General features: G+C 32.6%; 7 protein-coding genes across 11 annotated transcripts in view; 3 read left to right on the top strand and 4 right to left on the bottom strand.

Annotated features, from left to right (window-relative positions):
- LOC108343735 (protein PLASTID MOVEMENT IMPAIRED 1) overlaps positions 1–361 on the bottom strand; it is a 3,511-nt gene extending 3,150 nt beyond the window's left edge. The window contains exon 1 of the mRNA XM_052867365.1: positions 1–361. This exon is cut by the window's left edge and continues 2,506 nt beyond it. Coding sequence (XP_052723325.1) covers positions 1–91 — 91 coding nt within the window. The 5' untranslated portion in view covers positions 92–361.
- An 18,598-nt stretch (positions 362–18,959) lies between these two features.
- LOC108343770 (kunitz-type trypsin inhibitor-like 2 protein) lies at positions 18,960–20,048 on the top strand. The gene is made up of 2 exons (XM_017582145.2): positions 18,960–19,298; positions 19,588–20,048. The coding sequence occupies exons 1-2, from the start codon at positions 18,992–18,994 to the stop codon at positions 19,932–19,934; spliced, it is 654 nt and encodes a 217-aa protein (XP_017437634.1). The 5' UTR covers positions 18,960–18,991; the 3' UTR covers positions 19,935–20,048.
- Positions 20,049–36,577: 16,529 nt separating this feature from the next.
- LOC108345368 (kunitz-type trypsin inhibitor-like 2 protein) lies at positions 36,578–37,383 on the top strand. The gene is made up of 2 exons (XM_017583966.2): positions 36,578–36,901; positions 36,983–37,383. Exons 1-2 carry the CDS (start codon positions 36,601–36,603, stop codon positions 37,294–37,296), a joined length of 615 nt encoding a protein of 204 aa, XP_017439455.1. The 5' UTR covers positions 36,578–36,600; the 3' UTR covers positions 37,297–37,383.
- Positions 37,384–46,761: 9,378 nt separating this feature from the next.
- Positions 46,762–52,102, bottom strand: LOC108345378 (22.7 kDa class IV heat shock protein). Its single transcript, XM_052867277.1, has 2 exons — positions 51,692–52,102; positions 46,762–47,077 (listed from the first exon to the last, which is right to left on the bottom strand). The coding sequence occupies exons 1-2, from the start codon at positions 51,934–51,936 to the stop codon at positions 46,762–46,764; spliced, it is 561 nt and encodes a 186-aa protein (XP_052723237.1). The 5' UTR covers positions 51,937–52,102.
- Positions 52,103–58,876: 6,774 nt separating this feature from the next.
- Positions 58,877–59,725, top strand: LOC108343790 (22.0 kDa class IV heat shock protein-like). The gene has a single exon (XM_017582177.2). It carries the CDS (start codon positions 58,932–58,934, stop codon positions 59,490–59,492), a length of 561 nt encoding a protein of 186 aa, XP_017437666.1. The 5' UTR covers positions 58,877–58,931; the 3' UTR covers positions 59,493–59,725.
- Positions 58,886–62,039, bottom strand: LOC108343789 (pentatricopeptide repeat-containing protein At1g33350). 2 transcript variants are annotated; one of them, XM_052867583.1, is made up of 3 exons: positions 59,921–62,039; positions 59,240–59,424; positions 58,886–59,136 (listed from the first exon to the last, which is right to left on the bottom strand). In XM_052867583.1, the coding sequence occupies exon 1, from the start codon at positions 61,970–61,972 to the stop codon at positions 60,404–60,406; it is 1,569 nt and encodes a 522-aa protein (XP_052723543.1). In that variant the 5' UTR covers positions 61,973–62,039; the 3' UTR covers positions 58,886–59,136; positions 59,240–59,424; positions 59,921–60,403. The 2 variants fall into 2 exon arrangements, with proteins under 2 accessions (XP_052723543.1, XP_017437665.1); XM_017582176.2 differs by having other exon boundaries at positions 58,886–59,424.
- Positions 62,040–64,077: 2,038 nt separating this feature from the next.
- Positions 64,078–68,852, bottom strand: LOC108345981 (uncharacterized). 4 transcript variants are annotated; one of them, XM_017584867.2, is made up of 3 exons: positions 68,594–68,784; positions 67,503–67,565; positions 64,078–66,958 (listed from the first exon to the last, which is right to left on the bottom strand). In XM_017584867.2, exon 3 carries the CDS (start codon positions 66,790–66,792, stop codon positions 64,396–64,398), a length of 2,397 nt encoding a protein of 798 aa, XP_017440356.1. In that variant the 5' UTR covers positions 66,793–66,958; positions 67,503–67,565; positions 68,594–68,784; the 3' UTR covers positions 64,078–64,395. The 4 variants fall into 4 exon arrangements, with proteins under 4 accessions (XP_017440356.1, XP_052722984.1, XP_017440355.1 ...); XM_052867024.1 differs by having other exon boundaries at positions 68,708–68,723; XM_017584866.2 differs by lacking the exon at positions 67,503–67,565 and having other exon boundaries at positions 68,594–68,852.
- Positions 68,853–72,089: the final 3,237 nt, after the last annotated feature.

Here is a 72,089-nt window from a genome sequence, read left to right as displayed (position 1 = left end):
TTGAGGATTGGTAAAGGCTTTCACTAAGGGCCTCTAGTTCTTCTAGGAGCTGAACGCTGGAGTTTCTCTTGGTAGAGTTATCATCTGCCATTATTAGTGAATGAAGAAGTTGTAGCTACGGAAAAAGGTCTTGATTGTTATGTCACAATTGAAGAGAGAGAGAGAGAGAGAGTGTATTTTGGACGAGGAAAGAAGAAAAGGTGATGATGCTCATCACATGGTTGGAAGGTTGGTTAGTTAACTTAGGTGGAAGTACTACGCATTGGTGGTGGAAAAGAGAAGGTGCTGGACCTTTCTAAACCAAGAATGTGATGAGGTATAACTTGTGGTGGATGAAACATGAACGATGGCATTGGAATTGCATTGCCTTGATGGCTAAGACAAGTTTGAAAATTAATAGCCAAAGGGTCCTATTGAATTTAATACAGCACCAGAATATGTTACGAGGGGTATCTTAGTTCATATGGCAAAGTCCAAATATGCAAAATTTAGTAATTATTTATCAGTACATACGGATGTATAGAGTAGCCAGGATAAGATCAGGGACAACAGGTTCGAATAGGCTGTCATCAAGCACTATTCAATTAAGATGGTTAGTAACTGGTTTATTAGCTGATCGCACGATCATGAAAAATGAAAGATTAATCGGATCACTTCAATAATAAGAACTTCTAAACATCATTTTTAATTAAAATTATTGATAAAAATTATTAATAAAAAATAAGTTGTAATTGGTCTGTAATTAGAATTCTACTAATCATAACCTCATCTTGAAACTAATAAGTAAAAGTTAAAGATTAAAAAATATGCATGATTGTATTTATTGTAAATTTAAAAATTTATTATGACCCGATGAAATTAATTACTTATTTGAACGCGAAATACCTTTCATAGTATACCTAAACAGTTTAGTGTGTGAACAAAGAAAAATCTTAACTCAATTTGCATGATAACCTAAGCTAATCAGAGGAAAGTGTGGAAAAACGTTTTGTGGAGATCTCAACCCTATATTCCACAACAAGTGGGTATTTTATTTGATCATATTTGTTGGCATTTATTTTTTCTTGGAAGTCCTTAGTTCCTGTCTGTTCTTGATGATCACGCTACATAAGAACTTGTGAAGGAAAAGTATTTGCATTGTAAACTTTATATGTGGTCCATGCAATTTTAACAGGTTATGTCAATTAGTTTCCTCTTACATATTGATGATTGTGACTTACAATTTACTCGAGTCGTATAGTATAGCTTATTTGTCTGTGACGATTTTGACAGTCCATGAAGCTCTGGTTGCATCAGGTACTGCTGCCTCTAGGGATTTATTACCTTCTTTTTCGCGTCCTTATCTTCTGAACTTTCTCAAATATAACACTACTTCAAAAACTCTGGGTTTGGCCTTTATCTAACAACCGTAATAATTTCTTAAGAGTGTTTAATAGGAGATGCTCAATCAGTGACTTTTCATGTTATTATATTATATGTAGTTAAAAATTAAAGTTAAATATTTTTCAGGGTGCACTAGTGCAGAATTGATCTTTAACGTCACCCCATAAACGTCCGTCCACCAAAACCCCAACGTAAATAATTAATCGGTGGCATAAATGTAAATAATTGAGTGTGGAGACGTCCGTCCTAGAGGGGGCCGGACGTCTATAATATAGTAGACGTCCGACCCCTCTAACGGACGTTCAAGAGCCTGACGGAAGAGTTGACGATTCGGCCTCTTGAACGTCTGTCCTGGAGGGGGACGTACGTTTATTATATATAGACGTCCGTCCCCCTCCAGGACGGACGTTCAAGAGACTGATGGGTTCAACTACCCTGTCAGCCCTTGAACGTCCGTCCTGGAGGGGGACGGACGTCTATATATAATAAACGTCCGTCCCCCTCCAGGACGGACGTTCAAGAGGCTGACAGAGTAGGTGAACCCGTCAGCCTCTTGAACGTCCGTCCTGGAGGGGGACGGACGTTTATTGTATATAGACGTTCGTCCCCCTCCAGGACGGACGTTCAAGGGCTGACAGGGTAATTGAACCCATCAGTCTCTTGAACGTCCGTCCTGGAGGGGGACGAACGTCTATATATAATAAACGTCCGTCCCCCTCCAGGACGGACGTTCAAGAGGCTGACAAAGTAGGTGAACCCGTCAGCCTCTTGAACGTCCGTCCTGGAGGAGGACGGACGTTTACTATATATAGACGTCCGTCCACCTCTAGGACGGACGTTCAAGGGCTGACAGGGTAGTTGAACCCATCAGTCTCTTGAACGTCCGTCCTGGAGGGGGACGGACGTCTACTATATATAGACGTCCGTCCCCCGCCACAACGGACGTTCAAAAGACGTTTAAAATTAGGACATACACACCAAAACGCGAACCCGCGAGGAGTTATGCGAACCCGTGAGAGTTCCCTCTGCGCCTTGCATTTCCAGGTTGGTTTTTATCTGTTTTGGACCATTTAATCTTACTTTTATTCCGATTAAATTGTTCAGTGATGAAATATCTTTCATTTGGACCGATTAAAAATCATTTTTGGTGCATTTTGGTGTAGTTTATTGCGTGTTCTTGGGCGGCGTTTTTTGGCCTACGTTTTAGGTCGATTACTCCTCCATCTTTCTCCATTTTCATTTCGAATCTGCTCTTCAGACGTGTTGCAGTGCACAAACAAACGTCCAAACACTGTAATCCTAAATAACCCTAAATAACCCGTCTAATAAAGCCCTTTCTGCAGTAGTGTATAGACGTCCGAGAGGTTCACAGCGGACGTCTATATAGACGTCTGGCCTGACACAGCGGACGTCCATATAGACGTCCGTCCTGACACAACGGACGTCTATATAGACGTCCGACCTGACACAACGGACGTCTACATAGACGTCACCCGCAAAGACGTCAGTCGAACACCAGACGTCAAAAAGCCTAAAGAACAGACGTCTATAGCCCTTTCTGCACTAGTGGTGTTTCACCGTGTATCTCCAAGCTTTCTCCCTACATTTTTAAGTTACCGAAAATATCCTCAAATTCAATGTTTTTTTTTATATACTCTACACCTCCAAAGCATTGTCGGTTGTGAGTTTAGAAGTGCTGGTATTGTTTGCTTGTGGAGAGATTTTTCAGGAAAGAGGTAGTGTTGAGTTGCATAGTTGCATTACATGAAAACATTGTTGTGAGGTTCTCATGTTTCAAAACAATTTCAAAAACTAAAATGTCTTTTTAACAACTTTTTACAATAAACTATATGATAATCTGCAGATAAATAAAACAATGACACATAATCTAATATTAAAAAATTATTAAAAAGAGTTATTAATATATCATTATCATTTCAAAATTTGATGAAAATTCAATCAAATTATGAAATTCAATGAAAATTTAAACAGATTTTAAAATTTGGATAAAATAAACACTCAACGAATTTTAAAATATAATCAAAATTTCATCAAATTTTAAAATCTAAAAATCTAATTGAATTTTTATTTGATTTTAAAATTTAATAAAATCCTAATCGAATTTTAAAATTCGATAAAGTTCTAATCAGATTTTTGAAATCCATTAAATGTTTTCCTAACATGACATAATAGTCCTTTTAAAAGAAATTAGACGTATGGATTGAAACGTCCTTGTTTTAATAAGAAACGAATCTTGTTTTAATAAGAAACGAAATTAAAATTGTTAATTACGGATATATTTTAATTTTAAAAATAATAAATGCAATCATTTTAACAAATTCAAATTTATTAAAAAATAATATTTATTATTTTAAAATTTAAGATTTAAAATGTATTAAAATTTAAAAATATATTTAACTCTAAAAAATTATTATATATCTTTTTATGCTATACAAAATTACTGTTATCAATGATGATTGCAGTAATAAAATTGGTGGACCTTTGTGAACCAAGAAAATCTGAAGCAGTATATTTGAAGTTAATATGACATGGACGGTGTCTTTGTTACCAAGACCAATCTGAAAATTAATAGGCAAATTGGCCCCACCAAATTTAATGCTGCTTTTCCCTTGACAGATGCCTCGTTAATTGTATCAACTTTCTAATGACGGAAATTTTCTACTATTGCAGATGAAATGTAACGAGTAACTACATGTCGGTGAAAGATCAATATGATGTAGGCTTAATAATATTTGTAGTTATTGTATTTGTGAAAATATCTAATGTTTTATTTTTATTTATTTTTTATCTGATGTGATTCCTATGTTTTTCAGAAAAAAAATCAATGTATTTTTTAAGATAGATAAACGTTAATATCATTTTTTTTTTCATTTTATTTTTGGGTTCAACAATAGATATATAAAAAGAGTGTATTGTTGTATTAAAATATATTAGTTTATCTTTCTCTAAACGACGCTGATATAATAAAAGAGATCATATTAAATTTTAAAAATATATATATACAATCCACGTTATTAAAAAGAATAAATAAAAGGAAAATATTGTATCATAAATATAGAGATAAAAATATGAAAGATGTATCAGTACCTAGCTATGCTGCAACCCTGCAAACAAGTAAACAATTAATACTTATCTCTAATCTTATACCTGTATATGTAAGAAGAAGAAACAATGACCGTCACATGTTTGCTGAAGTTGGAGTAATTTAGGTTTGGCAATTTGATGCATTATGGACACTACTTTGATTCTTCAATTAAAGAAGTTTGTCAGTCATAATGGTACTATACTGCATCAACTCAACATCCTTATCCTACCTAACAATTCAATTGTTTTCTCCATCTTTGTCTTCATGGAAATGAATGCTGTTAAAATGTGTTCACACTTTCAGTGTATTGGGTTTGCTCGAAGAAAAGTGTAAAATAGCCTCTACCGATATAATTAAAACTATATCATAAGAATAATCATAATTATTATCTTAAAATAGAATTCTCTTATATTATTTACACTATATAAAAAAAATACATTAATAACATATTAATACAAGGAATTATGAAATACAATCACTTCAAATCAAATCCTTTAAATGTAATATTTTGTTTTAATAAAATAAAATATTATATAGATGATAAATTATCATAAATTATTGACTACGGATGAAGAATATCTTATATTTAGAGAACAAAATTCTATCTATGTTACTGTTTCACTCTCAACATCATGTTGAAACAACTAAAAAGACGTTTTCCCTAAGTTGACACTATTTTAGGTGATCATCGCAAAAGAAAAAATACACAGAGACAAACAAGGACAAAAGTAAAGGTAAGCTAGATGCAATAACAAGTCATCATAAACTCAAGACATTTCATATATGAATCAATTATAATATAAATCAAACCAAATTAACATGCAATAATCTAGACTGGACTATCCAGACTTAGAATGAATATCAAACTATAGCGGGTTGTGCACTTGTGGTGTCTTCTACTGTTTTGCAAAGCCATTGCTAATGGATTTCACTCTACCACACTTACAAGGTTAGTTTGTTCCACACCTTAGATCATACTAGAAGTACCAAAGACTAAGACCTCTTTCTACTCTTACCACATGTGTCAATCTTCTCTACTTGAGAATGAACGATTGTTATAGTATTAAGATAACCTCCAAGACTGAGCTCCCTGCATTCATTCTACCAACACTTGAAACCACACCAAAGAGTTTCACCTTAGAACTCATATAACCACTTTGAAACCATCAATAAGAATTTCACCTTAGAAATTCTTTTCAAACCTTCCATATATTATACCCAACACATATTAAATCATCAATATAATCATTATTCACAAAAACATAAAAGAAAGAAACTAAAAAACTCACTATAGAAAATTACCCCTTAACACCAGAAAGCTACCCCTCAGCGCCAGAAAGTACCCCTTAGCGCCATAACCACTGGAATATGGCGCTCAGCGCTAGAAAACTGTCCCTCAACGTCAGGGCCACTGGAATTGGGATGCTAAACGCTTTGTTTAGGCACTCAACGCCATGACAAATGTACAAACACTAATAATTAGTCTTTGGACACTTTACCCTTAACTTCTACAGATCCCTAGGATCTTATAAACATTGAGAAGTAATAATTGGTCTAATTTAAAGGTCTAAACAAGTCATAATATGTCTAATAATATACTCTCAACTCCCTAAAATAGTTCACAACCCTTTTCTCAAAATCTCACTACTCAAAACCTCATTTTTTAACCAAAAACATGTAAAAACACACTCATCAACCATTCATGGCCTCCTACACCATATTTTACTGGTTTGAAAGTTTCCATAAGTTCTAAATGAGTTCACAATTGACTTCAAACTACTGTTTCCTTCAACGAACCAGTTTCTAAAAGACTCACCTATCAAAACCCTCCTTTTTAGACTTAAAACCCCAAGTATTTGACTCTTCTTCACTTCAAACCCTTGAATTAAATTTCAAACCTCAAATACACTTCATTAACACAATCATGACAGCAACAACAATGAAAACATGCTATATTAATCATCCAAACATCATATGATCATTTATCATCATTTAGACACTAAGAGTATTAGCACTAACATACCAATTACACTTAAATCATTTTATTCTTCATAGAGATACTAATTTATAACATAAACACATTCTAAAACAAAGTCTAGTTTCCCTTATCTTAGAAAGAACTCCTATGGCTCTAAGAACTCTCAACCATTGCTTCCACCGCAAGAAACTCTAGAAAAGTCTACAAATCACTAATCGGTGATCAAAATCAAACCTTAGAACCTCAAATTGGCCAAGAATCAAGGAAGAAGAAAAATTGATATATGCAAAACAAATTTCTCTACATGATCAAAGACTGAAAATAAAAAGGAAAAAAGGGATAAAAACTTATTTGCTCTAAACAAAGAACTGATTGGGTAAAAACGTAGACCTCATTGCCGTAGTCAATTAGGTATCTCTTGATCGTCAAAGAGATGAATCAGGAGTTAGAACTTTTAAAGAGAAAATAGAAAAGTCTAAAAAAGTGATTTCTAGAAATGGTAAGTTTTGAAATAATGAAACTCTTTTATAACAAAACTATTTATAAATAAACCATTATTAAAATAATCAAATATCACTATTTTTAAATTATCATCATTTCCAAAATACTATACAATTTCGAAAAAAAAAGTGAATGTTTCAAATTATAAAATAACATGTAACACCAATTAAAGTAAAAAGCACCAATTAAAGTAAAAAATATAATAATATAATAATAACGTCACATAGAAAAATCAAATAAGAATCAACCAATTAAAAAATAATTATTTTTAATATTCAATAAACTGTACAAATTTGTTAAATACTGAATTTAACATATAGAAATTTAGGATAGACTTTAAACTTAATGAAAAGAAACTCTATAAACACCTTACTCTATCATTTTCTTTTAAAAACACTTTTCCTTATATCTCTCCTATCTCTCCACCCTTTTTTTCTATCATCTCTCTTTCTATAAAAAATATATTTTAACACAATATATATATATATATATATATATATATATCATTTTATTATTATTGATTCATTATTTATTTGTTAACATATTAATATATTATAAATCTAAATTTACTATATAAAAATATTTTACAAAAATCTATATTAACATATAATCGTCCTTCTTCCAAACCTCTCTATTGTATCTCTTTCTTTCTTCTCCCCAATCTTTCTTTAAGATCTTTCTTTTTCAACAATCTATTTAAAACCTTGTTAAATAAACTTTTTATCTCTTGTGAAATGAGATTATCGACCCATTCTAGTGATATTATAATATTATTTTAAATTGAAATATAAACTCTTTTAAAAAAACATATTTTGACATCCATAAAATATATATCTAGTTAACAATTCATTCTAATAATAATATAATAACATATATTTGCATTTTAAATTAAAATATTAATTTATTAAGTTAACAAACAAATGTTTTTGTCTTCTTTTATCAAAATATCAATTTTCTTTCCTTATTTTATTCCTCTTTCTCTTTCTCTCATGAACTTGCAATGTTATTTAAAGTAGAAACACATTATGCTATAAGCAGCATCTTTGTTTCTTGTATATAAGAACCACGAACCAATCGACAACACCATTCACTAAATCAACTATGAAAGGAACCCTAGTTCTTGCTCTCTCCTTCTTCCTCATCCTTGTTTTCCTCAGCAACCAATCAACACTTTATTAATCTAATTATTTGTGTATACGATGTATTAATTTCGGGTACATTCTAAGAACATAAACTATATGTCTTCTGTCTTCTGTCAAAAATAGAATAGACCATAAGTCTAAGTCTCCGTGGTCAACTTTCACATTCATTACACATACTTTGAGATGTGTTCATTCCTCCTTGTAGTTGAAAACAAGAACGCTAATGCAGATTATGTGGAACTAATCATAGTATATATGCAAAAGGAAATATAGGAGGGACTGAATTTTTGAGCTTGTTTACATGTTTTGTTTTGGTTTGTTTCCGTAACTTGCAATCCACGTGGCTAATATAAGAGAAGACGTTTGCATGAATTTAAATTAAAAAAAAATATTTTTTAATATTAAATAGAAAGACAAATTTTTCATAATGAATGTAATCATTAGAAATATATAAATATAAAGATTATTAATCAAGCATTCTTATAAATACGTGAACCTAATCACTAATCGCTATGATTTTAATAATGCGCATAATTAAAAAAAAAATCTTAATATCTAAATTGAAAAAAATTAAGAATCAAAAAGTATAATTGTTATTTTGTTTTGAGAGAATATTTGACTGATTACGTTTAAATTATATTTTTTTTTTCATTCTTTTGTTTGTTAATTTAAAATAAATAAATTAAAATATAAACCATCCTTATCAGTGCTGGCCTGTGAGTCAAATGTTACGTAGGACAAGCCAAAAAAAATTAGTTTATCCCATTCTAAAATCAAAAGATTAAATTGAACCAAAATTTTAAAAATAGACTAATTTTAATTTTACTTAAAGTTAAAAGATAAAAATATATTTAATTTATTATAAAAACCATGAATTATACGAATTTAATCGAAAGGCATGTGTATAAGAGAGAAAAAAATGTTGAAATCATCTTACTCACATCTTTTATATTGTTTTGTCACTACTGATGAACAGTGAAATTAGTAATCAAACTGTGTTCAAAGTTTACTTCTTCTTTTTCCCCTGATTAATCTGGATTCATTAATTTCAATATTGTTGTTACTAATTTAAAGTTTTGGAAACATCCCTACAGCTACCAAAGTGTATATCGAGTTCGTAGAGAAGGCAGAGTGTAAAGAATCCTCCAAGTAGTTGGTGTTCATAAGGTTGTTAATTAACTTAATTAGTATTCGATGTTTCTCTCTTTCACTTCTTTCAAACCTCAATAAAGGCATTTTAAAAATAATTGGTTTCATATTCTAACTAAAATTTACTCAAAAACAAAAAACTATCCAAAACCAACATTACTGAGACTTTGTAATTTAATTATCTAATTTTTCTTTTCAACTATTTCTCTTTTGTTTCAAAATAGTAACGCTTTGTTTTGATTTTTTCATGTCCGCTTCATGAAGAAAGGAAGGAACTATTCATATTTAGATCTGCTAATTTGGATCCAAATACAAAGATGGGAAGAGGCAATTTGTGATTAAATGTGTTGATATTAATCTGAATTCATAACTGTAATAACTGTCTTGGACAGTTAGTTTCATTTACCTTTACTCTTCCAGTTTATATATTGTTGTATACATTCTGTCTGGTTAATGAAAAAACTACCTTACTTTCTCAAATCTCTCCCTACACTACTTCTCTGCATATTTCCTTTCCTTTCGTATCCATATCGGGTCAACAAAATGAGGGAAAAAATCCTCTTACAAGGACAATTTTACAGATTTCTTTTGTAGTTAATAAAAAAACATTCATCTTTATTCTTATATTTATATTCAGCCGTTTAAATTTTTTGTTTTATCTTCATTTTTACTCGATAAAGGATCACAAAAATAAATAAATATTAAATTAATAATAATTGAAGTTTATTATATATTTTTTCATTTTTGAACTTGAATAATACATATTGGATAATAATAAACAAGATTGATGATAATATGACCTTAAATTATTATATTACAACAAATAAAATGTGTTTATATAATTATAATAGTAAAGTTACATTTATGATAATAAATTTAAAAAAATTAAAAAGGATTTATATAAAAATCATAAAAATCGTATTCTACTTGATAAATATAAACAATAAATAAAAATAATAAAAGGAAGTAAAAATAATATCGAATGAAAACACACAAAAGAAAATTAAATTTATAAAAAAGGTATTGATAAGATGAAAAATGCTTTGATAATCTAAGAAAAGTTTTTAGATATCAAAATAGTCAAATAGTTGATAAATAATGAAAATTATTTTAACAAAACAAAAGTTTTTCATATTAAACAAAAATTAAAAATAAAAAAAATAAAGAAAATATTTTTTATATTACTTAATGACAATGTTTATGCTATTATACATTTAACATTTGTAACATCCCAAAAATACAGTATAAAACCATATACGAGAATCATCACATGTTAACAATACTACAGACCAGTTCTTACAAAAGATAGGACATACGATTATGGTCGAACGACCTTACAAAATAGCAGGGAGTTAAAACTGTACAAATATACAACCTAGACTGAACGGTTTACAAAATACTTATATCGAACGGTCCTCCAAAACAAGAAAACAACAGATGACTGAACGATTCTACTGTTCGGTCTTAACTTCTACCTCGACCAAACTTTCTTCTTCCAGCAAAACTTCTCCTTCTGCTCACATCCACACGAATGATCATTGCAACAGAAGGACAACCACCGAACATACAAAATGGACAAGACAGGAAATAAGGTAAGCTTATGTAATTTAATTCAATTATCAACATATATCTCACTCAATCAATTTAAACAAGATAACTCATTAACTCTTTCATGCAAAGCCTAATACTAGACTCTAACTTTTGGACTGTATGAATCTGTGTAGCTACGACGTTCGTGCACCCGGGTGATGTAGTAACTAGGATACCCTCAACAGCTGCCACCCGAGGTTAGTCCGTTCCGTCCAAATTAATCATAAGGACTAGGACCTCCTGCCATTCCCACACATGACTTACCCTTCTCTACGTGAAAAACGAGTAATCACAGATATCAGGATGAACCGCCAGTTTAGCATGCTCACATTCATACTTTACTAATTCCAATATACATTCATGAGATATTCCTCCCCGGAATACTCGTTCATAACCAAAGTCATTTCATCCATATCATATTTCATCATCTTTTATTATTAAAACCTCAACTGAACCAATTTGAAAAAAAAAGATCCTTTAGGATACCAAATACCAAATGCTAGTTTTTAATCTAGAACAAGACTGAACACTTGGAGTGAGACCGAGATGTCTCCGATTCAAAACAAATCCAATCAAGAGAGTTACTCACTGGTTGTGAAAAGAACCGAAATACAATAATACTTTTCAGAGACTAATATAATCGAACGTTATTTACCAAGTGAGCCAATTTAATGAACTGACTCTTGAGAGTCCAAACCGAACACCGAAAAGCCTAGGCCGAGTACTAAGACTCTAGGCCGAAACCAATGGAGACAGACACTATAGGACATCAAATAATAGTACTTGACGAAATCATATGAAGAAACCGAACGTCAATAAATACTTAGCTTTTTAATGAGTTAAATATCAAGAAAACCGAATGTCAGTCGAAGACCGAGCACTGTATAGAGCGAACACTATTGAGTTTGGACGATTGCTCTTATTATCTAGATAGATTACGGAAAGGAGAACGAGCGCCTGGTGTAAGACCTAGCACTTACTTAGTACAAGCGCTTGGTATAAGACCGACACTACTTAGTATTATAGAATAAAGGCTTGATAAATATAAGATGCCTTTTAAGTAGTGTTCAAGACGAACAATATATATACAAATACATATAGATATACTTAAGTTTATAACAGAATACCAAGGAACAAATATCCTTGGTTGAACGCTTATATACAATTATTACTAAACAAAGACGCTCGGTCCTCAACTGAAATTCCATCTAAATGAAAGAATCCAGTTCCAACTGAATCCACAAGAAAACCGAACGGTCAAAGACCTTTAGTGACGAACGTTAGTTACGTGCAAAGAGTTGAGAAAAATAAGTCATTTAAACACATATTAAGCACACAGCAAAAACACAGTGCACTCATAACCTACAGTGTCCTTTAAGAGAACAAAACTGCTCTGATACCACTAATGTAACATCCCAAAATATAGTAATTACCATAATTAGAATTAATTACATTAAGCAATTAAAAACAGTGCAGTCTTACAAATCTGAACGAGCGCCAAAAGCCGAACGGCTTAACATACAGAAATAAACGAACGCGATAAAGACAGAAGTTCAGAGACGAACGGTCTTACAAAACTATGACCGAACGTTCAAAATAAAACAAATAAACTAATAATAGAAACACGCGAGCGCTCTAAGGCTCGGCTTTAACTTCCACGTCCACCAGATTTGCGTCTTCCAAATTTTCCTCTTCCAGCACCTCTTCAAGTGACGCACCTCCATCTGCTCACACCCACACGGATGATCATTGCAAGGACAGGACGAACGTACATAGACAGGACGACAACACAAAGAAAAACGAAAGGGTAAGCTTAAGTAATTTAATTCATACGTCAACACATATACTAACAATTCAAATCATTCAAACACATAACTCAACATAAATTATCACCCAACATATATTGATATTTATATATATATATATATATATATATATATATAGACCGACCGTCCGGACTGTATGAATCTGTGTAGTTACAAGCGTCCTTGCACCCGAGTGATGTAGTAACTGGGATACACCAAACAGCTGCCACTCGAGGTCAGTCCGTTCTTACATCGCCCATGTTAACTTATGGACTAAGGACCTCCTGCCGTTCCCACACATGACATACTTCCTCTACATGAAGATAGTATTCACGGAACATCAGGATGGACAGCGAGTCTTAACTTATCCACAGTCATACTTTACCAAATTTAATATCCAATATATATATGAGTCGTTCCTCCATGGAACGCTCGTTCAAATACCAAAATCATAATTTCCATTCTTATAGTGTTCGCACATCTTAATACTTCCTTTTATTTACATTTTCATTCTATGTTCCACTTCCATAAAAAGACGAGCGTTCAATCCTCTACACAACGAGGACGAACGTCAAGAGTGAGACCGAAAGGTATTCTTTTCAAAAGAATAAAGCTGACGCATTTTACATGATGAACGTGACCACTACTAGAATCAGTTGAATGAACCGACTCTTAGCGATATAACATAATTGTTTCAGAATAATTTAAGTTCAAAGACTTTAGACCAATTTCAAAGGAAAAATGATACATAAAGATGATTACTTAGTTATCCTGAGGAGAATTTGTTTAACTGGGTCGACTGTCAGTCAATGACCGAAAGCGAATATTCATTTACTGATAATTTGAGACGAACGTTATTTACGCACGTTCTGAAATCAAAGATATGGACGAGCGTTCGGTATAAGACCGTACACTTCTTAGGACGAACGCTAGATATAAGATCGAGCGCTATTTAGGACGAACGCTCAGTGTAAGACCGAGCGCTACTTAGGACGAACGCTTGGTATAATACCGAACTCTATTTAGAACGAACGCTTGGTGTAAAACCGAGCGCTATTTAGGACGAACGCTCAGTGTAAGACCGAGCGCTACCGTTTTATAAATATAAGGAATAATAACTTAATTTAATTTACAAGATTACCACTAGGTTGAGCCGAACGCTCAACATAATATTTCATGGGACGCTCGTTCAATTTCAGAACTCTTTTCAAATAAAAGAATTCCTTTTTAAGCAATTGACTGGAAACCGAACGGTATAAGATCGTACGATGACGAACGTATTTTTATCATAGAAAGGCTTATCAGATTCAGATTTTTCATCTATTCTAACTCAACATTTCTCATACAATTCATGATCTTATAATTTCCGATTCATCATTTAATTCACATACTTTATAGAATTCATATTAACAACTCATACCATACAATAATCAACCAGTATCTAATTCATACGTATCAATCCACACATACCATATTCACTCAGGCATAACAGCGATCGTTCAGGCATACTCAAACACAACATACATCTCATACATTCTATTTCTATCATGCTCGCACACAATCATATACGTATAAACTAAATTATTAATCTTCCCTTACCTGGATAGCAGTGTACTCCCAAAAAGCAAGATTTAGCGCTTCCTCTAACAACTTCCTACCCTCAGGTTTCGCTCAACAGTTACCACTTAATCTAAAACATCAGAAATCAGAATAACTCAGACCTAGAACCCATGCATGCAACCAGAACTAGGGTTCGCATGAAACCAAAAAGGGACGAACGCTTAGAAATGAGGACTTACCAGTTCCGTTTCAGATTCTGTTCGGATCAGAATGACGTTCACGTCTCTAGGAACGTTTCTACGGTTCTGAAACGTGATCGGAGAAGGGAATGGTGAGTTACAGAAGAGAGAAGGTGAACTGGTTCTAGAGAGAAGTTAGAGAAAATGAAGAGTTGGGTTCTGAGGAAGAAGAAGAGTGCGTGCAGGTGAGAGAGCGTTTTTCGAAACTCAGTTTTGTTAATTTTCACGCCCAACGAACGAGCGTCTCCTCTGCTGACACCTGCACTCCCACTTCTGACTTCCGAAGCTTCTACGTGACACATGGCGCTCGTGCATGCAGTGCAAAGTGCGTTTTTAATGCACTGGACGTGTGGCGTGGTGCATTTATGGAAGCAGTCAGGTGACTCAGCAGTGCAATAAAGACAGATTTGACAGTATAATCATGGTTTAAATTTCCGAGATCTCACATTGTGTAATGTTGACAATTAGATAAATATATTATAATTAATTAATTTTTTTAATTTTCAGCTAAATAATTTTTATTTTTCAAAATTTCAAAATATTTATTATTTTAATAGATGGACCGAATTATTCAATCGGGATTTTATTATTATACTTCACCATAACGTTTGATTGAGAGAAATAAAACCTTAACCCTCTTTTCAAAACAAACAAGGTCGTGCTCCACGGGAAAAATAAAATATTCCTCGCCACTTGCTTTAATGTTATAATTTATTTATTATTATTATTGCTGTGCTTCGTGAAGCTCGTGGCTTTTAACCGTGTTAAAATAACATAAAATTTTATTAGTTATGTTATCTCTGATATCTCTTTTTATTTTTATATTATAACTTTTCTAATTATTAAAAAAAAGGTCTGCTATCTTTTGTGACACGTGTCTCATTGGATTGCTAAAACAAAGTCAATTTCTTGCTTTAGTAACTATCAAATATGTTTGTATAATTTAAAATTAAAAGATATCCATATATATACATATATATTAATATTAAAAAACTATATAAACTATCAAATTAAATACATAAGTCCTTCACTTAAAATAAATAAAAGTATAAAAATACATCAATATATAAACTCCAATTTCTAAGCTTAGTAATTACATTAAAATAACTCAGCCAACTTCATCCTTATCCAATTATTGTACTTGCATAGCATGTGATCTAATCTTTTACTTACACTGAGAAGTCGCATAAGACAATCTACATAGTCTCTTCGATTTTTTTTTAAATATTTTATAATAAATGAATTTGAATTAATTTTATCCACTTCTGTCATGAACCTTACAAATATTTAGATTAAATACAAATGAACAAAATTGATTATTATATTTTCTTTCTGTTAAAACCAATAATGAAAATGCTGATTTTCAGAAAATATTTTTATTGGTAAAAAAATTTATTTTCGGATAAAAAACTCTTTTCAAAATTCTACAATATCATATTTCACAACATTATGGATCAAACTACCAATAATTGCTTTCTTTATTTAAAAATTATATTCTCTCTTTGTCGATTATTGTGTGCCAATTCTTTACATTTCTCCACCTATAACATTCGAAATATATTTACAAAAATTATTATTCTTGATTAAAAATTGAGTTATTTTAAAAATATATTTCATAAATTTAATAAATTAACTATTATTCAGTTATTAAATTAAGAAAAAAATATTAAAATAATTTACCCACATCTCTTGTCAGTCTATTTCACAAGTCCTTGTCCGTGAACCTTAACATCCCAAAAATACAGTGTAAAACCATATGATAGAATGATCACATTGAATAATATTACAGCTCAGTTCTTACAAAAGATAGGACATACGGTTAAAGTCGAACGACCTTACAAAAATAGCAGAGAGTTAAAAATTGTACAAAAGGCTACAAATATAGGACGAACGACTTATAACTCTTCCTATACTGAAAGGTCAAATCAAAATATGAAGTAAACGCATGACCGAACGCTTCTACAAAAGAGTAGGCCAACAACTGACCGAGCGTCCTAAGGTTCGACCCTCACGTCCGTCTCTTCCAATGCTTCTTCCAACAACTCTTCTCCTTCTGCTCCCACCCACAGGGTGATCATCGCAATGACAAGGACGGACAAACGGGAATACATGACAAGACAAGAAATAGAGTAAGCTTATGTAATTTAATTCATGTATAAACATATATTTCACACAATCAACCAAACAAGATAATTCATCATTCGTTCATGCAAAAGCTTAATACTAGACTGACTGTCCGGACTGTATGAAATCTGTGTAGCTACGACGTTCGTGCACCCGGGTGATGTAGTAACTGGGATGCCCTCAACAGTTGCCACCCGAGGTTAGTCCTATCTTTCCAAATTAACCATAAGGACTAGGACCTCCTGCCGTTCCCACACATGACCTACCATCCTCTACATGAGAACGAGTACTCACAGAATATTAGGATGAACCGCCAGCTTAGCATGCCCACATTCATACTTTACCAATTCCAATATACATTCATGAGTCGTTCCTTCCCAGAACGCTCGTCCATAATCCAAAACATTTCATCCATATCACATTATCTTCATCTTTCATTAATAATAATCTCAATTAAACCATTTATACAAGGATTACCAAGGGTAGCAAAACCGAACGTTAAACTTTAACCTTTAACGAGACCGAACACTTGAAGTGTGACTGAGAGGTCTCCCGTTCCAGAACAGACTAAGGCCGGGAGGGTTACTATCAGGTTGAGAAAGAAACCGAGTGCAATAGATATCGCAAGAAACGAATGGAACGAACGTTAATTACAAAGTGGGCCAATTAAATGAACTGACCCTTATGAGCTCAAACTGAACACCGAAAAGGCCACGCCAAGTGCTAATACTCTAGGCCAAAACCAATGGATACAGACTCTTCAAGACATCCAAGGAATAATACTTAGAAGAATTCACATGAAGAAACCGTACGCTTATAATTACTTAACTTATTTGAACTTACATTAAGAAATCCTAATGTCAGTCAATGACCGAGCATGGTAGAGAGAAACTATTGAAGTTAGACGAACACTATTTGCATCAAGATAGATTATAAACGAAAAGAGAATGAGCACTTGGTGTAAGACCGAACACTACTCAGTACGAGCGCTTGGTGTAAGATCGAGCACTACTCAGTACGAACGCTTGGTGTAAGACCGAGCACTACTCAGTACGAGCGCTTGGTGTAAGACCGAACACTACTCAGTACAAGCGCTTGGTGTAAGACCGAACACTACTAAACTTATAGTAGAAGACTTGATAAATATAATAAGATACCATTTGGAGTAGTGTTTAAAAACAAACGAAAATATACAAATACACACATATATACATATATATATATATATACTTAAGTTTATAACCGAATACCAAAAAACAACTATGTTTGGCCGAACACTCATGCACAGTATTACGAAACGAAAACGTTCGTCCTCAACTAGGATTCTTCCTAAATGAAAGAATCCAATTCTAACCAAGTTCATTAGAAAAACCGAACGGTAAAGGACCGTTCAGTGACGAACGTACACTTTCATTGGAGAAATTTCATACTTAGAAATCATTTATCTCAATTCAATTCTCACCATATATCTTCATAATTTCATACATTCATATCATAGTAAATTTCATATACTTCATACATCCGAACATAGCAACCATCATATTTCATATAGTCAAACATCTCAACAATCATGCTTCATTTTAATTTAGCAACTCAACGAACGTTCATGCAATACAACAACATACAAATTAAATTAGATAAGCTTCCCTTACCTCTGAGCGTGAACGAACGTTCCTAGAGGAAGAATTACGGTTCGCCCTACTACAAGTCCTTCTACCCTCAACACTCAACAATTCTCCATAACTAAACCAATCAAGACCAAAAATGGTTCAGAACGAGATGAACTTATGAAATCTAGAACATTGGTTTACATGTGCCAGAAAATGAACGGCTAAAGAGAAAAAGAACTTACCAGTTCAGAACCCGAAACCGATCGGTTCAAACTGAAGCTCTTGACGCCGGAAGTGCTTCTACGGTGCCTGAATGGTGATCGGAGAAGAGCAAGGGTGAGATTTGGTAGAGAGAAGATGAAGATGTAGTGAGAAGAGGAGAAAATGAAATATCAGAGTTTGAAAGAGAGGTTGCATGCAGAGAATGGCGTAGATTTCTAAAAACTCAAAATTTTCCTTCCAACGTCAAATACGAACGTCCGCTCAGCTTCCAATACCTTCCGTCCATCATCTGAGTGTCGAGCCCCCTCTTAACACGTGAACTCCACTGAAACGAATCCTGAGTGCGTTTTAATTGGGCTCTCACAAACCTTTGTTTCTATATCCATTCTTAACATCCTTTTACATTTGTTGCTGCAACGAGTTCCTATTATGAGCTCTTTCTTTTTTCCTTTCTCTATGTTCAAAATTGAGCTCTGGATACCTAACCCATATTATCTTATAATTTTTCAAGTAGAAACACGTGCATCTCTGTTTCTATATAAAGAACGAAAACCAATCCACAACAACATCTCCAACAACACCATGAAGCCAACCCTAGTTCTTGCTCTCTCTTTCCTCCTTCCCCTCCTTGCTTTCTTCACCAACCTTCCCTTAGCTTTCTCAGATGATGTTGAACAAGTTGTGGACATACATGGGAACCCAATTTTCCCAGGTTTTACATACTACATCATCCCAGCAATCCGTGGTCCACCTGGTGGTGGATTGAAACTTGGCCAAACTGGAAACTCAGACTGCCCTCTTACTGTCCTGCAAGATTACTCAGAAATCTTCCGTGGCCTCCCTGTGCAATTCACCATTCCCGGAATCAGTCCTGAAATCATCTTCACAGGTACTCATCAATACTTTATAATTACACATTAACTAAATGCCAATTTATAATATATAACAGATCTTACTTTACAAATAACATATTTTATGAGATTAAATTATTCAAAATTATAATTAGAGTGTATCTTAATCATATTTTGTTTTACCAGTTATTAAACTGATATTAAATTATTTATTAATGTTTATTCTTAAACTTTACTTTATTGAATTAGACTTAGAGTAAATTTCTTAACAAATTTTATATAAATGATCTTCTTTACTAATTTCAAGTTTTGGAAACATCCCTATAGGTACCAAACTGGACATCGAGTTCAAACAGAAGCCATGGTGTGCAGAATCCTCCAAGTGGTCAGTGTTCGTGGACGAATCAATCCAGAAGGCGTGTGTGGGAATTGGTGGTGCCGAAGGCCATCCTGGGCAACAAACTTTTGCTGGCAAATTTCACATTGAGAAATACCAATTTGGGTACAAGCTTGTGTTCTGCATCACTGGCTCACCGACTTGCTTGGATATTGGGAGATTTGATGCACAGAACGGTGAGGGTGGAAGACGCTTGAATCTCACCGAGCACGAAGCATTCGATATTGTGTTCGTACCAGCTTTTGAAGCTGATAAAGTCATTAAGTCCGTAGTTTGAATCGAATATCTCTAGTTAATCAGATTTTGGTTAATGCAATCATATGTTGTTGTTTTGATTTGCATTACCTAATAAAATCTAGTCCAAAGACTGAATAAGATAGTTAATTACTAACTTTCTTGCGTGGTATCTTTTTCTCTTTTATCTCTTTCAAACTTCAATGAAAGACATTAGAAAATTTTAGGTTTAACACTACAAAAACAATAGGAGAGGTTTTTTTCTGGCGATAACCTCTCATAATTTCCGGCGGTAACCGCAGCTATGTTTATTAAAAAATAATAACATTCTGGCGGTTTATAAAGAAACCGCAACTATGTTCAAGTTCAAGTTTTCCATCTTCTCCACTTCTCAACTCTGCCTCTATGTTTCCCAACCATAATTTCTCGTTCGCCATTGCGCCTTCATTTCACATTTTCATCTTGTTTACTTTGTCTCTCGACTTCGCTTCGCATCTCCATGCTTTCACTTTACATCTCCATCGCTCGTTTTTCCAATCGTTCGCGTGTGAATTTCTCCTTCTTGACAATCTTCACTTCACAGGCTTTCCCTTCTTCGATTCCCTAATTCTTTGGCCTTCCCCTCCTTCAAATTCCTCTTCCAAAAACGCAGAAAAGGTTGGAAAAACCTAGCCGGCATCAGAAGGTGAAATGTGAAGAGTCTCTTCTCAAGAAACGAAGAGAGACTCATACCACCCACTCCTGTGATGCGGTTGGTACCTATTTCACCCACAATTTTCTTTCAATTTCTTGCTCCTTTCATTAACAGCGTTTCAATATTTTTTTTCATTAATTGTTGGAAGATATTCCTAAGGATGCACACCAATTATGGTGTGAGAACCCTGACGAACAGTTGGTGGCAGAGTGTGAACTTGAGAGGGATTGTGCATCGCGACAAAATAGGGAGCAAGAGAGGTATTTGGTTGTTTAGATGCTTTGAAGTATTCTTGTTTGTTTTGTACTTATGGTATTGTTAGTACGCATATTCAGTTGATAAAATGTGTGCGATATCATTGATTCTAATCGTATAATGTTCTACGCTTTTAAGTTTTGAAACAAATTGGTTACTTTTTCAACATTCTGATTAAAGAAATTAATTTGGGATTGCATGATGTCGTTTTTACAAAACTTGTGATGAATTTTGTATTTGTCCCCTGTTGCGGGTTCCTCTGTTGGTGATGATATCGTAGGTGAAGTCTCTTTCTCTGAATTTTTTATTGATGCATTTTCAGTTAAAGCTGAAAAAATGAGACAGAGAGAACGGATGGTATGCATTTTTCTGCAAAAGAAAAAATAAATATTTACTACTTTGTAGGCAATACTAAATAAATATTTGTTGTAGCTTCTAGCTTCTTGCCTTCCAGCCTTACTAAGTTATAATGATGAAATTGTCAAACAACTAACCATTATCTCTGTCTTCCCTTTATTCACTAAGTTCTTGGTAAAAATCATAATGCAGGCAGAAATTGAAAAGGTAAAAAAAAGAAGAGAAGAAAGAAAGGGCACTTGAGAAAGCACGACATGAAGAAGAAATGATAAGTTCATCCTATAATCTGTTATCAGAAAAATTATCATTAATCTATTGGATGGACAATTCTTTCTTAACACTTGACACTCATGTTTTTGGCTGGTGCCTGGCTGTGGTGGGTATATGGTAGTATGACATGCTAATTATTCCCTATCCTGTAAGTGCATAAACTATTACGTCTTATCCATATTCTCTCTCACAGGCACTGTTAGTTAGAGAGCGTGCACGAGCTGAGTTCCATGACTGGGAAAAAAGAGAAGAGGAGGTATGTTCCTTGAATTCCTTTCATTTATTGTTAATTTTTCAGTTGTGATACTTGCAATCTGGTAATCAAGACAATTTCATATGCAGTTTCATTTTGATCAAAGCAAGGTTAGATCCGAAATTAGATTGCGTGAAGGGCGTGCCAGGCCGATTGATATCCTAACCAAGCATCTCAATGGATCCGCTGATTTGGATATAGAAATAAATGAACCATACATGGTGTTCAAGGTTAATACTTATATTTATAGCAGTTCATATCTTCCCTTTCCTTTAACTGATGAAGATTATAATGTAATGGCCTTTGAAAACTCATTGAACCTTTTCCTTAGTATGATTAAAGATTTCCAGCTTTAAATACCAATGTTGTTGGACAATTTACCTAACAATTTGAATTATATGGTTCAGGTTTGACAGTAAAGGAAATGGAAGAGCTTCTGGACCTTGACAGGGCCACACCCACCCATGTAGAATATTGGGAGGTATCATCTTTTATCCATTCTTTATCCTATTCATGCTTCAATTGCAAAGAGATCAAATCTGGTGTCTTTGTTATGTGAGAAGGAAGGACAACCAATCGGTGGTCCAATTCTCATAAGCATTCGATCCTTAATGAAAAAACTAAAAAGTAAAATTAAATTTGTAGAATAATAGAAAGCAAACCACTTTGTTGAATGAATTCTTCTGTGTTGACAGTTTATTTCTTTATCGAAGACCTTGGCATGGAACATAAATGGTGGCCTAAATTAAATGCCGAAAGAAAAATGGTATGAATGAGTACATTAAAGAGAACAACAGAGAATCTAAAAGGGCAATTTTATTGAAAGGCAAAGAAGTGGAACACATTTGCTGGAAAATGATAAAAGTAAATTACTGAAACGGTAAATTAAAAACTGAACTATTTAAAATGTGTTGTGGTTGACTCCTGTTTATAGAACTTCAAATTATACAATGTCACAGTCCAATGAAATGTGAACAGGCTAAAACAGGTTTCAACTTACAAGATTGCTCCTAACTACAGGTGAACTGTAGTAAACTAAAGCTACCGCAGCTGCAGCTAGTTTAGAATTCTTTGCTTTAGCTGACTTGAATGGTCTAAATCCCATGCTTGTTCAGTTGAAACTTTTTTTTCTGCAAAACAAAAGTCAACTAAACGGGTATAAAAATCATAATTTCTACTACAAGGCTAAAACTAATACCACTTTAGCGAAACAACTAATTGTTGAAAATAAAACAAATTTATTCTAAAATAAGAATTTGAAAACAGGAAAAGTTCTAAAGAGTTGCCATTAGCCTAGATATTCTAAACATCTGTCTGTTTTGAACCCAATATCTTTAATTAAAACCCTGCTGTTTTGCACAAGGCTTTTAGGTTATTTTTTGCACTAAAACACTGTTTCTGCATTATTTTAATGATTGTTTCTGCATTGTTTTATACTACTGTTTTAACTGTTCTGTATTGTTTTATATTGTTGTTTCTGTACTGTACTGTTTTTATTTGCTGTTTTCAATGAAAATACTGCACCAAAAATCTGTTGTCTTTGTTGTAAAATTTGCTGTCATTGCTGTTGCTGTTTCATAATTCTGCCTTTGCTGTCATTGTTGTTTGCGATTTAAAATCCTGCATCAAATGCTTGCTATTTGACTTAAAATTATGCACCAGAAAGTATTGTTGTTTGATACTTAAATTTGCTAAAAGTCTTGCTGTTTTAGAATTTTGTAGTTTCTGCAATTGTTGTATTGTTGTTGTGTGTTATCAGTTTGCATAGAATCTGGCTATTATATGAATTTAATTAACATGGGAAGTGCTTAATTATGAGTAAAACTCTATTGTCTTGACAAGTGAAATTTGGAAGCTTGGTATGGATGAGTACATTGATTATAAATATATATGTATGTATGTTGAATTAGTATGGTTGTCCGAATGTAAATTTTGGAATTTATGTATACTTCTTGGATAGTATTGGTTGAAATGAAGTGATTGGATGTGTGTGATTGTGTATGCACTGAATGATTGTAATATGTTCAGTAGTAATGCTTTGAGTATCAATGGTATACTAATTTGAAATGAGTAGAGATTGGATAGCAAGTAGTGCAAGTTCTGTGAATTTGTCTTTATATTTTAACATTTTACAATTATTACTGATAATATTATTAATTAACTATTATTTTATTATTTTATATTTAGATATCTGATCCAGAAAATGTATCAAATAATAAAGACGATAAAAAAACACCAAGATATTGTTATTCATAACATATTTATTTTTAAATTTTAGGATTAAATATGTTATTTCTTAACTTGAGGAATTAATTGTATTTCTAACTTCTACAGTTTACTTTTTATAATTATAATTAATTTTGGTTTCAGATTATTAATTGTGATTTATTATTTTATTTGCATCATAAAAAAATTTAATTTTAGTTTATTATTTTATATAATAAATAATTAATTTTGATAAAATTATTTAAATCATAAAAATTTAAATTATTTTCATCTTAATTACGTAAATTCAGCAATAAAACTCCTGTAAGTAGAGGCAATTCTTCAAAAAAACCCCACAAGTAGTGACGATGTTTCAAAAAGCCCTGCAATTAGTGACAATTTTACACAAAACCATTGAGAATTATTTGTTAACGGTAATTTTTCCAGTAATTTTTTCAACCACGAATAATATACTTACTAGGAGTTAAAACTGAGAAGAAAAAAAACTCCGGGTAAAATGCTAAATTTTTGTAGTGAATATTCTGCTATGTCCACACAAGCCCACGTGGTTCTACCATGCACAACTTTAAATACCATGACATATTATATATAATAAAATATTAGTCCTCGTGACCCTCGAGCTATATATCGTCAAAAAAGTATGTTCATTAAACAATAAATTTTTGTATTTTATTTGTTGACTGTTTGAAAGTGCTGTGCCCTTACTGATTCCAATTCTATATATATGTAACGTTTAATTATGCTCATGTAGCTTGATTATTTATACATTGGTCATATATTTTTTTATTATTTACATTGTTACTTAATGAAACTCACTCTCAAATTAAAACGATAGGTTATAAAAATTAAATCAAAATGTGAAAGAGTGTGAGTTCTATTTTAATTGACAATATGTATGACCGAATTTCTCTTCAAGAACTTTTGGGAAGGGAAAAACTGAAATTAGTATCTCTATAAATTAAAACTAATTTATTAATAAATTAATCTATTGACATTTTTTTACGTAGCTTCTTAAAAAAGTTATTTTTAACTTACGTATAATGCCATTTTAGTTTATGAAAAACTTTATGTATTTCTATTTTTATATTTTAAAAGTTGTTACGGAGAAATTCATATTACAATAAAGACTCCTTATTACATATTTAGACAGAATATATAATTTAATGTGTGGAACTTTTAGTGGAATAAACAGTCAATTAACATAACATGGTAGGGATTATCAACCAAACACATTTCCTACTCACGTTTATGCCTACAAACATCAAAGCAAGTTTTTTTTTAATCAACAAAGAATAAATATAATTATATTGAACACTGGGTTAATCTATCCCGTTTACATAATATATACATAAATTATTATTTTTTTCTAAATTAGTCATAACGTTGATTTAAAAAATTTAATAATGTAAAAAATTCCTTTTATACTAGTTAAAAAAAAAAATCGATATCCAGATCCGGTATATAGAAATACACAATATAAAAATTTTTCACTCTTCTACAACGGTTTCATATTTTCATAATTGGTATAGGAAGTTTTTCTTTTTCATACTAGTTAAGGCCACAGTCAGTATAATAATTCTTAGACACAGTAGTCATGAATGCAGAGCAAAACCAAGAACGTTGCCAGTACTGTTGCACAACCCTCTTCTCCCTCCCAGGCTTTTATCTTCTCATGCTTTGTTGCCAGTACGTTGTGATTGCTTAAAACCAGAGGCGTGGCGCTACCTCGCCGCCATCGTCAAAGTCGTTGTTGGCCTTGGCGCAACCTCTCTACTCCTTCCACTTCATAGGAATGGCTTCCTTCTTCCTCGCCAAAATCATAATCCCCTCTAATATTGCACTGAGAGTGACACCACTTAATCTTGTTGTCGATCGTGGCTACCACAACAATTAGGATGTTGTTGGCGCTTCGTTCTTTACCATTAACAAATGTGAGGATCCTTTAGAAATCTTCCTCTGATAATTTTGTTATAACATTAAGATTCCCAAAGTCTTGTTGAATTTTGTGTTGTTTATGGGTGCTAACTAAGATAGATAGAGCTTTGGAAAGAATGGTTGGATGAAAATTATTATATGAAAACTATGATGAGTATGGAGTTGAAGATGACGGATGGTAATAGAGATAATGGAGAGTTGGTGATGAGAAAACAAATGGAATGATTTGTCGTGAAAAGGGTTAGGGTTTAGTCCCCGTCTGAAATTCATTTTCTATATTTGTTCTAGATCTATTCGGTATAGAAAATTTTCTATTTAATTGTTATTAATTATCAGAATGTCACTACGGTTAACTTTCTATATCCATTCTTGGTCTAATAGATATGTAAAATCTTCTACTTAATTATAAAATTATCACCCATTCATTTCCTATATCAGTTAAGTCCAATTAAGTCTAATTAGTATATAAAGTGTTCTATTTATGTACCAAATTGTCACTACATCAGATGGAGAATTATTTTATGACTCCATACAAGAAGAAATTGAGGATGAGCCTTTGACATTCAATGGACATAAAGGCATGAGGCCATGGCTTGGAGCACAATTATAGAATAGTTTTAGGAAAATAAAAGTATTTGTAGATTTCATTGAATTATGTTTTTAGTGTTATTTTATGTGTTGGACTTTAGGCTTTTTTTTGCGGGTTAAATATGTTTTTAGTCCCTCAATTATCAAGCGATTTTATTTTTTGTCTCTATTTCAAACTTTGTACGCTTTGATCCCTCTCCTTAAAGAAATCATAATTTTTGGTTCTCTAAAACTAACACCGTTAAATTTAATCTTGTGCCAATCTGACGTGGCTAACGGTCTGCCACACATGATACCAGCTTTCACAGTAATCTTGTGCCACGTTCACGGTGTGCCACTATTCACCACCCTCTTCTCCTTCTCTGCTCCTCACCACCACCTTCCCCTTCAACTTCGTCCTCACGCAAGCCCGCCACCACCAACCTCTCGTGCAAGCCGCCGTCGCCAACCATGACAAAACTCAACCCTAAATCGCGCTCCGGAGAAGAAACTCATCCACGCATATCACAACGCCATTGAAATTTACTACTTGAATCACATTTGTTCAAGCAACAAAACCTTCGCTCCAAATAGCACCTACGAATCCAACCTCCTAACCCTCCTCCCGTCCCTATCTTCGCATGCCACCACTGCACTATTCTTCAACACCAATCGGTTGGTGGAGACGGCAAGGAAACCATTTACATCTCCTTCATGTGTCGTGGCGATGTCACCAACCACATCTGCCAAGAGTGCATCAGAACTGCAGCCCGAAAAATATCCCAAGTGTGTCCCAACGCATTGCCCGAAAAATATCTTCCCTCCCTCCTTTCATCACTCTTTCTAACGCATTGCCTTTTTATTTTTTTCCTTTTTTCTCTATGTTTCTATTTTGCAGTTTCAGCAACACTCCGTTATGGGTATTACAGGGATTCCTTTATCTTGCTTGGTCCTGCCTCATCCCGTTTGATTACAACCAGTTCTGTTTTTGTGAAGCAGCTTCAAGTGTCAAGCAAGGATAAAAATCAAGTCTTTGTTCACACTTTCAATAAGAAGCTCGAGTTGAGCTCCCAAACTAATTGGACGGCGTCGGATTTTTCCTTTTTTCCAGATTTTCTCCGTCAGGTATGATAAAAATCAAGTCTTTTTTCCAGATTTTCTCCCTCAGCTAACGAAGAAATAAAAGAAGTTTTTTATTTTCTGCGAAACAACTTACAATAGTTGAAGAACGACCCACTAGACTGTTGTAGACGGAGAGAACGAGGATGAGAGGCTTTCCGGAGAGGTGGTGGAGGGCAGCGGAGGTCGCCGAAGGGCGGTGGAGGGCGGTGGGGCTGAGGTGAAAGGCCGAGGCAAAGGTGATGGTGTCGGGGGTGGAGGTCGAGAGAGGGAGGAGGGTCGTTAGCCAGCTCAGACTATTTTTACATATTTTCAATTTTTACCATGACAGAAACGTGGCATACCGTTACCCACGTCAAATTAAATTTAACGGTGTTAGTTTTGGAGGACCAAAAATTATGATTTCTTTAAGAAGAGGGATCAAAGCATACAAAGTTTGAAATAGGGACGAAAAACAAAATCGCTTGATAGTTGAGGGACTAAAAACATATTTAACCCTCTTTTGCATTTGAAAATTATGTTTTTAGTTTTTGTTTTATGTTTTGGAGTTTGCTCTTTGTTTTAGGGTTTCATGAACTTTTGTAGTTTTATAATATGGAAATCAAAACCTATGTAGAAATTTTTAGTCATATGTTGAATTTGATTTTTATCAAAAGAGATTATTTTTTTGGTTCTTGTTTTAGAATATAGGTTCTTATTAAAGATTAACATCTTTGTGGTAAATCTTTTTTAACTTATCAATATGTTAGATCGTGGTGTCCTTCAATTTCTATATGATTTTGTGTTTTTTATTTGATTTTTTTTTTCATATTCTAAGGAATTCAAAGTAAAAAATAATTGTAATCTTTCCTAAATAGAATATCGTATCATCATGTCTTATAATACACAAATGACAACAACTTCAATAAGTAATGAGTTTATGTCGCCTCCTTTTACTAATGTCAGTCAAGCTGGGGAATAAACCACAAGAGTTACTAGTGGTCAAATTGTTGGTCAAAACATGTTCTTGATGCAAACAACGAGTAACCATATAACCAACCACCTATGTTGGACTCCTTGTGAACGCAAGAACAAAACGTGCTACATGGTGGGGGTAACATTAAATAAGTTGGGTTATTTGTATGCAACCTAAACGAGAGATAACCATGCGTATGCTTGCGTTACCTATCCCGAGCTCCAATTGAATGAACAATATATGAAGACATAGTGTACAACTAGATATTATAAGGACATGGATATCTAATGTATTCTTAATTAATATTATAAGACAACAAAGTGATGATAGTAATAATGAAATAATAAATGTGTTTTTGAATCAAATGACAATTGTTTTGAATCCCTTGGTTCAAACTATGGTTGATAGCTTTCACAAATTACCTAAACCTTTCAATAATATAAAAAAGTTAAATTAAAATAATTTCAATAATTTTAAAAAAATTAAAATGATTTGCAGAGTAGTTTTTGAAGTTTAACCCCAACAAATATCGTTTTTAAAAACTTCTGCAAGTAGTGACAGTTTTGAAAAACTTTCACAAGTAATGACAATTTTCGAAAAAATCGCAGGTAATTATTTACCGCTGCTTTTCCTGACAGTTTTTGTAACAGCAAAATATGTATTTATTAAAAGTTAAAACGGCTGGTAATAAGAAAAATAACTGCGATAAAATTCAATACTTTTGTAGTGTTAAGAGATGTTGTTGACCCTACAACTTTCAAAATTTTGTATATGTATATTGAGAATTTATGAAATTTAAATTAGATAGATTTTTAACTTATTTTATAAATTACATATGTTAATAAATAGTAAAAGAAAAAATCAAATTAATAAAGAATAAAAAACTTAATAAGATATTCTTTTTCTTTTGTCTTCTTTTATCTCTAAATTTACTTATTATTTATGTTCATGTCTCACTCTTTCACGTGTTTTTTTTATTTCTAAAAAAAATAAACAAGTTAAATACAAATTCATTATTTCAACTCTCTTTTTTATACATGTTCTATTCCATTTTGAAGGAAAAAAAACTCTCTTTTGTATAATATTTTTTATATAAAAAAGATAATTTTTATGTGGTTTTTGACATCTCATTTTTATTTGGTTTGACCTTTTAGTAATTGTGTCTCTCAGTATTTAATCAAATTTTGATAGTTTCTTTACTAAAAAAATATAAGCATTATCGACAGTGAAAAATTGTCCATAATAATACAGTTAATAATATTTATCGGTAATTATCAAAAGAAAAATTTGTCCGTAATTATCGAAAAAAAATTGTTAGTAAATTTTGTGGATAAATACAATCTAATTTATCTTCTTCCTCCTTTCTTCTTTTTCTTCTTTCTTTTAGGTTCCATCTTTTTAATTTGTGCATTTTCAAGACAACAAAATCAAATCTGGCTAGTCCTATCATTGTTCATTGCCTTGTTTTTGCATTTTCAAGTGGCTGCATGTAAGGAGTTACTTTGATGACACAAATCTGTTTCAGGTGCGCAAGTCAATGATGAAGTTGGTGGTTTTGTGGTGTGTGAATTGGTTGTGGTGGAGATGCATGTGAGTGTTGCTCAAATGACTGAGGGATGGATGCTCTCTAGTAAGTACGTGGTGCACAATCTACTCGTGTTTTGGGTTGCCAGTATGTTGACGCCATAGCTGTTAGCGTATGATAAAACTTTAATATACATTGTTGGTGGTGGTTGAGATGAGATCCAACAAGATTCGCAATGGTTATGTGAGTGGCTTGGAACATAGGTGTCATGGTTTTGTGGAAGAAAATGGAGATGAAAAAGGACATGTGGCTTGTTGTGGTTGGTTTGAATTTTAAGTGGTGGATAGATGCCACATGTCTCTTCTTAATTAAACAGGTTCAAAAGTGATGGATTAATGTCATGTAAATCTGTCATTAATAAATTATGTAATTATTAACTGATTTAATGACAAATTATTTTATCTGTATATATTTCATTTATGGTGTATTATAGAAGGAATAATTAAATTTATCGATAATAAATTTTGTATTTATCGACAAATTTAATGATAAATTATTTCTTTGTATACATATTTTATTTATTAATATATTATTAATGAATTTTTTGTTGATAATAAATTTTGTTAGTAAAATTTATCAATAATTTAAATTTTAAAATTTATTGATAAAATTTATCAATTATTTAAATTTATTTATAGATTTATTTTTGTCAGTAAAATTTAATCAATAATTTCATAAATTTTTATAATGTTTTTTCAGTTTTGAACTTTTTTTTTATAAATATATATACTTGTGAATAATAAAAAGATGGCTAAAATTATTTTTTCATCGTCTAAATCCTTTGAAAAATTCACTTGAGTTCATATTTTAATTTTATTTGGTTCAATTATGTCCTTTAGTTTTAATATTGATGATGAAATTAAAATCATTGAAATGAAAAGAGTTTCATAAGTGACAGGCGTGTTCTACGTGGCAATGTAATTTTTTTTTCTTATATGAATTTTTGTTTTATAATTATTAGGTAAAACATTCACCATTGAATAAAAAATTAAAGCAATGGAGGTTGATGGAATTTTGTGTAGGTGCTGAGACTTGGGTCTCTGTTGTTAAGGTGTTAGTCAGAAGATGGAGATAAAAATAAAATGATGACTTTCAAAAAGTAATTATTGTGGGTAAATTTTTTTATAAAATATTGATTATTTTTAATATTATATTTTTCATTTTTAATTTCTTTTTCAAAAATTTTGAAAAGTTAAATTAGAATTCGATTTCTGAAAAAACAAAGTTTACCCTACTAATTTATAAATAAAGTAAAAAATTAACAAAAAGTAATAAATCATACTATATTGTATATGGGTTTTTTTTTAAATAATGATTCTATGAAAAAATTCTGTCAAAATTACTCGGTCGAGTTTCATCCTTATGTAATTATTGTACTTGCATTTATATAATATCTTACCTAATTGGCCCGAGGCTTTTATTTTTATTTTTATATAATAATTGAACTTGAATTAATTTGGCTTGAATAACATTAAAGAATAAAAAGTATAAATAAAATTGAGCATAATTATCTTCGAATAGTATAAGTATAATTTGAGGTAATAATTACCCAATTCTGTTATGAAGCTTCCAAATACTTAAATTATCAGACACTACATAAATAAGTAAAATCGACTGTTGAAATTTTTTTTATCTGTTAAAACCAATATTGAAAATAAAGATTTTCAAAATGTATTTATTGTGGGTCAAAAATATGGTTTTCAGATAATTTTTTTTTTCAAAATGTGATAATATCATATTTCACAGCATTATTGATCAAATTACCAATAATTGCTTCACATTTCCTTTTCTTTAACAATCTTTCTCGAAATTGTAAGTGCCATCCGAGCCACAAAAGCTTTACATTTCTCTACCTGTACATTTAAAATATCTTCGCGCATACATTATTTTTCATTAAAAATCGAGTTATTTTTATAATACATTTTATTAGTATACTTTATTATTTTTAATCTAATCATTCAAAGAAATAAATAAGATTCATTTGTTAAATTAAGAAGAAAAAAACACGGCAACATTTTATCCAAATGTCATGAATATGTTTTGTCAGTCTCTTTAATACATTGTACTTTTCATACCCTCCAATAATATATACCTTTGCTGCTACGACGATTCTTAGTATCCTCGTACATTTAGTGCTGTCTATGTTTCCATTGTACGCTCTTTCATCTTTTTCACTTTCTCTCTCATTAAATTGAACTCTCCATACCTAACTATGTCCTATCTTTTTTTAATTAAAAAAACGTGGTGCTATACATAGCATCATATTGAACAAAAACATAAAAATAGTATAAAAAATAGTTCAGCTTGATACGATTTTACAATTAAAAGATCGTATTAACTTAACACATTTTAATTTATTAAAATAAAATTATGTCAAATTAACACAAATTTAATTAAAATTTAAAAAAATTACAATAAAGTTTATATCATAATAAATTAAAATTATATCAAACTAACACAATTTATTTTAAATTAACACTTATGATATATCTTAAACTAACACAATTCCATTTTAGTTCACATTAATATTATAAAAAATACAGTTGTGGTACCGACACGGCTTATCCATGTTAGTTAGAAGTGGAATTTAAGCCTAACTCAATCCCACAAAACCGGCTTGTAGGGTGAGGTTTGCACCCACTTATAAACTATGAATTGACCTTATCTCTAGTTGATGTGGAACTTCCAACAGACCCCTTTCATGCCGAGGTATAGACATCTCGTGCGTGATAGTAGAAATTGGGTGGTCCGATAACGGCTCGATAGCGGGTGGAATAGAAGAATATAATGCCCACTTAGAACTCGCTAGGATCGACTAGAGATAATGCCAAATTATAATATATAAATGAGGTGCAAACCTCACCTTACAAGTCGGTTTTGTGGGGTTGAGTTAGGCTTCAAGTCCACTACTCATATGGTATCAGAACCATGGTTGAAGCCTATCCTAGCGAGTTCTAAGTGGACATTTCTGTTTCCACCTATTCCATAATTCACGAAGCCTTAATCTCCATGATGTTGTACGTGAAAAACACATTGCACCCATTCCATAATTCACTTCTCCCTCTCCAATATATACTCGCGGAATCCACAAGTTCTTGAAATTTCACATACTCAACGAAAAGATAAAGTCTACTCTACTTTCAAATAAAATGAAAACCTAATATAATATTATATATATACCCATATATACCTGTAACACCTAATATAGTATTATATATATATATATATATATATATATATATATATATACACACACACGTAACTTCTACCAAAATCACTAATATAATATTATATATAAATATATGTAACTTCTACCAAAACACACACACAGACACACAGACACACACACAGACACACACACACAGACACACACACAGACACACACACACACACACACACACACACACACAGACATACACACACACACACACACACACACACAGACACACAGACACACACACACAGACACACACACACACACACACACACACACACACACACACACACACACACACACACACACACACACACACATACAGACACACACACAGACACACACACACACACACACACACACACACACACACACACACACACACACACACACACACATACAGACACACACACAGACACACACACACACACACACACACACACACACACAGACACACACACACACACACACACACACACACACACACACACACACACACACACACACACACACACACAGACACACACACACACACACAGACACACAGACACACACACACACACACACAAACACACACACACACACACACACACACACACACACACACACCCCATGGTTAACCCTCTGAATCTCACTCCACCTACAACCCGAAAGCTAACCCCTAAAACACTCTTCCTTCTTTCTTTCATTCTCACTAACTACACTCCTTCTTTCTCTCCCTTCCTTTTCTTAAGTACAACATACACAAGAGCACACAATATAGGTGCAACTATATATATAACATTACCAAACTGTAAAAAAAACAGAACACCCAGAGTACCACAAAAGAAACATTGGTATGTCCCAGTTATAGTGTGAAGAATCACTTCCCAACCACAAAACTCATGCATGCTCCCCTTACCTTGGTAATTCCAGAAAGTTGCAAGTGTTCCTAAGATTCCTAGAAAACTCTGAAAAATGACGATGAAGTTGCTCATGGGGTTTGTCCTGATTTAGTTTATGAAGGGCATGAGGGGTGGGTTTAGTAAACAGTTCAATGTTGGTTTATGGGCATAGGAGCGATGGAGTGTCCTTTGTTAGATACAGATGGCATTTGACTAAGGTTAGTGGAAATTATGATCGCCCTATGAATCATAATGCAAATATGAAGGTTATTTGGGCTTTGGGGCCTATTAAGCCTCATGATACTGTTAATCCTTACTATCTTCCTCAGAATCACGGGGCTGTAAATTATGGTCATTTGGTTTTGAATGTCTCGGAGCATGTGAATGACTGTATTGGACCCTTGGATGCTGAAGATAAAGAAGATCAAGGCGTCATCATTGTAGATGGCAATAATCCGCTAGTGGTATCTTCGACTCCGGTAATGCATTACCCCAACCCTCCAAATCCTGCAAAGGTTCTACATCAACAAAAAGGAAGCTCCTATTTTGAGAGTGGAAAGAGGGGTGCCAATCAAGTTTTCCATCCAAGTTGGGCATGATGTTGCACTTTATATTACTTTAGATCCGCTTCGTGGAAATGCAGCAACCAAGGAATACAACACAAGTGGTGTTTCTAAAAGTAGAAATCAAACCTGCAAAATTTTAAATAGGAAGCCAACAATGGAATCTTTTGTGTCCCTGAGTGAGTAGAAACAGTTTTCCGGAAGAGAGAGAGAGAAATAAGGGCTACAGTGATTGATAGATTGATGGATTAGTGGTTCCACTTATATAACCTAGCTTCCTCTTATGTTTTTTCCTTGCATATAGTATATATTATTATTTATGAATAATAATAGTAATAATAGCTTTTAAAAGTGAGGAACAATATGCAGAGTCTGCTATGATGCAGAAGATGCGTGATAGTAGAGGAAAGAGAAAAATAAGTTAACGCCGTTTGTACATATTTAACGGAAGGAACAATGTTGACACAAAATTTTTTAAGAGAAGATCAATTTAACACACTTTTAAAAGAAAAGACATAATTGAGAAAATTCAGCAAAACTAGGGACAAAATAAGCTATTACTGAATAAAACATTATAAATTTTGATAATGTACAGTAGATAAATAAAAAACATACAAAATATTAATACAATTATCAATTCTAATAACTATAGCAACACAAACTACTAAAGTTATTCAAAAGGACGAAACTTCTATACATAATAACTAGATAGAACAATATGATTAAGCATTTAAATCATTCTACCAAAGATATGTCAACACCTAACTCATCATCTGCTCATACCAAGAGGTGATCATTGCAAAAGTAAAACAATACATAAAAGAAAAACATGATAAGTTAGTGTTTAAAAGAAAACATCATAAGACAATTAAATCATACCAAATATCAAATCAATATTTATATAGCTGACTCTAGACTCAATTATTCGGATATATACTTTGACATAAGGCTTTTTATGGTAGGTGTGCACTCAGTAGTATTTATGCTCTGTAGAGTCATAAACACAAGGGTTATCACCCTACTACTCACAAGATTAATCTTTTCACATCTAAAACCAAAAGTTCAAAGCTAAGACCTCCTACCATTCTCTCCTCTACCACATTCATCTCTATATAAGATAAATTACTGATAGTATATCTGAATACCTCATTTCTGAACTCTCAACTAGTACAAAAATATCGTATAATGTCATTCACTACAAAAAAGAAGGGCATTACCGAAAGCCAAAAACCCTCAGAAACAGCCGAAAACCGTCGGTACAAGGTAATTACAGACGGCTTATCGACGACCAAAGACCTCGGTAAATCCCTTGTCGCTAAGACAAATTTAATTAAAATTTAAAAAAATTACAATACACTTTTTATATGATAATAAATTAAAATTATATCAAACTAACACAATTTAATTAAAATTAAAACAAAAGCTATATATATCTTAAACTAACACAATTTTTTTTAATTCACATTAATATTAAAACAAATTACAATACACTTGTGGTACTTGTCCGACTTCTCTCCACCTAGAAAGTCACATAATTTGATGGTTTTGTAAGAAAATGAAACAACTTTTTTTTTTAATATTTTTACAACAGTGTGATAGTTTGTAATTGGTCTGTTTCAAATATATCAACCAATAGAACAGTGATACATAATTTATTATAAAAAAAATTATTGAAAAAAAAGTTGTTTACATAGTTCATTTTTGTAATTATTTGAAAAATTTTGGAAAAGAACTGGTGCTTTTGTTGATCCTTGCTTCTATATAAAGAACGGAAAACAGATGATCGAAACAGAAGCATAAGATATAAAAGAACAGCTTGGACTGAAAAAAGGATGAAGCAAAAGCAGGTTGTTGTTGTTGTCTCCTTCCTCCTTCCCCTCCTTGCTTTCCTCACCAACCTTCCCTTAGCTTTCTCAGATGATGCTACTGAGCGAGTTCTGGACGTAATGGAGAACCCTCTTGAAACAGATCGCCAATACTACATCTTACCAGCAATCCGTGGTGGTGGATTGAAACTTGCCAAAACTGGCAACTCAGAGTGCCCACTTACTGTTTTGCAAGATGCATCACCACAGTTCAATGGCATGTCCATCAAATTCATCACAGCTGGAGACAGCTCTGAAATCCGCACAGGTACTCATCAATACTTTTTGAATTTAATTATTTTCTTAAAAACTCTACTCTTCTGTTACTGATTTCATATGCTATATGTAGGTACCAACCTGGATATCGAGTTCGTAAATAAGCCAAAATGTGCAAAATCGGGCAAATGGGGGGTGTTGTTTGACATACAAATCTACGGGCCTTGTGTGGTAATTGATGGTCCTAATAGCAAATTTCAGATTGTGAAATACGGAGCTGGGTACAAGCTTATGTTCTGCTTCGATGGCGGATGTTTGGATATTGGGAGACTTGATGCACAGAACGATGAGGATGGAAGACGCTTGACTCCGAGTGCGCCAGAACCCTTCGAGATTGTGTTCGAAGAAGCTTTTGAAGATAATAACGTTATTAAGTCCGTAGTTTGAATTAAATATCTCAACGTGTTCAGTTAATGCAATTATCATATGCTCTTTCTCTTGTGATTTGCATTACCTAAGTGAATAAAAGAGATATTAATCACTATAATTTCTTCTGTTACATCTTTCTCTTTTTTGTTTCTTTCAAACTTATCTAAAGAAAAATATTTGATTTAATTCTAACTCTAACCTTCTTTCGAAAACAAATATTTTCCATATATAAAAGCATAGAATTAAGTACATTGACAATGGAATCCACAACTAACGACTGCAGCAAAACGGATTTCACAACACAGAAGAAAAAAGCAATGGAGATGCGATGCAGAGAAAGATACCTTACACGAGCATGGAAGTGATGAAGAAAACTCCAAGGTGGAGAGGGAAAGAAGAACATTTATACAAAACTACATATTGAGACCATATAATAATATATATTAAATATAAAAATATAAATAAAATATTAATATATTAAATTATGTAGTGGTAACGTTTGTTCAAGGAGTAAATCAACATATCATATGAAGAAAAAAAAATTATTAAATAAAATATTATAAATTTTGATAATGGACAACAAATAGATAAAAAAGATTTAAAATATTAATATAGCCATCTATATTAATAACTATAAAAGCATAATATATGTATCTAACAAGTGAAACCATTAAAATTGTTCAAAAAGAAAGAAAGTTTTGTACATAATAACAAGATAGAACTATATAACTAAGTATCCAATTCATCACCTTCCACCAAAGGCATTTCAGTACTTGTTCTTTATTAACATTGAGGAGCGATCATTACAAAAGAAAAACAACATATAAAAGAAAAATAAAAAAGGTAAGTTAGTGTTTAGAAAAATCATAAAATTAAATAATATCAGTTCAACATTTATAAAGTACTAGAACTCATAAAAACACACGTATAGTTGATTTTAGATTCAATTATCCGGATACATGGTTTGACACATGACTTTATTGTAGGTGTACACTCATAGTAGTATTTATGTTGTGCAGAATCATAAACAAGAGGATTTTCACCTTACAACTCATGAGGTTAATCTTTTCATGTCTAAGACCAAAAGTCTAGGAGTAAAAGCTCTTGTCATTCTCCCCCACCTCATACATCTCTATATGAGTTAAATGGCTATTAGTATATTAGGATATATCCTTTTTAAACTTCCATATGTCAAAGATTATACTAAACATTACCATCATACAAAACTTCTTCTTCAAGTTCTCTTACAACTATACCACAGATACTCATAACAAAGATCCTCATATACACATGAATACAATTATCATACTGATAAAAAAAATCAATGATTATACAAATCAATACTAAACAGTCAAAAAGAAAAAAGAACAAGTATATATATATATATATATATATATATATATATATATATATATATATAAACTTATCGATAATTACATACAAATTTGGATCTATAGATAAATTAGTTTTTATATACATTTTTTTTTACAATTACGAAAAACACAGTAATATATGAATTTTTTCGTAAGTAATAGCAAAAAAAATTTATCTACATATTTTTCGTACGCAAAATATGTATGTAAGTGAAACAAAATTTACCTACTAATTTTTTGCAAGTAAATGAAAGAAATTATACTTACTAATTTTACATACGGATTTATAAAATTAATTATTAAAAGTAAAAGCTAAAAATATACCCCTCTTTTATGATAAAGCTCACTCTGACACCCTCTCACTCACTCCTAGCTTAGTCCTTCCCACTTTCACTCACTCTCAACTTAGTCTGTCGTTCATTATCATTGGCTCGCGTTGACTCACAGTATTCTTCGCTTAGTTTGTCGCTGATGAAGATCGTTCTTCTCGCGGCTTGATGTGGAAAGTAAAGTTCTTCGTTCACTCCTAAATCTCGAAATTCCTAAAACCCGAAATCTAAATCATTCTCTTCTTTCTATGTTCACCCTCGCACTTGCTACCTATTCATTCCCCCTCGCTCACTCTCTGATCTTCCTGGTCACCATTCTTTTGTGTTGAGTCTATGAGAAAAATTAATTTATATTTTTTATATCCTAACTCAATAAAAATCAAATGAAAAGTGTGCTTGAATTTACTATTGAGAATAGAATATTATCTTCTCTATAACCATAATCCATTTTATAATTTTTGTAAATCACATTACAAATTTTAATAATTTTAATTTGCCTTCTCATCAAATTAGAATATTAATTTGTGTATCAATCGAACAAGTTTTTATGATAATTACATTCCTAATCATAAACCTAAACTTATAATTTTAACTAAACGGATAATAGTCCAAAATATACGTGACTAAAAACTTCTAACTTTGCATATACTCTTATTAGGGATGGCAAGAAAACATGTAGGTATGGGTATTCACATATAAGTCTTCAATGGATAGTTGGTACCCGTGAGAAGTAAATAACATGTAGCGGGTAACGAATATTATAATACTTATTTATAAACGGGTAGGGTGCTGGTATTATAGTACCTGTTTTACGAGTACCCACTACTAGAAAAAAATAAAAATAAAAATTTAATTTATATTTTATTAAATTAAATTAAATTAAAATTAAAATTAATTTATATTTTATTATAGTACCTGTTCTTTAAATCTTTTTCACAAAGTAGATGACTTTAAGGCCTTGTTCTTTTGAGTGGATTTGAGAGGATGGATTTGAGGGGATTTGAGAGGATTTGAAGATAATTTTTTTTGTCGTTTATTTGAGTGAATTTGAAGGTAAATAAAAGTGAATTTGGAAATAATTTTTTTTAATTTTTCATGTCAATACAATTCTATACTAATTCTCACAAATTTTATTTCCAAATTCACTCTCATTTACCTCCAAATTCACTCAAATAAACGACAAAAAAAATTATCTTCAAATCCTCTCAAATCCCCTCAAATCCATCCTCTCAAATCCACTCAAAAGAACAGGGCCTAAAAGCTTTCTTGAAACGCAAGGAAAAAGACTTTGTAGTGCAGCGGAATATAGTCGAATGCGTGAAAAATAAAGTCGACTGAATGTAACAGAGTAGAGATAGAAAGATCAAATGCTGAGTTTTTATATTGGTTCGGCCAAGCCTACATCCAGTGTCCTTCCACCACAGGAAGCAAATGCACTATAATGATCAAGGTTTTTACAACAAGGCTTTTATAAAGACCTCCACGTCAAAAATATAAAACACCTCTCTAACTCTCTAATCAAAATATAGGCATACAACAAAAAGACCAGTAGCAAGAATCCCCTCTTCTGCTGTCTACACCCTTTGAGAAACCCATCAAAGTCAAGAACGTCGCACACTCTTCTTCCTGTAATCACAACAGGGAAATAACCCAATCATCAGTAGATTGTCAACTCTGATCTTTCAGTAAACACCTTTTTGTGCAGATTTGATCAGCTCTTTCAAAGCACAACAATCTTGCTCTTCAAGAAATCACAAGGGATGATCACCACGGTCTTCTTCTTTGATTCTTGGAGCTTTTTCATGTTCTGTAAGATAGCACTAATCTGTAATGAATATGAAAATGTTAGAATTCACAAAAGTTCTTACAGAATTCAAATTCGGGTCAATATATAGATAAACACATCTCAGACGCATTTTAGTCGACTTAGCTACTAATGCAGTCGAATATCACAATTCAGTTGAAGCAGTTAGCAGCAATCAATGCAGTTAATTGAATGTACAATTAATGTAGTCGAATCACAATAAATGTTTGGTCAACATATTTAAAAATATAGCCGTTGTAACATTTAATACAAGCATTAACAGAATTTCAAAACTGTAACAGACTTAGTCGAATGACTTGCGCACATAGTCGACTTTGTAATAGTTAAAAACATAGTTTTGAAAAACTTTCTCTTCAAAAATTCTCACAACACACTTTGAAAAAGTTTGTGCAAAGCCACGAGTTTTAATCGACTTATTTCATAATGAAGTCGACTTAAAACTGTTGTTTTGCCACACAATTTAAGTTCAACTAAAGTGCATGTGGTTTTTCTTTTCCAAAACAATTTTCATGCAATCACATATTAAATCTCACATATAACATAGTGAATTGCAATGATCAACACAACACAAAAATGTTCTCATATAATTATAATCATGAAAGTAATGAACATGTAACACATAAACACATGTGTTATTAATTATGTGTTGTCATCATAAAAAACCAGAAGCTCTGAGATTGTAGGTTCAGCTAAACCAGTGCTCCCCCTATCAACAATCTCAACATGATGTTTAAAGATTGCCTTAATTCAAATGACTTTTATTTCTTTATATGCAGGTTTATTCCATCCAGGGTTGCTTCCCAGGCCATCACACGATCAATTAAGCAACAATATTTGAGTCCATGGCCTACTTGGGGAGCAATACCTGTAGATGACAAAAAGTCATTTTGGGAGTGTTTTAAGGTGAACAACCAATAAAACTAATTGTCATTCTTATTTTAGTATGTTCATTAATCAATGTTTATTTTTTTTATTGTTACAGTTGAAGGTGTAGTGGAAACATGAACATGAAACTCAAATACAAAGAAATTTCCACATGAAAGCATCTCATCGGCTGTCAGAGATGTTTATGAATGCCCGTAATGTAGGGGAGCGCCCTTACTGGTTGGGCGAGCACATTTGAAAATCTTTACTCGCTCATTGGAATTCAGCAGAGTTTTGCAATAAGTGTGCTACAGCTCAGAGGAACAGAGCTTCTGAAAAGGGTGGCACCCTGCATACTGGTGGGTCGATCACGGTTCATGAGCATGCCATTCGTATGGTAAACTTTCAATACTTTTTTGTTTCTTTCATATATAACTTATGTATTTTCTATTTCATGTACACTTCTAACTCTAAATTATGTTACAGGCACAAGCTCTAGGACGGGCGATCCATGTTGATGAGGTCTTTGCACAAACTCATGTTCGGAAGGGCACTAATGAATTCGTTGATGAAAGATCTCGGAAGACTCATGTAAGCAAATAACAATGCTACTAATAATAATTTTTCATTATGTTATTGTATCATTCCCTAACATTGCTTTTAATGTTTGAACAGGAAGAATTTTCTACGAGACTTTCACAGGTTAGATCCGAACATGGGTCAGCTCCTACACCAGATAATACGAGTAATGAGGACGACGACATCCGTAGGACACAGTGTTGTGTCGATGTCATTGGTGGGAAGAAAAAGGGACGAGTGTACGGTGCAGGACAGCTTGCTACAAACTATACAACATCAAAAGGAGGTACTTTTAAGCACCAACCTTCTTCTTCCACCACTACTGTTGACGAGGCCATCGAGTGCTTGACACAGCTACTACAACAATGTGACCAGGAAAATCGTGATTTGAGAGAAAAATATAGTGACTTGAGAAACGAGTTTACAAACTTCAAGTCCTTGTTTATGAGAGTGTTGCTTGATGCTTCAGACATTCATTCCACCGTCCCTCTGACTCAGCCACGACCCAAGGCATTCGGAAGACCATCTACAAATAGGATTCATAATGAAATGGATAAATCCAATCCAGATAAGCCAAAAAAATGCTCTTACTGCCACAACGAAGGTCATCATAGGGAAAATTGTCCATTTCGTCATTAGTTATTTCTTAATCTTACCCAATTGTAATCAAATCGATTATTAATATGTTACTATTAATATTTCTTATTAATATTTTTTTTCTCTTTTCTTTTAATTTGTCTCAATTCATTAAATAATAACCACAATTTCTTTTTTTGTATAACACAAACAATACATAAAATATGTAAACTGCCAAATAATTTTCAGAAACCAACCAAAACACACTGGTAATCGATTACAACAAGCTTGTAATCGCTTATCAGGGTGGTTCTTCCACACTTAAAACACTGGTAATTGATTACAAAAGTGTAGTAATCGATTACCAGTATCATTTTTGCCTACTACACTGAAGTTGTGTAGGGGGGTTACGATTTCAACATTGTGTAATCGATTACATGACCCATAAGTCGTTTTTGGGGTTCACGACTTCACCACTGGTCAAATGAACAGTGTGAAGTCGTGCAGGGGAGCACGACTTCTTCATTTGAAGTCGTTTTGGCTCCCCACGACTTCTTCATTTTGGTATTTTGAATTAAATTTGTCTATTCTCGTAATATATAATCCATTTTTGCCTATTTTGATAACAAAGCCCTGATGTACAGAACGATGAGGATGGAAGACGCTTGGTTATGAATGCGGGATCCCCCTACAATATTGTGTTCCAAGAAGCTTTTGAAGATTATATGGTTATTAAGTCCGTAGTTTGAATCAATATCTCAACATGTTGATGCAATTATCATTTGTGATTTGCATTACCTAAGTGAATAAAAGAGATATTAATAAGGATTATAATACGTTCACAAACCTTTTTTAACAATTTTTTTATTTATTTATCCATATATTTAAAACAAACTAATCATAAGTTACCATATAAATAATCTGTAAAAAAATTGTTAAAAATAATTATTAAAAAATATTTTCCGATTAATAATTGTCCTTTCTTCTGTTAGGATATATTAATCATTTATACTAAAATATAATTGAAATATTAATGTATTAAATTATGAAGTGTAATATCTGTTTAAGGAGTAATCACCATATCATCTTAAAACAAAAGTATTCTCAAATAAAATATTTCAATACATATTAGGATATTATAGTTAGGATATTAGTGAACTTTTCTTTTTTGGCATTTCAAAAATTTAGAACTGTTGTCTATCATTTTTAAGTATATGTTTTAATTTAATTCTTTTATTCTAAAAGTAAAAGTATAATTTAGATAAAAACTTTCTTTTGATAATTAATGTTAAAGATTAATTTAGAGTTTAATTTTTAGATTAATATAGAGTTTTATTTTTAGATTAATTATATAATTTTTTTCGAATAGCAACTCAGTCAAATAATAATAAATTTTAATTTATAAATTGATATATCAAAATTAATCACTATGATGATTAATCATTTTTAATATTTAAAATTAATTATTATTTAATAATTTTTTATAGTGTATATTGCTATGTAAATTACAAATTAGACGTCAATTTAATTGATAATATCAACTCAATTAAAATATATAAAAATATTATACATTAAAATAAACGATTTAAAAATCAAAACTCAATGGAGTATATTCACGTTTATGATTAATTTAAAATGAAAAACATAATTATACTTATTAACATGATAAAATAAAAAATAAATAAATATTTTTAAACAGAAAATAAACGTATACAAAAACAGAAATCTTAGTAATTTAATTATTATAAATACAATGAGAGGAACACACGTCTCCACATATGACTTTGCAATGCAAAACTTTAAATGTAAGTGGATACTACTGTGGGAGAACTTGATAAGCCTAAACTTAATATTTACCGTTTGATGTATTCATTTTCATCATCTTTATATGTTCATAAATGGATGGTAAAATGGGCCATTCTCATCCTTTTTAGTCATTGTTTAATTAAAGAAATGGTTGATTTTTATTATCTTAACTTTCAATGCAGTCTAAATCATCTCAAAACTTAGGTTAACATATATCAACCTTTATTTTTTTTACTTTTGATTTGAACTAACTTATTCAACCTTTAATCCTAACTAATTGGATTTAGCCTTATTTAGGATTGACTAGATTGAACATAACTTAGATCAATTTGATTAAATTTTTGAGTGAACTCAACTTAATACTAGGTCTTGACTTTCTTCTCGAACTAGTTTAGATTAACTTAGTAGTAAATTATCTTGATTCACACACATTTTAGTTGTTTAAAATTCAAAAAAATTATTTAATCTACATCTAATCAAAACTAATTAAATGAATTAGTCTTATGAAAAAATATAAATTTAGATTTGAAATAAATTCATTTAAATATACATTTATGTAAATTTGAATTATTTATAAATGGGATTCCATAATTTGAATTTTTTTTTCTCATTATAATACAAGATGCAATAACAATTATCGAAGCTTTTCATATCACATGGTAATTAATGTCTACATGTTGAGTTTATTTATGAAAGTTAGCATTGAGGATGTATCTTGGGATGACCATCACCATAAAGGCTTATTGTACACAAGGAGGTAGATCTTTAAGCAAATACGTCTCCCATTTTGACACAAAACTAACCTCATTCAAGATAGTTATTTATATTAATTTGCCTGTAAAACATATTAGAAAATAATTTTTAATAAAATATTTAAATTGATAACTCATGTGACTTGGGTAACACATTTTTCTGTTTTCAAGTATCGTTTTTGTGCTATAAAGAGACTTAAGTAGTAAGTGAAATATGTTACACCCCAAATATTATATGGGTAAATATTATTTAATGAAAAATTGAAAATAAATATTTTATGCAATAAAGTTGTATTTGTTTAGAAAAAACATTAATTAATACACAACATTATATATATATATATATATATATTACATTTCCATAATTATTCAGAGCATATTAGAAAAACGAGTTTAGTACATTTTGTTATTCCAGTAAAGATTGTTACAGAAAACAAAAGGTGACATATATATCACAAATATCTATATCGCATTAAGTATAACCAACCTCTAAGACATTGAACAGATTATATGAATCCAAGTTATAAAAAAGGACAATCTATTTATCACCTATAATATTTAAAAGCTAAAACTATTACAATGGAAAATATACAAAACTGTAAAAAAAAGAATTAAAAAACACCCTAAAACAAATAAGTATTTATGAAAACAAGTTTAAAATGACTGAGAAAAACTAAGAGACAGCTGAAATACTAAATTTTACAACGAACTCAAAATCTCACTTCTTAAAGACCTAAAATACATGCTAATATTAGGTTAAAAAATTAGGAAAATATGTAGGCAATAACTCATTCTAGTCCAGTCCATTATTAGATTTCTTTTTACCTACTTATTATGAGTGGAGACCTATGAGCATATATTATTACTTCAATAATATTGACCCTGTGTGATTTTATAAAATAGGTAATTTTATCGATAATTAAATATCACATTCCAAATGGATTTTTATCTATCAAAATTTCATTGGAAAAAGCATTTACCGATCAATTTTTTACATTTTCGATAAATTGTGATGGTCGATGCTTTTTTTTTTAAATGAAAGGACCGAAGGAAATTAAAATAATTAATGAACATGTCCATATTTCTGTAATATCAACACACTTTCTTATTAAAATGTGAAAAAAAATTGTATTATTCAAAGGTCATTCCGTGACAACCTTATTTCATAGTAAAAGGATAAAATTTGAGAGGGACCAGAAAATAAGATCAACTAAGTAAATCAAACAAGACCAGTAACTTGTTACATGATCACAACAAAAAGACCTTAGTACAGTAGAACATGTTTTATCCACACAATCCAACCCTTTTTCATGAATCATTTACTAACACACAAGAAGTTCATAACAGTATACATATAGCTATTACCATTTATCAGCAATTCAAAGATCCTGTTTCCCTTGATCATCCTCTGCAATGCTAACCAGCCTTGAAACTTTGATCTTATCAGGTGACAACTTGGCCATGGTGAGAGTAAGCACTCCATTCTCTAACTTAGCCCTGAGAGAATCAAAATCCACATTCTCTGGTACTTTGAACTGCCTCCAAAATTTTCCATAAGATCTTTCCACTCTATGCCAGTGATCGCCTTCCTTCTCCTCCTCCTTCTTCCTTTCTCCACTCACTCTCAGGACTCTATTACCCTCAATTTCTATCTTTATCTCATCTTTCTTCAACCCTGGCACGTCGATCATTATTGTTGGACCAGCAAAAGAAAGTATGCACCGAGTGGCAGAGAAAGAATAGAGAGAGAACAGAGAAAAACAAGTACTGAATGATGATGTTGTATTATTCAAAAATGTGAGAACCCGCATGTCTGTTATATACAGATTACAATGACATCTGTTATGCTGTAGTAGTTACAGCTGTCTAACAGAATACAACTGACTTATACACCTAATATTCCCCCTTAAGTCAGATGTCTAAGGGATACAACTCCTATGCTCTTTTTCAAAGAATCAAACCTATCTACCTTTAATGGTTTGGTAAATAAATCAGCCAACTGCACCTCAGTTTTGCAGTAGACTAGAGCAATCCTTTCCTTATTCACCATATCCCTTAGAAAGTGAAATTTAACTTCTATATGTTTACTTCTTCCATGACTAACAGGATTCTTGGCTAGATTGATTGCTGAAATATTATCAATCTTCAACTGTATTGGCTTCTCCATAGGCATTTTCATTTCTTCCATCAATTCCTTAATCCAAACACCTTGACAAGTAGCAAAACTCCCAGCTATATACTCAGCTTCACAGCTTGAGAGAGCCACCACCGGTTGCTTTTTTGAGCACCAGGAAATAGGAGCACCATTCAACATGAAGATATAGCCAGATGTGCTTTTCCTCTCAATCGGATCACCACCATAATCTGAATCCGTGTAGCCTGTTATCTCCATTGCAGTCTTCTTTCTTCCTCCAGGAAATAGAATTCCATAATCCAGTGTGTTTTTGATGTATCGTAGCACCCTCTTTGCAGCCTGCATATGTGATTGTTTCGGTTTGCTCATGAACCTACTAATTATCCCCACACAAAATGCCAAGTCAGGTCTGTTGTTGCATAGAAACCGCAATGATCCAATGATTTGCTTAAACTTTGTTTCATCTGCATCTTCTTCAGACTCCTCCTTTATTAATTTCAGATTAGCCTCCATTGGACTACGTGCAGGGTTGCATTCCATCATATTGAATCTCTTCAACAGTTCTCCAGCATACTTCCTCTGATGTAGAATTAATCCAGTGGTTGTATATGTAAACTCCATTCCCAGAAAGTAACTCAACTTTCCTAAATCAGTCATCTCAAACTCTGCTTCCATTACCTTCTTGAATTCATCAATATCCACTGGATTTGATCCAGTAACAAGTAAATCGTCTACATATAAGCAAATGATGATCAGATCCTCCACAGTCTCTCCCTTTACATATACACCATGCTCAACTGCACATCTACATAATTTTTGATTGATTAAGTAGGAATCAATCCGCTTGTTCCAAGCTCTTGGAGCTTGTTTTAGCCCGTACAAAGCCTTCTGCAACCTATACACTTGATGTTCCTTCCCTTTATCAATGAAACCAGGTGGTTGCTGCACATACACCTCTTCTTCCAATGGTCCATGAAGAAATGCAGATTTAACATCAAGCTGGTATAATGACCATTCCCTTGCACAGGCCATTGCAATTACCAATCGGATTGTTTCTATTCGTGCCACTGGTGCAAATACTTCAGAGTAGTCTAGGCCTTGCTTTTGAAGAAAGCCCTTTGCCACAAGCCTTGCCTTGTGTTTTGAAATCGTTCCATCTGGGTTTAGTTTCTTCTTAAAAATCCACTTCACACCTATGCATTGCTTTCCAACAGGAAGATCTACTAACCTCCAGGTTGCATTCTTCTCTATAGATTTAATTTCTTCTTCCATTGCCTTACTCCAAACTGGCTGCTCCATAGCTTCCATCTCATTTAATGGTTCTGCTCCAGCCATTAATGCTATGTGCACCAGATTTCCTCCTTCGTCAATTTGAGTATCAGTGTATACTTCAAACTCAGAAAATCTTTGAGGAATTACCCTTTGCCTTTGCTGTCTCTGATTCACAGTGTGCTGAAATGAGTTATTGACTTCTGTAGTTTCTGTTTCTGGTTCTGTAGACATTGAGTCATCAATAATTCCAGTCACCTTAGTCTTCTTCAGGCTGGATTGCATCTCATCCCAGTTCCAACTTTCTTTCTCAAGCACCATTACATCCCTGCTTAACACCATCTTCTCCTTGACTGGATCATATAGCTTGTAGGCACCAGTAGCATGATATCCAACAAATATCATTGCCTCACTCTTATCCTGAAGTTTGGTGCGTTTCTGGTCTGCTACATGGCTGTAAGCAAGTGAGCCAAACACCTTGAAGTAGCTAACTACTGGCTTCTCTCCAGTCCAGACTTCTAGAGGCACTTTGCCTTCTAATCTCTTAGTTGGACACCTGTTAAGAATATGGACAGATGTAGACACAGCCTCTCCCCAAAAGTGGCGTGGCATGTTTTTCTCCTTTAAGAGACATCTGGCCATGTTTACAATGGTTCTATTTCTTCTCTCCGCCAAACCATTATGTTGTGGTGTGTAAGGTGCTGTGATCTCGTGCACAATTCCACAAATCTGGCAATGTTTCTCAAAGGCACCAGAATTGTATTCTCCTCCTCCATCAGTGCGCAAAATCTTCAACTTCTTCCCACTCTCTCTTTCAGCATAGGCTTTGAATTTTATAAAGATGTCAAGAGCTTCACTCTTCACCTTGATCACATATATCCATAGCATCCTGCTGAATTCATCCACAAACGTTATGAAGTATTTATTTCCAGCCAACGTAGGTACCTCAAACGGTCCACAAATGTCAGAATGTACCACCTCCAAGTGATCTTTGGCTCTCATTCTGATCTGAGATTTGAATGGTTTCCTTGACTGCTTTCCAGCCAAACACGACTCACAAACACCGTCTGGAATTGTTATACTTGGAATTCCATATACCATTTTCTGCTCACCAAGGTGTTTCAAGTCTTTGAAGTTTAAGTGGCCAAATCTTAGGTGCCAAGTCCAACTTTCATCCTCCTTCACAGCAGACATGCACTCCAAGTTTTCTACATTATTCAAGTTAACCTGGAATGTTTTATTCTTTGAAATCTTGCACCGCAAGATCAAGTTTTTGTTGTCATCATACAACTCCATCCTGTCACGGTTTCCCATCACAGCTGGAATCCTTTCTCCACCAATTGTCCAACACTTAGCAAGTTACATTTCATTTCTGGAACAAGCAGCACGTTGGTGATTCTTGCTTGTGAACCATTTTCCCTCCTGATAATCACATCTCCAATTCCTTCTACTTTCAAGACACTGTCATCAGCAACCTTCACCTTACTCTTCTTGGATTCATCAAGATTCACCAGCCATTCTTTGTGGTAGGTCATGTGATTCGAACATCCCGAATCTAAATACCACATCTTATCTTGAGACTCAGAATTAGTTGCAGTCATGGTTACCATTAAGGTGATAGGTTCTGAGTCCGAGTCCTCTTGAGCTCGATAAGCCTCCTTGCTCTGGTGCTTTTTATGATTCCAGTTTTGATTTCCTTTGTTGGCATAACACTCATATGCAAAATGCCCAAATTTGTGGCAATTGTAGCACTCTATACTCTTCTTGTCTTTCTTCTTTTGATACTTCTCCATACTGCCTTTATCTTCCACAGAATCTGATTCACCATTTTTATCATCATTTGATCTGTTGGGCTTCCAATTCCCCTTCTTTCCTTTCCATGTCTTCTGTTTTTTCTTTGCATCATTCTTTCCATGATGAACCTTCAAGGCTTGTTCATCAATCTTGACTGGATTTCTGTCAAACATCCTCATCTCATGTGCTTCCAGAGAGCTTTGCAATTCCTCTATTTTCATCTTTTCCAACTCTCTTGATTCTTCTATGGCCACAACTATGTAGTCAAATTTCTGAGGTAAAGATCTCATGATCTTTTCAATCACCATTAGGTCCGTGATAGCCTCTCCACATCCCTTCATTTGATTGGTGATGGCAATCACTTTATCAAAATATTCTCTGATTTTGTCACCATCCAACATCTGCATCAATTCATACTGCCTTCTTAATGTCTGTAACTTGACCTTCTTTATTTTCTCTCCTCCAGTATGACATCTAACAAGAATGCTCCAAGCTTCTCTCGCCGTCTTTGCATGTTGGATTTTTTCAAAATGCGCATCATCCACGCATTGGTGGATTAGAAACAATGCTTTATTATCCTTCTTTCTCTCCTCGGCTTTTCTCTCATCTGCCGCACCCGAAGGAATCTCTTGATAATCACCTTCGACAACCTCCTGCACATCTTGATATCGGAATAAAACCTGCATCTGTGCATTCCATCTACTCCAATTTTTCTCAGTAAGAATTGGTAGATTAGCAGATGAGATATCACTGCTGGCCATACTTCCCACTTCCAATCTTTTACCAAGAAACACGGTCTTGATCTTCTTTATGCTTCAACCACCTTTCCGCCAAGCCTCCGCCAAGCTTTGATGATCTCTGAAGCTCCCAAGTTTGCAACCTGAGCTCTGGATACCAGTTCTGTTGGACCAGCAAAAGAAAGTATGCACCGAGTGGCAGAGAAAGAATAGAGAGAGAACAGAGAAAAACAAGTACTGAATGATGATGTTGTATTATTCAAAAATGTGAGAACCCGCATGTCTGTTATATACAGATTACAATGACATCTGTTATGTTGTAGTAGTTACAGCTGTCTAACAGAATACAACTGACTTATACACCTAATAATTATAACATGCCCCTCTGGTGTCTCCTTCCAATCTACTCGCGCAGGTGACACAGCCATGGATGCCTGATCTTTGCCAACCCCAAATGGGATTTGTTCCAACACACGATACGGATCAAGGAAACGATCAGACCATATGTCAGCCCAGAGTGCACCAGGACGATCTGTTAATGGTTGCAGATACCCTTTTGCCTTCGATGGAAAACCAGCAAGAACAAGCAAGATCAGTGGCACTAGCACTGAGTTTCTCATTTGTGCTTTGAAATGTGTAAATGGGTGCTCACAGATGAATTGGAGAATTGAGAGAAACAGATTGTGTGTTTGGTTTTGGCTATATCTAAAGTTTGTTTTGAAACTGGTTGAAGATATAAGGTGATGGTGGTTTTATATATACAGGGAGAGAGAATGTGGGAAAGGGTTAAGTTGTTCTTGAAACATGCAATGGTAAAATCGAAGTGTGATAGTATAATGTAGAGAAAAGAAGAATGTTCTAGTATTTGATATTTCGATGAGGAAAAGAGGGTTCTGGAAGTGAAAGAGGGTGCAAGAATGTTCCAACGTGTTCCAGTGGTTTCTTTTTTTTAAACAACAAACCTCTCCTTCACTGTCACGAAATGATAGTTTAGTCGGACTAAAGAGATTTTTAGTTTACAGTATATTTTAACAACTTTCTTTAAGAGAGTATGTTACTATTTTGTTGGTGAATATTTATTACTCAGTCTATTTGAAACACATCAATTATAAATATATTTAAAACGGATTAATCACAAATTTTAAAAATGTTGTTAAAAATTTTTTTATAATAAAAGAAATTTTAAGCACAGAATTATATATATATATATATATATATATATATATATATATAATAAACGAAGTAATTAACATTCAAATGTTTTAGATTTGAAGAAAAAGAATTAATAATTAACTTTATAATTTGATTTAAATTTTGAAAAGGTTTTTGTTGACTGAAAAACATTTACGAAACTTGAATTAAATTTGAGAGATAATATCCTTACAAGTTTTATTTCTTATATGTAGAAAAATTATTCTGCTAAAATTATCACATCAGACGTCGCTCAATTTGTTTTTACTTGTTATTTTTGTTAAGTTATTATTATTTTGCTTTAATTGTTCGGATAATTATATTTTTATAACAGTATATTTACTTGATTTTGTTTTTTAAAAAAATGTCAACTTCATTTATAATCGCATGTATTAATTAAGTTCATTTGATTATGTTTCTAACAATAGTGTTAATTGTATGGTGATGTAACGAAATATATTTGTAATTTTCTAATGTGAAATTATTTTAATATCAGGGTTTAGAAAAATAATTATCCATTTTGAAAGCAATCAAGGGTCTCCTCCACCACCACGTTAGTGTTGGAGCGGAACGGAAGTCTGTAGAGCTTCTTGTCAACGATCCCCAATAACGCTTGCACCTTTGATTGGGGTTCGGGCATGATGTTGTTTTTGCTACCATGGAACGCCGCAATGGATTGTGTCACCAAGATTTGGAGAAGTAGACACTTGATTGCATTGAGGAAGATGGGTTTGATTTAACTTGGACAATGACTTTGACTTTCCTCGACCTTTTCTTGATGCACATGAAGTAAGAGAGTTCTTGGATTTTACATTAGCACAACAAGGGGATGTTTTTATTGTCTTGAAAATTTTGAAATTAATGTTTGTTCACTCTACCATTTGAAGTTAAATTTGAGTATCCATGTGTACAATATTGAATGCATTTCAAGGTAGAATGTAGCTTTGCTCATTATTATTGTTATTATGTCTTTTCCCTTTTGTGGAGAAAATGTGGAAAGAATGAGATGTTGCAAGAAATTGATAAAATATGTGAGTAAAAGGGAAGAACATATGTAGAGAAAGGGTGTGTAGAGATAAAGATGATGATTCCAATTTGATGTTACTCTGTTGTCCTTTTCCTTCTTTTTATTTACTATATTTTTACATGTTGTAAATGTGTTTTGTCACATCACCACACAGTTTTCCCACATCATCATACTATTTTGCCACATCACCGCATTGTTTTGTCACATCATCACACAATTAACATTGTTACTAGAAAATTAACGAAACAGACCTAATTGAAGCACATTAACGCGATTGTGTACGTAATTGACACTTTTTTAAAAGCAGAAACCAAGTCGACTCACTATCTTGAAAGTGAAGACCATCTGAACAATTAAACCTATTATTTTTCTACCTTATTTCTTCAATAAACTTTATCAATTTTTTTTTATATAACACGGTTTCATTTTGAAATTCTCCACGTAACATATTATGCAATATATTCACAAAGATCGCACGGTTCTTATATAGGTCAGAATTTGTTTTCTGGAGCCGAATTTTGATCTTCGTTATTGTGAACATTCAAGCTACCAGTCGTAGCTTGGTTCTAGGGAAATTGAATTCACTACAAAACCTCATACAATTATTGATGAACTTTTAACGAAAAAAATAAATTTGTAAGTAAATTTCAATTATCGACAGATTTTACCAATGGATTTTAAATTTTAATTATCAATTGATTCATTACTTATGAAAAAACTCATTAATAAATCTATCAATAATATTTTATTTACTAACGGAATATTCTATAGACAAACTCATCGATAAAAAGAGTAGCAAATTTTCCACCCATGCCATCTCATCTTCTTCGCGCTCTCATCTTCTTTACCATGTAAGAATCATTCCTCGTCTCATTCACATTCGCAAGCCACCAACTGTAGACCAGGTTGTCACTGCTCACACCATCACCACTCATCGTACCACAACGCTTGCAATCACAACCTCTATTGATGGCACCGATTAGCCTCTCTTTCCCTGCGTAGGGTTTCGTTCTTCTCTTAATGGTGTCATATTCACCAAGCTCCATTCGTGGTTGCCGCTTGTCGTGCCCAGCAGCTCACGCGACGTTGCAACTTTTGCCCCTTCTTCCTTTAATTTCACTCTTCCACACGAGGGTTTCTTTCAATCCTACCACTGCGTGTTTGCTCGCCAGCCACGTCCTCCAACCATCAAAGGCATTGTTGTTCGAAAGTGTCACTAGCATCTCGTTCCTCTCTTTTTCTTCTTGTTCTTCTTGCTTGGGGAGATTCTTTTTCATCCTTTTTTTCACAAGAGTGCCAAACAGAGTCACTAAAATCCTTTCCAATAGGTCGCACTGCGATGTTGCAATCCACCATCACGACAACCAAAACATTCAATGGAGTTGGTGTTGGCAACGACTTCTTTCTTCCAAACCTAACTACGTCAACAACTAACGAATATTCCTTTGCACCAATAGCTACGTCATTCCACAGAAAGAATAAAGTATTAGAGAGGAGGGAGACAAAGAGAGTGCCATGTGTATTGTGTTCTCTGTTGGATGGTTGAAGGGTGATGAATAGTTGGAATATATATAATAATGGTGTTTCTGGATGATAATGGTTCTGGAATGATTTGGTGAGGAGAATTGGTGGCGTGAATGAAGTGAATGGAGGAACATTAGAAGATCATGGTTGACGAAGATGAACCAAGTCGTGATATTTACGAACAAAATTTATCGACGATTTTTTTCTTCGGTAATTACTGATGAATATATCTTCGGTAATTACCTCCATATTTTTTCTATAATTACCAATGACTTTTTTTCTTTGATAATTATCGATGGGTGTAACATTTTGTCGATAAATGTTACCGACTACACTATTACTAACAAATTTTGGCATGTCAAAAAATCAACAAATTTTAGTCGTCAGTAATACTTGTTTTTCTTGTAATGATTTTAACTTAGTTTTGTATATATTTTTTATTACAAGTCAGAATTCGAAGGAGTCGAATTCTGACATCCTTCTTCAATAACATCAGTTGAGATACTAGTCGGAACTTGGTTTCCAGGGAACCAATTTTGAAGCTAGTTTTTATTTTTTTTTTTTTACAAGTCATAATTTTATTACTAGGGAGCCGAAATTTAACCTTCTTTTTCGTTAACATCGATCGGCGACCATTCGGAACTCGGTTCTCATGGAATCGATTTTCGAACTGGTTTCTACTTTTTTTAGGGTTAAATATATTTTTACTCTCTTAACTTTTAATGAAAATTGGAATTAGTTTTTTTTTAAACTTTGGATTAATTTAGTCTCTCATCTTTATAAGTGCAATTTAATCCATTTAATCAAATTTTGTTAAGTTTATTTGAAGTTTCAAACATGTTTCTCAACTAACATTAAAGAGAAAATTTGTCAAACAGTGTAAATAACTCAAATACTATCATGAAATGCATTAATAATCTCAACAAAATTTGGTTAAAATGACTAAATTCATACATTTCTAAAGTTAAAGGACTAAATTAGGTCAAAATTTGGAAGAGAGACTAATTCTAATTTTCATCAAAAGTTAAGGGACCAAAAACATATTTAATCTTTTTTTTTATTAGATGTCAAAATTTAGTTCTCGTGAACGAATTCTGACCTTCATTTTTGTGAACAATCGAGCTACTAGTAGAAAGTCGGTTCTCTGAGAACCGAATTCAAAGCTAGTTTATTATTTTTCTTTATTGGGTAAGAGTGGAAAAGACTCGGTCTTTCAATGAATGCATGTGAGTAGCTCCATGTGAGTATTGTGTGAGCTCGGGTTAGAGCTATGTTATTTGTTAGGGTAGGCTTTTTTTAGCATTGTATGGGCTTTGTTCAAAGCATGCTCCTCGAGTGGGTGCCCTTGAAAGGATCCCTTCTGGTGAGTAACTTGATGGAATGGATGGTTCTTAGAGTGTCAAAGTTAAAGGACAAATGTTTCTAAGTAGAGAACTCTATGAACTGTGTTTGGGTGTGATTGTGTGTAGGGTATTTGGAGTGTTAAAGCCATAAGACAGGTGTCTTTTGATAGAGAACTATGTTGACTGGTGTTTAATACTTGGTTCTTGAGTGTCGAGGTTAAAGGATGAATGTCTTTTAAACTAAGAACTTAATAAAGTGATACTTGTTGTTGAGGGTCTTTAGAGTGTCAAAGTAAGAGGACAAATGTTTCTAGGCAAAGAACTCTATTGACTAGTGTTAGATACTCGGTTCTAAAGTGTTGAGGTTAGAGGACAAAAGTATCTATACGGAGAGCCTTTAGAATGTCAAAGTCAGAGGACAAATGTCTCTAGACTTAAATTTGGGTGTTACATATGGACTTAAATTGGGATTTCTCCATTGATTGAAACTGCCACATCCTTTTCCTTTAAAATGTGTTTGGGAATTTATTATCATATGTTAGAATGGTGCAATAGAATGTTTATGTTGAATAAAACTAAGAGGGGAGTGAATTGGTTTATTAATATAAAATTCTACGTTTAAACAAATTTCCCCTTTCTAAGATCAAAGTTCAATTAAAATCTTTTCTTTTATAATAACAACAAATAATTTAAAGAGTGAAGATCATATAAGGTATTTTATACTTGTTCTGATCAAAAGACTTTATGTACAGTTTTTAATCTCTCTAAAAAGGGATTAACTCAAATAATAAAATAAACTAAACTTACAATCACAAAAAAAAGAGTTTAAGGTTTATAAACTCTTAAAGACACAATAGATGAAAGACATTTTCTTTGAATCACACAAGGAATGAATCACCTCTTTTGACTCACACAAATGAACAACTTCTCTTAGCAACAACAGTCAATCACCCTAGAATCACTTACTCAAAGTTATCACTCTTTCCATACTAGATTTTTCAAAACTCTTTTTCACAAACATAGAGTTTCTCTAACCGTTACAACTTTAAACCTCCGAATAAAAAATTGTTTTCAAAATTAGGTTTAACTAAATATATAAACTTTCTCTTTTTAAAATTAGATTAAGAACTTGAAAAGTCAAGTTACAATTGTTACCGATAATCTATTTCTTTAATTTTAAGAGATAAATGATTATCACATTAGTTTTTTTAAAAAAATTCTCATTATGATAATTAATTACCATAAATGAATAATCGATTATCACAAAGTCTTTTACGAAAATCTTGATTTTATTTAGATAATCAATTATTTTTTAGCTTATATGAAAAATTCTTAAGTTGTGTATGCTGCTTTCTGATCCTATAAGCTAAATCTTACACCTAATTTATTCATTACACTTAATTTATTCAGTAATAACTTATTATAAAAATTTAATCACGTGTATAAATAAAATACAACTTTCGATATTTGTTGTCATCATTTTGAGTTTTTAACATAGGTCTGTATCATCTTCTTTTGCCAACATCATGGTCATCACATAATTATATTAAAAGGTAGGTAAAATTTTCTCTACTACTTTTTTGCTTTTGTCAAGTACCTCTTCTTTATATACATTTTATTAAAAGACCAATTATGTAAGTGAAATATTGTTCAACACTTTCTGAGTTGAACATCTCAAATTTGTCATAATATCTGTGCATAGATTGCAACTTTGATTTTTTTATTTCTTCTTTATTCCTTTTTATGATAAGTTTAAAATGTTCCACACATTTTAACAATTTTGTAATTCATAATTTTAGCGAAAATAAAATAGTCTACTCCTTGTAAGGGATAGTATCAATTTATCTTTCCTTTTATTTTCTTTGTTAGCTTCATCTAGTAAATCCTAGTCAATGAAGTTTCAAATTTTGTAAGTCTTTAAATGGTAAGTTATTAACAACTCCTTATATTTATAATCAAGTTTTCCATTTAGTTGGAATCCGACCATATAACATTATAATCTATTATCATAACTCCCTCTTGTAATATATTTTTTATGACTATGAAAACTCTTGTTTCTCACTCACTATAATTTTTTTTTCTATCTATCTTTTTTTTTTACTCACTCTCTTAAGCTTACAATAGCAATTAATGTCACATCTATTCAGTTCTGATACCGAACATTACAATACTAGAATAAAATTAACACTCAATCAAAAGCATGAAATAAGGAATAGAACTTCTTAACGCATAATTTAATAAATCATCATTTCTGGTGTTGCGGAATATACGGAAAAGTCTTTAGACAGGCTTCATAAAATACATTAAATAATTAAAATAAATAAGAAAATTATGGCTACCTCTTAAATCTAATGGAAACCCATAAATAAAGGGGGAAAAATAAGATGAATTGGTAAAACTTGATTAGTTTAAATAAAGCTTCAAGACAAACTTCAGATATAGCCAAAATCAAACACAATCTGTTTCTCTCAATTTTCCAATTCTTTTGTGCGTACCTAAACAGAAGGCACCTACACATTTCAAAACAAAAATGAGAAACTTAGTACTAGTACCACTGATTTTGCTTGTTCTTGCTGGTTTTCTATCCAAGTCAAAAGGGTTTATGCAACCATTTACAGATCGTCCTGATGCACTCTGGGCTGACATATTGTCTGATCGTTTCCTTGATCCATTTCGTGCGTTAGAGCAAATCCCATTTGGGTTTGGCAAAGATCAGGCATCCATGGCTGTGTCACCTGCACGAGTAGATTGGAAGGAGACACCAGAGGGACATGTTATAATGATAGATGTGCCAGGGTTGACGAAAAATGATATAAAGATAGAAGTGGAGGGGAATACAGTGCTGAGAGTGAGTGGAGAAAGGAAGAAGGAGGAGGAGAAGGAAGGGGATCACTGGCATAGAGTGGAGAGATCTTATGGCAAATTCTGGAGGCAGTTCAAGTTACCAGACAATGTAGATTTTGATTCTCTCAAGGCTAGGTTAGAGAATGGAATGCTTACTCTCACCATGGCCAAGTTGTCACCTGAAAAGACCAAAGCTTCAAGGGTGGTTAACATTGCAGGGGATGATGAGCGCAAGCAAGATCTTTGAATTATTAATAAATGATAATAACTATACTCCCGTGGACTTTTTGTGTGCTAATAAATGATCGATAAAAAAGGGTATGTACTCTGAGCAAGGATTTTGTGGATAGAAGAGTTCTACAGAGATCTTTGGTTGTTATCATGTAACACTGGTCTTGTCTGATTAGCTTGTTGATTTTATTGTGGTCTAACTCAAATTTTAGCCTTTGATTATTAAATAAAGTAGTAAGGGAATGACAAGAAAATACATAACAAAGTACGAGGTCCATTAGTGGAGAATGTGTTATCCATTTGTTAAAGCTTTCAAAATATTCGCTTCCATCAAGACAATGTTAGACATACTTAAAACAGATATAACACAGATTATGTCACTACATGATGTGCAAAATAAATATTATAGCATTCAATATCATTTACACGGGGTAAACTGCAAACCTTTGGTCGTATAATGTGGCTGAAGAATTTTGTCATGTTTGCATGAGAATCAGATATACTAAAGCATCCTTCAATTACATCTTTCAGAGAAACGAAATTCAAAGATTGTGGGTATGTCTTCCCTTTGTAGTTTACGTTGCCAAAAAACAGCCCAGGAATAAAAAACTGGACTAGGTTTAGACAGCTTGTTGATATGATACAGTGGTCAAACCAAAATAAATAAAATATAGACATGGCTGTTTTTTTCCTTCTGTTTCTCTGTTCTGATAAATCTTCGGAGTTGCGAGGACACGAGAGAATAATTACGTCAAACAATTTGGTGTCACTAGAAAAATCCTTGGTCATCTGATGTGGCTGTATGTACCAGGAAATAGTTGCAAGGTCAGCACTGGCTTTTATCAAAAAATTGGGTTTCAATTGATTTTTCTTCTGTTTAATCCTCCAAATGTAGTATGGTGAGTTCAAAACTGTTCAGGTCACGGACTACAGATCAACCACGACTTCATTTTTAAAACCAACGAGACTTTCCAAGAGCCCGTACAACTCTTCTATCTTTGGATTCGATTCGTCAAGAGCATAGAACTGATGAACCTGGTCATCAACCTCAATCCAGCTGCACCCTGGAACTTTATAAGACTTTTGCTGCTTCAGTGTTCTCCTCAAATTCCTCACTTCATCCCACTGTCCCAACTCCCCGTATACATTGGCCAACATTATACCGTAACCTCCATTATGTGGATCTTTTTCAAGCAGTTTTTTGGCCGCAAATTCAGCCAAATCAGTCCGGCCATGCACCTTACATCCATTAAGCAAAGAACCCCAAACAACCTCATCTGGTTCCATGCTCATACCATTGATAACTTCGATTGCCTCATCAAACCTCCCTGCTCGACCAAGAAGGTCTATCAAACACCCGTAGTGCTCGATCCTCGGCTCTAACCCATATTCCCGACCCATCATCTCAAAATACCTATAACCCTGCTCAACCAATCCACCATGAGTACAAGCATTCAACAAACCAATGAAGGTGACCTCATCCGGTCTCACGCCGCCACCAGACCCCACCATATGCTCAAAAATGGCAATTGCACTCTCACTCTGCCCGTGCAACGCAAAACAGTTAATCATCGAGTTCCATGAAGTCAACCCCTTCTCCGGATTCATACCAAAAACCTTCCTTGCTTTTCCAAGGCTTCCACATTTCCCATACATATCAACAAGCGCATTCGAGACAAACGAGTCACATACAAACCCATTCTTGTACACATAACCATGTATCCATCTCCCAAGCTGGAGCATCCCCGCGTGGCCGCAAGCCGAAAGTGCACAGACCACAGTAACCCCATTCGGCCTATTACGCTCCCAAACCATTCTCCTAAACAACTCAATCCCCTGAGTGAAAGCCCCATTCTGAGCACACCCAGCAATGAGAGCATTCCACGACGGCACATCTCTCACGGGCATCTGATCAAACACCCTCACCGCACTCTCAACATCCCCCACCCTAGCAAACCCAGAAACCATAACGGTAAAAGACACCACATTTCTCTCAGACATTTCATCAAACACCTTCTTTGCATCCGGTAACCCACCGGAAACCTTGGAGTAAGAGTCAACTAGCGCCGTTTGCACGACAGGGTAGTGGAGAAACCCGGATTTAATGATCTGGGCATGCAGTGAATCAACGGCGCATGAGTCCGGACATGCTTTGAGCGCGTGGGGAAAGATGAATTGGTTGGGGCGGGTGGTCTGGGAGCGTAGCATGTGGCGGAAGAGGATGAGGACGGAGGGGTGATTGGAAGGGTGGGCAGCGTAGGCGGTGATGATTGCGGTGAAGAGGTGGGTGTTGGGGGACGGGTGGTGGTGGAAGATGAGGCGTGCATAGGAGAGGTCGGAGAGAGCGAGGGCGCAGAAGCGAAGAAGCTTGAAGGCGTAGAAGTGGGTATGGGCGTGGCCGAGAGTGGTGAGGTAACCCTGAAGTTGCTTCAGATGATTCAGATGATTGCACTTGCTCAGTGTTTCCAACACATGTTCGTTCAGGTTTCGCTTCATTTGCCTTTTTTCTTAAGACGAAGAACATCAAATACTTATACAACACGAGTTCGTGATATGTGTTTGATCAAGACCAATGACATTTGATATGTTATGAGTAAATTTTGGGATAAATGTCTATTTAGTAGCTCAATTTTGAGACAAAATTAGAATTTGTGTTTGGTGTAAATATTGATATAGTTTTGCGTCTAAATTTTAAAATTAAATACGCATAATCTTTTTAATTCAATTTATTTTAAATTCTTTTAATATATTAAATGATATATATGAAATATATAGTATTTTGAGTTATTTATATTTATACCATTTAGATGTGTTTTAGTTTAAATGATAATATGAAATATTTTGATTTTTATTAATCTATTTAAGTGATATGTAACTGTTAAAAGATATATAACACCTCCAGTGAAAAAAATATGTAACTCATGAAATGCATTCGCAAATTCGTGTTCGAAAATTCCTAATGTAATTTTACAAAGAACTGTGACATATATAATAATATGGTAATAGACTTAAAGTTGTTGGTCTTTCTTAACAAAATTAGAAATAACCAAGAATAAATTTATACAAATAAAATTAAAGAACAAAATATGTGTAAACTTTAATATAAAATGAAGAGAAATTGATGGTATATTTTCTTCAAAATGTATGTCTTGAGTAGTGAGAAGGATGGGAAGGAGACAAAAAACACACGTAAAAGAAATGTCATGGGAAAGAAAAAGATAAATAGAAAAATTACAAAAAGATTTATAATAATAAAAAACCTTTAAAATTATTTTATATATATATATATATATTGTGTATTTTTCTTAAATTTGGGACATTTGATAAAATTATTCCCTCCTCTTTCTTTGCTTTAGAAAATTATCTAGATAAAGAAATATAAATGAGTAACTTTTTTATCATTAGGTATCTCAGAATTTGTTTATAAAACTCTTTCAAGAAATTGTTGATGGTTTTTTATAAAAGTTTTTAAGACTTTTTAATCTTGTTTATCAAAATACCTTTAATTATTTTACAACTTTGTAGTAAATGAATTATTAATTTTATAAATTGTGTATGGAGACTAGAAAAAAATATTAACATTTCCGTATTATTTAATTAGTTAAGAAAAGTAATGATATTATCACAATTAATTTTGCGAAGCATATATATATATATATATATATATATATATATATACATTGTGGCAGCTAATAATCGTCTATTAAGTGATAAGTTTAATTATAAAAATATTTGAAATCACGTATTCCAAAATTTAAAGTATTAAAACTAAATACAAGTTTCCCAACAAGGGACAAAAGTATAAAAAGTATTTTTTTTTTCCTTTTACATGTAACTTTCAAAAAATAACATAAACTTTAACAACTGTAATGTCCTTAACAAAATAACTGTTCTTTTTAATTTCCGTAAATTTGTTTTTAAAATCTAACATAAAAAAGCAAAGACAGTACAAAATCTTAGGCAGGAAACATACCTAGTTAATGACTTCTCAAATCTCAACCCTTTAGACAGAAACTGGTTTTGTTACCAATTTTTTGACATTGCTACTATGCTAAACCTAAAAAAATTTACTTGGATTTCAAAGCCTACAACGAGATCTATATAATAAAATTATATATATAGTACTTCATAAAACCCAGTATGCTTGAAATTGGTATACAGTGAAGAATATGGTATTTAGATAGGTTTAAAATCACGCTAAGTAATAACTAGCCGAAATTTTAAGTAACTTTTTAATTAGTAAAGAGAAGAAGATGAAGATCCTATAATCTGCATAAAATATATTGTTTTAAGTAACTTTTTAATTAGTAAAGAGAAGAAGATGAAGATCCTATAATCTGCATAAAATATATTGTTTTAAGTAACTTTTTAATTAGTAAAGAGAAGAAGATGAAGATCCTATAATCTGCATAAAATATATTGTTTGGTGCACCATGCCCTAAATATGCATATTAGACGCAGCATGTACTAAATGAGAGAAATCGGGTAACACAACATATCGATCCTGATTAAAAAAAATTATTTGAGAAACTGGAATCAATTTGTAAGGTCTGTATTAATTTTGAACGGAGCTAAATATCTTACAAATTTATGCACAGCAGTTGAAGATCATACCACTACTCTGATTTACAAAAAACAAAATTGAGTAAGACCCTAAAATGTAAATAGGTGTATGAGCACGAGCTATTGCAATGTTTGAAAAGAAGTGAAATCCCTGAATTTGTGACAGCAAATAACATATAGCTAGAAAAATTTTGACAAAATTTACCTTTGTATAATAACTAATCACAATGTCAACTCTATCTGGATCCTGTTTTGTCAAATTAATTCTGGCTTTCTAGTATTCTTCATCCTTGCACGAGCCAGAGATTCCAAAAGTCCATCCCATCTAGCATGCTACATTCCTTCGCTGCTACAAGCTACTGCGTATTTTGTTTCTCTCTGTCCTCATCCAAAGTTTCTACTGACTGCATATCTTTGTTCTTTTCCTGCTTTCCTTCCTCATGTTTTCCCACATCATTGATCATTTCCTCACTATTAGCTTTTGTCATGTTTACACTTGTATCTACTTCCTGCATGCCTTCATCCTTCCCCTCCTTTTCTTCCTCAATTTTTCCCATAATTCTATATTTTTCTATGTTATCATTTAATTCTTTGACATCAGTATCATCTTTGTCTGCCATGTCTTCCTCCTTCACAACTTCTATTAGCTGAAGAAACTCAATTGGAGTAGCAGCTGGGTCCAACACCCTGCAACCCTTTGGAGCATGTGGAGCTTCTTGACCTGTGAGTACATATGAAGGTATTTGATGAGAGAATCGAAACATCTCTTCCATCGGAATGATCCTGATTTCTGTTGGATCTAAGTGGTGGTGAAATACCGTCCTGAATCCAGCCACTTTGACCAGTGGGATAACATCTATGCCATGCCCTTCAATAAAATCCTCAAGTACTTCAACCACATCAAACTTGTGTATAACCTCATCTGGTGTTAGCTCATCCCAGTCAGGAGACCAATTCCTATATATGGCCCAAACATCCCCCTTCCTGGGATATATACAAATAGCCCCATCAGCACCTGTTCTCCACCTAACCTTGTGGGAGAAAAAGTTGGGCGAGCTACAGGTTTCAGGTCTGCTCAATCTGAAATCACCACAAATTTTTGAAAATCCTGAAGCAACCCATTTTATGGGGTCCAGTTTACTGTTGGTGTTTGGGTTGAGCCAACTGATCTTTATCTTGAATGGATTCAGGGAGATGATGCCACAAATCATTGCATAACATCGAGGCATCCCATCATCATTATCATATACAGCCCATACTTGATTTTGAGTGAAAGATACTTCAGTTCGATCTTTGTAAAAATCATGGAAGTCAGGATCTGGTACTTCTATAGCTGTTGTTTCTAGAAATTTTCTATTACCTTTAGCGATTGTAGAGCCTGCAAACGATTTGATGGCAATGTTATCTCGAGCACACATTTCAGAATTTTTTAGGATTTTTTCTCCTTTATCGTTCACTTTATAGAAGTTATTTCCACTGTCTTTCATCACTGTTTTATCAACAGCATTTGACTGATTTTCCCTGAGTTTATTGCTAATTTCTTTTCTAGCTTTCTCCATAAGAAGATTCCGAAGTTCAACTGGGGAAATATCCCCCACACTGTCGGTCTTGTTGATTCCATTAACCCTATTATACTCAAAATTAGCCTGTTTAGATGGGTTTGTTCCCCCACCCATTCGGTTTTCCTTACCACCACTTGCACTTGCATCCTCCGTGCCCCCTCTTCTTTTCTTAGCAGGATTATGGTAACCCTTTTTAGAAGCATGCTGCTTCCTTTTTAAGGCTTCTTCCCTTTTGCTAGCCGCTTGTGCCTCCTCACGATCTCGCCTCACTTTGTCATATGCCTGTTGAACCACACTTGCAGCTTGAGCAACGTTGGAAACACCAGATGATTTTGAGAATGGAGCCCATTGAAAACTGGCTGTTTCAGTATTATTATAAGACCCTGCTCCAACATTTGGAGCAGCCATGTCATGCTTTCCGGCATTTGGTTTGCTTTTACTAGGTACTTGGCGATTGGATGTTTGCTTCTTCTGTGAAAAATTCCATTGAGTTGCAGGCCTAATACCGCTTGCCGGTGGAGGAGCAGTCTCTACAGCAACAAATGCTGTACGGCAGCAAGGACACAAGAGCTTAAGGTTAAGATAAACTCTAAGATACTCGTACTGCATTTTGCACCTATTGCAAACAGTCCAAAATGTATTTGATTTTGACTTATGAGCAGAAGATGAAGTGTGTTCTTTGGCGGTATTCTTCTGAGCAGTTGCACCTGAAGGGGTAGTCTTAGTAAAATTGTAACTACCATTAGTGTTTTTTTGTCCTGATGAACCTCCAAACTTGGCAGAAACTTTCCGTTCTTTTCCACTTCTCTTATCATATGCTGCTCTTTTAGCCCTATCTGACAGTAAACTCCATGCCTCTGACACAAGTTTAAAGGCCCCATCAGCACCGATGGACTTGTTCTTATCAGGGTGAAGCATGAGAGCTAACTTCCTGTATTGTCTCCTTACTGTATCATCGTCAGCAAGGGAATCCACACCAAGTACACCGTACCAATCTGCTTCTCCGTTAGCTTTATTCTCAGCAGAAATATATACATCAAGTGTTGCTAACATTTGAGAAATACCCTCAAGTTCAGGATATAGATTTAGGGCCTTCACAGCAAATTTCTTTGCACCTGATATATCCTTTGCAGCAAACTTCCTCTCCGCAATTTCTTTAGCCCTGGTAGCCTCATCCTTATTGCACTCCATTTTTGTCGCCCGGGCTTCTCAATTTCCTTGTCTACTTTCTCAAGAATTTGTTGTGATATAACAATATCCACATTTCAATCTAAAAATATCCTATTTCTTTACAAATTTCAACATAGTTTGAGCTCGCATAAAGCTTTGATAAGAAATTTGTCAATGGCAACCGAACCTGCAAAGACAGAACAAATTTTGGTTAATAAATTAACCCAAGAGGCAAATTGAATTCAACAAAATTCAAATGCAGAAAATACACATGCAATATTATTTGGATAATGCACCAGTAGTCTCAACCTTAAAATCGTAACAGCCAATGGTCAGCACTTACAAAATACAACACAGTTTAAAATATTGGACCCTGCACAAGTTTTAGAAAATAACCAAAGCAGCAACAAGCATCCAGCTGTGACAAGACCATTAATGTTATAAAAAAATAACAAGCATCACTAACAAAGTACTTAAAAGGAGTAGAATAAAATCTTGGCGTTAATTTAATCAAAATTGCCAATCACAAAATACCAGCACAGAGCAGCTAACCCTAAATCCTCTTAATGGTAGCAGGATGACCAATATGTTAAAATAACTTAACATATATGTTAAGTAATTTATGATTACATCACATAATTATAAATTATAAATGTTCAACAATTCAAAAACCACGAAGCACTCAAAGTTATAAATTAAAAGAGAAAAAGTAAAGGGAGGAGAGCACCCACACCGAGAACTAAAAGGGAATAAATTCACAAGATTCCCTCAACTAGTCAAGCTAAATTAACGACCTGCATAGCAAATTAAATTCAGTGAAAATCAATTATAGAAAATACAAGGGTGATAATATTTGTGTAATGCTACAATACACTCAAGCTTACAAATGCACCTCTTCATTGGACAACAATTACAAATCTGCAACAGCTAAACAGTTTAAAAATGTGGGACCTAAAAGTTTTGATAAACAAACAACACAAAATTGCATAAAATTTTCATTAAGAAGAATATCAGTTACATTTACAGCTTCCAGATAAAACAAATGGAAAGGTTTCATTACATTACATTGATGTTTTAAAGCCCTAACCAAACCAACCAGTCAGATCGTGATTCCGTTGTTTCACCCGTCAATTCCCATTATTCCTTACTAACATCAACTTAACCTATTTCCTCCTTACCATCAACTTAACATATTAAACCTATTAAACCAATCAGTATATAAACTAAAGGTATTGGTCGGCATTTCAATTTGAAACAAATTACACTATATGTTTATGTTATTAGGCACAGCACATCACACAGGAATAGAATCAACACAAAAAGACCAAAACAGCAAGTAACACTAAATGAAATAAACAACCTAACAAAATTCAAAAACAAAAACACAACCAGTCCTCTTACTAATCTATATAATTCATCACTGAGCAACGCAATCTCGTAACTGAAAATGAGAATCAAATATACTCAATTGAAGAAAAAGCAGCAACAGCATAATCAAATTACCAATTGCATAAAAGAACTCAAAATTCGAACACGCCGAAAAAAACTCAGAAAAAATCCCGGCACTTAACTATGATAGCGGAATGCGAGATTCTGATAAAGGGGAAACAAAACCCTAAATCTTAATATCAACATTAACAAAAGAAAAATAAAAATGAAGGAAAATTAAAAAAAGGGCAACCCTAATATCAAATAAAGTTAACAACTTTTGATTGAAAAGAGAGAATAAAAGGAAATTTAGTAAAAGGGGTTAAGGAAGCAGGAATAGCAGAATTTTTGAGGTTGCGTTTTGAAGTAAAGAACAAGAAAAGATGAGACTTACGAAAGAACTAAAGATCGTTGAAGAAGAAAGAATAAAGGAATTTGCTGAGATCAGTTTGGTTTCATTCTCTCTTTTCTTCTTTGTTTTGGTGTCTTTGCTGAGAATTGTGCATACCTTTTCACCTTCTCTCTTTTCACTTGGAGAGGAACTTCTCTTCACAATAATATGTTTTTCTCTTTTGTTGAATGAATTTTGTAATAAATTGGAGACAATTTATAATATATGGCGTCAACAAATGCAAATTTCTCTTCACAATCATTCTTAAAAACTAGGTCATTTCTAAATTTTTTAAATTAAGTATAAAATTTATATATATATCTCATTAAGTTATACTATTAATAAAAGAAATTTATTTTGTTGGTGTACATATTTTTTGTTCAGTTTTATCCCTTTAATAATTATTTTTCAAAATCCAAATAAATATTTTTTTCAATTTTTCTTTTTTAATAACGAATTTTTAAAATTTATATAATTACTCATAATAAAAAAATAAGTTTTTAAAATTCAAGTAAACATATTTTTTTAATTTACTTAATAATTATTTGTTTAAATTCAAACAATTACTCAACAATAAATAGTTTTCTAATTTTATTTTCAGTAACTATTTTTTAAATTCAAACAATTATTTATAATAAAAAACACACAATAAAAAATTATTTAATTATATAATTTATATAAATTATATAACTTATTTAGCATTTTATTTTGTTATTTGATATTAAAAAAATATTGTTTTTCTATTAATTTTTTTTATAACATTATATTTTTAAATAGTTACTTTAAAATAAAGTATTTAATGAGCATGTGAACAGTTACAAATATTAGTATAAATAGTTTGGCTGAGATAAATTTTATAATATTAAAGCTTCGCCTATCAAAATTAAATATAATTAATTTTTACATTAAAGCACAAGACAGTCACACATGCATCCACTCACCTATTGCCATGTGTGAAGGAGTATTGAGATTAAGTGTGATTTATTGGTGATTTTGCTCCAAGAGAAATTTAATGTGATTTAATGATAACTTGGTAATTATGATTTTTTTTATGAAAAGACATGAGCTTTTAAGGAATAAAATAGTCAAGAATATTTTGTGTTTTTCATAAAATGATCTAATATTTATGATGAAAATAAATATATGGTAGGGATGCTGAATTTATCTTAATTATTCAATATGCCAAAGCTCAAAATAGAAAATATTAGTAATTATTTTTTTCATTTTTAAAATATGTTATATACTATATAAGAAAATGACTAATTTTTATTTTAGGATTTAGAAATTTATCTAATATTTACAAAAATTAGTAAAGGGTTGGAATATAGGAATTTGTGATTTTTTGAGCTCCATATGTTGTAAAATTTTAGTTGAATGGACATGAATTATGAAGTTTTTAAGTAAGCTCTCCTATTTCTTTTTATTGAATTATATCATATACATACAAAAAATAATAATATATTCATGAATATGGTTTTATAAACCTCCAACTAAATTTATTTTTTTTTTTATCATTTTTATTCCAAAAAAAACTCAATCTAAAAGTTGTTCTAGATTCCATCATATCAACCACCACATATTGACTTAAAGTTTCTCTTTCAAGCATCAATGCTTTTCAATGTCAAAAACTTCAATCAAAAACTAATGATAAATATAGATCACAGGTTTTTTATGATAACTAACTAATTTATTTTAGTTTTAGACAAAAAAAAAATATTGGTGTAGGTAAAGTTAGGAATTTCCTTGTTTTTATATTTACCATAGAAAATAAACACAACATTTTATGAAGAAAATCATTACATTTTGATGGAAATGAACTTCATCAATAAAACATAATATATATATATATATATATATATATATATATATATATATATATATATATTGATTGGTATTGTTACCAAAAAAAGGAGAAAATTTTAATTTGATGACCGAAAATCAAATTTATAATGTGTTGTTGTGGAAGTTATATAATATTTAACATGATGCATTCATTTTAAATTGTTAGGAAAATTTATTTATTGGATATATTATTGGAAAGAATAAACATAAATAAGTGTGTGAATATAGGGGGTATTTGTATTTATGAACTTGGACAATAATTTATTTACAGTCAAGATAGATATAAAAGAAGACAAAGAGATAAAAAAAAAGGAAGACTTTTAAATGATGGATTTTATATTATACTTTCTTATTTTGTAATTATTAATTCATTCTCTAACTTTTTTTTATTACAAAAGGGTGCATAGTATGTTATTATATTGTTCAATTTAGTCTAGTATGGTAATTTGCTTTGTAAGTTCACTTAATACTGTATTATAATATTTTGACAATAAAAAAAATTAGAAGCTTCTCTGAAAAAATAAACTTCAATAATTAATATATTCACACGTTAATGTTTATGGCTTCCAATCATATATCCAAAAAGTTTCCCTAACAATTTAAAATGAATGCATATCATGTTAGATATTATATAACTCTTCCAACACATTATAACTTTGATTTTGTGTTATCAAATTAAATTTTTTCTATTTTTTTTAACAATACCCATGACAAAATATGTACAACCCCAGGAAAAAATATGATAGTTTAGAAATAGTGGTAGTTTAAAAATAGTAAGACTTGATTATTTTAATGCTAAATTATTTTATTATAAATAGTTTTGTTATAAATGAGTTTCATTATTTTTAAAACGTACAATCTCTCTATAAACCACTTTTCTAGAATTCTCTACCTTCTCTCTTTAAGAGTTCTAACTCTTGAGTCATCTCTTTGACGATCAGAAAGTGTCTAGACGATCACGGCGTTAAGGTCTACAAATTCAACCGATCAATTTTTGTTTTAGAGCAAGTACGTTTCTTCGTTTTTCTGTCCTATTTGCTTCGGTCAATGATCATGTACAAAACTGTTATGCATGTATCATTTGATTCTCTTTTCTTGCTCTTGGTGAATTTAGAGTTCTAAGAACTCTGTTCGTTTTAATTTTGATGCCTCATAGGTTCGTTTAAGAATTTCTTGCATTTCAAGCGAGCGGCGGGACACTTTCGTAGGTTGAGTTGAGCTGTTATTTTGAGGTAAGGGAAGCTAGACATTGTCTTAATTTGTGTTTGTGTTATAAATTTTGGTATCTTTATAAGTTATAGATTATTTTTAGAAATTGGTATGATTGTGTATGCTATGTATGTCTCATGGATGATTTTTAATAGTATGATGTTGTGTATATTTGGTATGATATGATTGTGATGCTTGATAATGTCATGATTAAGTGTGATAATGATGTTTTAGTATTGGAAACTGAATTCAAAGTAGTGGTGAGGTGAAAGGGTTAAATTCTTGAGTGAATTTGAGAAATAGGTATGAGAGTGAGAAGATAACTGATTTAGCAATGTTTTGTGCTTAATTGGGACTTGCTATAAGTGTTAGATGATTGAAAATTGAAACTTTCAAGTGTTTTTGGTGTAAAAAAAAGGTTTTGAATAGTGAGATTTTGAAATAAGTG

Source organism: Vigna angularis, chromosome 8, assembly GCF_016808095.1.
Source record: "Vigna angularis cultivar LongXiaoDou No.4 chromosome 8, ASM1680809v1, whole genome shotgun sequence".
In the NCBI taxonomy this organism is placed as follows: domain Eukaryota; kingdom Viridiplantae; phylum Streptophyta; class Magnoliopsida; order Fabales; family Fabaceae; genus Vigna; species Vigna angularis.
The sequence above is the reverse complement of the archived record's forward strand: the minus strand, read 5'-3'. Positions and strand labels throughout refer to the sequence as shown.

Bases quoted from the DNA above. Each gene is read 5' to 3' on its own strand.
- LOC108343790 (XM_017582177.2), top strand. From the start codon at position 58,932: ATGAGAAACTTAGTACTAGTACCACTGATTTTGCTTGTTCTTGCTGGT.
- LOC108343770 (XM_017582145.2), top strand. From the start codon at position 18,992: ATGAAGCCAACCCTAGTTCTTGCTCTCTCTTTCCTCCTTCCCCTCCTT. The intron at 19,299-19,587 runs GTACTCATCAAT...ACATCCCTATAG, and splicing joins TCCTGAAATCATCTTCACAG to GTACCAAACTGGACATCGAG.
- LOC108345368 (XM_017583966.2), top strand. From the start codon at position 36,601: ATGAAGCAAAAGCAGGTTGTTGTTGTTGTCTCCTTCCTCCTTCCCCTC. The intron at 36,902-36,982 runs GTACTCATCAAT...TGCTATATGTAG, and splicing joins CAGCTCTGAAATCCGCACAG to GTACCAACCTGGATATCGAG.
- LOC108343789 (XM_017582176.2), bottom strand. From the start codon at position 61,972: ATGAAGCGAAACCTGAACGAACATGTGTTGGAAACACTGAGCAAGTGC.
- LOC108345378 (XM_052867277.1), bottom strand. From the start codon at position 51,936: ATGAGAAACTCAGTGCTAGTGCCACTGATCTTGCTTGTTCTTGCTGGT. The intron at 47,078-51,691 runs TATAATTATTAG...TGCTGGTCCAAC, and splicing joins GAGACACCAGAGGGGCATGT to AATAATGATCGACGTGCCAG.
- LOC108345981 (XM_017584866.2), bottom strand. From the start codon at position 66,792: ATGGAGTGCAATAAGGATGAGGCTACCAGGGCTAAAGAAATTGCGGAG.